This window comes from Terrapene carolina, unplaced genomic scaffold, assembly GCF_002925995.2.
Source record: "Terrapene carolina triunguis isolate 2854851 unplaced genomic scaffold, T_m_triunguis-2.0 Scaffold95, whole genome shotgun sequence".
Lineage (NCBI taxonomy): Eukaryota > Metazoa > Chordata > Testudines > Emydidae > Terrapene > Terrapene triunguis.
Window position 1 is genome coordinate 14,691,072 of NW_020664446.1, and position 72,089 is coordinate 14,763,160.

General features: G+C 41.0%; 2 protein-coding genes across 2 annotated transcripts in view; one reads left to right on the forward strand and one right to left on the reverse strand.

The window, feature by feature from the left end:
* Positions 1-847: 847 nt before the first annotated feature.
* SLC18A2 (solute carrier family 18 member A2) lies at positions 848-52,945 on the forward strand. The gene is made up of 15 exons (XM_024198442.1): positions 848-968; positions 2,829-3,180; positions 18,812-18,870; positions 21,575-21,658; positions 24,654-24,746; positions 25,755-25,844; positions 25,953-25,996; positions 26,083-26,143; positions 32,006-32,101; positions 44,715-44,793; positions 45,056-45,107; positions 45,591-45,654; positions 46,593-46,712; positions 47,535-47,668; positions 52,680-52,945. The coding sequence occupies exons 1-15, from the start codon at positions 848-850 to the stop codon at positions 52,785-52,787; spliced, it is 1,557 nt and encodes a 518-aa protein (XP_024054210.1). The 3' UTR covers positions 52,788-52,945.
* A 6,211-nt stretch (positions 52,946-59,156) lies between these two features.
* PDZD8 (PDZ domain containing 8) overlaps positions 59,157-72,089 on the reverse strand; it is a 128,905-nt gene continuing 115,972 nt past the window's right edge. Inside the window, exons 3-5 of the mRNA XM_026651054.2 lie at positions 69,398-69,512; positions 64,370-64,532; positions 59,157-61,981 (exon numbers count right to left, since the gene is read on the reverse strand). Coding sequence (XP_026506839.1) covers positions 59,784-61,981; positions 64,370-64,532; positions 69,398-69,512 — 2,476 coding nt within the window. The 3' untranslated portion in view covers positions 59,157-59,783. The remainder of the gene's footprint in view (positions 61,982-64,369; positions 64,533-69,397; positions 69,513-72,089) is intronic.

A 72,089-nucleotide genomic window follows, 5' to 3' on the forward strand; every position in this document is an offset into this window, starting at 1 on the left:
AAAGGGGGCAGTTTGCTAGACACTCTTGTTTTACTGCAGATTCACGCAAGGTGCTGCCTTCTCTCCTGAGGCGGGGCTCCCAAGAACAGTTCGGCCGCACTATATTTGGAGGTAGGCAGGCATGGGGCAGGTTGAGCCCGGTCACGGGGGTACAATGTACCAGCACGGCTGAAATGGCCCCGTTAGTCCCTGCAGAATCTAAGCTTCTTTTGAAAAAAATAAGTTTCTAGCCCGTAATGTTAAGAAGTTCTTGTAAACATGAACCAGTGCAGGGCTGAGTCTGCAAGCGGGGAGAAGGAAACCTGGCGTGTACCACCTCTGTTTGTGGGGAAGGTCCCAAACCCAGCGGAATGGCTGCGATTCCTGCGTGCAGAACCGATGGCTGGGGTGTAAAGGGCGCAACGCGGGGAGACGGGAGTGAAGGGCTGAGTAGATTTGCTCCATTTCTCTGCAGCAAGAGGATACAGAGGACTAATCCTCCACCATGTATTGGGGGCCGTTGTGCTAAGCTGTTGGGTTGCGGGGGGGGGAGGGGAGAAGGATTTCTTTCACGTTATGTCACATAATAATGACAATTTGAAGCCAGAATTTAACTGATCATTTTGAGAGAAACATCAGGCTAGTCTAGGATTATGGGTAGAGATCTAACTACACCTCTGCCGCCTACCCCTGAGTAAGAAAGAAACTAATCACAGTCTACAAAATTCCCCTATTGATGGAAATGGGGAAACAAACCTGCGCTAACTAAGCGGGTCATGAAAGCAACAGGGAGACAGCTTTTCCTGGATTTGCCTAACTCTCCTTTATATGTTTGCAGTGTAAGTCATTGCCTGAGGGAGCCTGAGCCATGGCTTGGAATGATTTCAGTGTCCTCAGCTGGTTCAGGGAGAGTCGGCAGTCCCGAAAACTAATTCTGCTTATTGTTTTCATTGCATTACTCCTGGACAACATGCTGCTTACTGTAGTGGGTAGGTGGAACCTTTTCTTTCCAACTTACTTTAACAACAAAACCTTCCCAATGGATGCACTGAACAGTCTGTGTACAGTATCTTCTTCTGCAAGTTTGATTGGTGTTTCTTTCTAAATAATACATTCTCTGCAATACATTTTTTCAAATTATATATGAGATATTGTAGATACTGCACAAATACATACTCTACTCATCCACTCACCTCATAGTTTTGGTTTAGTTTATGTTTATTAAAAAAATACATGATAATTATCTAAAAAGTTCTTCACAGAGTTATCAGTAATTTCTAGTGGGGAAAAAGTTATCTGTCATTTTCTAAATTATTTTTAACTGTGCAGCATTTTCTTTCCTCTGTGGTCATGCAAACCAGAAGGACAGGCTAGATAACACTTGAGAAATATGTTTCCTCATGATCATTCCTGTGCACTCGCCCCCATCATCATTGCTCTTATGAGATGATTTTGGTGGCAAAGCAGTGTTATTTAGTCAGACTAATATGAAGGCCTTTTAGATAGATTTTAAATAACTCACAACTAGGTTTAGTAAAATCAACTTTGATCAGAACAAAGATCAATGGCAAAAGTTCCATGGTATAGAGGCAGGACCTAACCACATATTAGGATAGAATACTTACAGTTAAAGTTAGAGTTCAAGTTTTTGAACATTTTTAACTGATTGTTTTAGAAGTCCTCATATTAATATAAATTTGGATACAAAGATGCAAATAATAAAAAGTCGAAAATACCAGTTTGTGTTCACACACTTGTATTACATAGATATACACATAGATTCTACAGATTTGACACCTTGGGCTATACCATGGCAGTTTTAAAACTAAATTCCTTATTGATTTCATTAAGGAGTTCAGCTTAAAAAAAGAAAAGAAAAAATGATGGCACAATATGGCCTCTAATGAAAGGCTAATATATTTTTGGCGAGTAATTTTTTTTTTTTTAAAGGAAAAATGTTCTCTTGTAAACAATATATGCATTTCATTGGTTGTTCAATAATTATGTTGGAAGACCTTTTATGTAATCTCAGTTTGCAGGTTTGCTGAAAAAATATATTTCAGAACCATATATAGTTTCAGACTTTTGCAGGAGGCAATACACGTTAACTGTTGATTTTGTCACTAATATTTTCTGATTAAAAATTACTGTCTCACCTGCTTTTACTATTTTAAAAATACTAATTTTCCTTTATTATATATTAATCCAGTTAGGATATAACTAATATCTTAAAACACGTACAGAATTTTACTTTTAAATTACTTCATTTTATATGAACTTAAAAACCCCTCACCAATGAACAGCGTGAACATCTTAGATCTCTATTTATTTAATATAAAAATAATAGAAAATCTTTTCCCTCTTAATAGTGTTATTCCCAGCAACATTTATTGAACATAATATATTTTTATTGGAAGTGTCCATGGTTTAAATGCCTTCTTAGATCAGTAAATGTTCTTTGTAAAAGCATCACACGGCAAGACTGCACAAATAATGTCTTGGGGTTCCTCACATGTTTTGCCCTTAAATAGTAGTTGTGTAGACAGATAGTCATGTCTGTCAACATAAACTGAATATCTATGGAAAAGGCTTGCAGAAGTTGCTTATAACTACACTTCCTAATTATAATTCAGTACAGTCAGTTTTTCCCCCCCTGGAATAACGTTTGTTATAATGCTTTGCTGAAGGCAATATATCTCAAACTCTTTATCATTGTTCTATATAACAAAGCCCTATTTTTATTTGTTCTGATGTTACATTTTCTGTGATAAAGTATGCATGCTAATGAAATTATGGCATTTACATACAACAGATACTAAGTTACTTACATATTGTGTTTGCTTTTCCAGTGCCAATAATTCCCAGTTACCTGTACAGCATTAAACACCAGAAAAATGAAACAGAAATCCAGACTATGAGACCTGAGATAGCTGCATCAACTGTGGCCAGTTTTCAAAGCATCTTCTCCTATTATGACAATTCCACAATGGATACTGGAAGTCAGTCTGATAGGACAAGATCAAGAGATTTGTATCATACTCAGACAGAGCAAATGGTGGTTAATGTGACTAATGCACCATCTGATTGCCCCACGAAAGACAAGGACTTGCTAAATGAAAATGTCCAAGTTGGTTTATTGTTCGCTTCTAAAGCCACTGTGCAGCTAATCACGAACCCTTTCATAGGGCCAATGACAAACAGGTATGTTATTTCTCTTATATTGTTAGCATTTTATACTAAGATTTTACTATAATCAGTATTTCAAACAAAGATTTATTTTCTTTTTCTATGGCCCCGACTCCCTGGAGTTCTCATTTCATTTATAGGCACTGGAATATGTTTGACTATCACATCTGCTTTATAACTAAAGCTTTTTCAAAGTAAACTGGTGTATTATGCTTGAACCATTTTGCTACTTTAATCATCATCCAATTTCTTTTCTCTTTAACTCCTCGGTCTGCATATCTTTATAGAAGCTTTTACTGAAGCTTTTACTGAAAGGGTCAGTCAAAAATACTACATTACTGGGCCAGAAAGACAAGATGGTTCAGTAACTAAAACAGCCAGATCATTGTGCGTAAACCTATAATGTGAGAATTTGATGTTGAAGTTGTAGGCAGCATTCAGAATTTTTTCCTTGCATGTGCTGTAGAGACTCATTATTTATAGTGCATCTTGCGAATCTAGGACTCTGGTTAATGTTCTATGAGCTCATAGTGAGAAAAAAAATGCAAAGCTGTGTTTGACCTCAGTGGGAAAGGGAGCAAGACTATTGTATACGTAGTTGATGCTTTGCTGTTCCATCACTGAACTACAATATAGGAGGCTAGATCCTCAGCTGGTGTAAATCGTTTTACTTCATTGAAATCAATGGTGTCACACTGATTTACACACTGAGGTTCTTGTCGAATGTCTTCATACAAAATGTTCTTTTGTAGATGTTATATGTGGAAATATTGAAAGGAAGGGTGTTTAAAGGGGACATTGCTGAAAATTTATTTGAATGGAATTAGAACCACACAGCTATAGTATTCATACTATTAGTATTTCACCAATGAAATTAAAAAAAAAAAAAAAAAAGGAAGCACGGTGTTGTTTGTTTGGAGATAGCATATTTATAATTGTAGTTTATTTTAAGCATTTGGTGTAAGTGGAACAGACTAGAGGTTATTTTATTGATAATAGCTCAAGTAGTACAGAAATGACAGTATCATAATAAGTGACATGATGAATATGTGGACAGGAGTGCTCTGTGCACAAAGTACAATACTTTAAACTTGATCTATTTTTTTTTAAAACAATTGTGGGAGTTCCATTATTAATTATGAAAATGAACATTTTAAAGCCCTGTTTTAATGTTAATGGTTTGTGTGCATGTTCCCCATTGAAGCAATTTCTTTCAATCCCTGGGCTTAATACTATATGTTACCTAATCACATGTTACATGGTACCTAATCTGTAAAACGTATGAGAATATAGGATCCCTGTGTACAAGGTTACTTCCAATTTTGTTTAAAGTCAAAGCATTATTTTTTGTGTTTTAGATGTAACCTGTTTTTTCAACAAACAGTTTTCTCTCTGGAAAGTGTTCTTTGGCGAGCTCTCTATTATGTTATCCTGGTCAGATGGTTTTCTTTTGTTGGAACATGCAATGCTTCTCATGCATGCCAGTTATACAAACAATCAAAACATTGGAAGTACTAGATATTTCTGCTTCTGAAGTCAAAACTGATACCCCTCTTAAATCTTTGGGCTTGTCTATACACAGAAGATAGAACAGTTTAACTAAATTTTTAGTGATACAGCGATATATACTACAGCGGGATTTGCACTGGTCAAATCTTCCATTAAATCTGTGCAAGTTTGTGTTTAGACCAGCCTTTAAACAAGATTCTCTCTCATCTCACCTCACACCTCCTTGCAAAAATTTTATGTAAATACCTAGTGGAAATAAGGGATTTTGTCGATGATGAGCAATTCCTATCAATTTATTCATCAACAGTAGTCATTATGATAAAGGTGGCATGTAGATTATTTGCCTAGATTGGTACATTTTTATTATAATTTTGCAAGGGTATATCCCACACACAGACACTTTCATATAAAGAATAGTAATCTTTTAATAATATGCCATTTACAAGTATTCTATTGATTTTGTTAGTGGTCAATTTAAGTGGTCACACTGGTAATACAGTTTATGTAGACTCTGTGGAAAAAAATACACTGTGGAAGTGCCTGGAAGCCACGGTGTGTGCATAATTATGGGTTCATATCTGTTTGTATTTTATGAACATAGTTCTGATGCGCCTGTGTCTTGGGATGGGGGGCATTGCTCCTGTGGAGCTGTGCTCTGGGGAGTATACTGGATGTGGTTACTGCCGGGGCACAAAGCCTCCACACAGATGGCCCTGAGCTCCTGTGGATCTTGAGGGATCTGTTTGGATCTCTGGGATCCACTAGGTTTGAGAATGGTCTGCCTAGCTTTTTTTTTTTTTTTTTTTTTTAAACATGGCTATCCCCTCCTTCCCATCAGGCCGATGTAGAGAGAGCTTTCTGAGAGGTTGCATACTGAGATTTCCTCCCGGACACTTCCTGGACCTTTTTCCAATGGGAGGGAGTGTTGTGAGGCATTGCATTACCTACCATATTGTATGTGGGCAGTGTAAAATTTATGATGTCCTTAACTATTAATTTCCTGTTTAAGTGTTTGAGTCTTGTAAACAAACAGTATATTCTTTTTAAGTATACAGAAAAGAATGTGATCATGACAAAATAACCCTAACTTTGATCCATGGAGTGTTGTGGTTTAATGTATAATTTTTACCTTGACTTCAGTATCTAAATACTTTCTTTTGAGGGATGTTTTAAGGAAAATATCATCAATTAATATATTCATCACCTCACAGCAGAGTTTTTTGGTGAAGAACTTATAATAGCTGTTTCTCTCTCTCTGTAGGTTAAATAGAAAGTGTAACAATATTGATTTATTATAGGTGGAACTGGTAGCACTGCCTATAGTTAAAGTTGCCACAGACTTCTCCTTATAAATAACCTGTTTTCAGTCGTTTATAACTTTGCCAAACTAAATTGTTCAGCCTGAGCTTTTCCATGCTGGGTGTCTTCTTCAAGTTGAATTGTTTTTGGAAAGTTTCAATAAAAATGGTTCTGCTGTTTCTAAGAATGGGATTAGGGAAAAAAATAAGTTTTGTCCATGTTAAAAAAAGTCATAACCTTTTTGGTGAGCAGCTCAGCATGTTTCTTTCTCAAAAGAGTTGCATGTTATGTTTTTGTTTTTAGATTACTGGGGAAAGAATGATATTTATTTTGGGTTATTGTTCAGATTGTATGAAGAAATGTGCCCTTTTAAGCACTCAAGTTTTGTACTTGATGCAACAGATAATTACATGAATTTCACTTTACAGTTGTAACTGGCTCTCTTACTTGTTTTTAGAGTTTTTCAGGATTTTCCATCTTTAATTCAATAATCTAATAATTAAAAATTAAAACCATCTCTAACTACACAAAAGAAAAAAAGGAGTGAGTGATGCTAACTAATGGTTGTTGAACATTCCAGCATCATTCAATGGACAGCTGACAATATACAGATATTTCTTAGAGAACTAGGGGTATGTCTACACAGAAAAAACTGTGCCTGGACTAGCTTACCTGAGCTAGTTTACATCCAGCTAGTATGGGAAACAGTAACAGTGCAGACAGTGCAATGCAGTCAGGATAAGCCCTGTATGGATCTTGGGTACATATTCTGTTCACTAGCCTGCTCCAAAGCCTGCACTGTGCCGTCTCACCTGAGGTTGTGTCTACACTACACTATGCTTACCTCTGTGCTCCCAGATGGGAGCAAGGGGGAAGCCACCCAGCGCTTCTTGCCTCCGGCAGGGAGATCCACACCCGGAGTCAGGTCAGCTGCCATGCTCTCTGCAGGAAGCTGGAACTCAGAGGGGCAGCAAGGCTCCCAACATAGAGTGTGGTGTCCGGACAGCAGACCAAGTTGGGAGCCTGGTGGAGACCCAGAGACAGCTTTCTTGTGAATTTCAGGGCTCCAGGGGACAAGAATGACACCCAACAGTGAATGTAAAGAATGCAGTGTCTACACCAGTGGTCTCCAACCTTTTTACGCGCAAGATCACTTTTTGAATTTAAGGGCAACCCAGGATCTGTCCTGCCCTTTCCTGAGGCCCTCCCCCTTCCCCAAAGCCTCACCTCGCTCACTCCATCCCCCGCCCCCGCGTCGCTTGCTCTCCCCACCCTCACTCACTTTCACCAGGCTGGGGTAGGGGATTGGGGTTCGGGAGGGAGTGTGGGCTCTGGGCTGGGGCCGAGGGGTTCGCAGTCTGGGAGGGGGCTCTGGGCTGAGCCTGGGTCAGAGGGTTGGGGTGCAGGAGGGAGTGAGGGGTGCAGGCTCTGGGAGGGAGTTTGGGTGCAGGAGGAGGCTCTGGACTGGGGCACAGTGTTGGAGTGCAGGAGGGAGTACAGGCTGCTGGCTCTGGGAAGGGGGGGTCAGGGCTGGGAGTGCAGGAGTGGGTATGGGGTGCTGGCTGTGGGAGGGGACTCAGGGCTCGGGTTTGGGGTGCAGGAGGGGGTTTAGGGTGCTGGCTCTGGGAGAGGGCTCAAGGCTGGGGCTTGGGGTGCAGGACAGGGTTTGGGGTGCAGGAGGGGGTATGGGGTGCTGGCTCTGAGAGGGGGCTCATGGCTGGGCGTTGGGGTGTGGCTTCCTGCTGGGCAGCACTTACCTGCGGCGGCTCCTGGTCTGCGGTGTAACATGGCTGCTGCTAAGGCCAGCTCCCTGCCTACCCTGGCCCTACACCGCTCTCGAAAAGGGCCAAGGCACCCTTGTGGCCCCTGGGGGAGGGGCAGGAGGCACATGGCTCTGTGCCCTGCCCCTCTCTGCAAGCACCACCCCCGCAGCTCCCATTGGCCACAGCTCCCTGTTCCCGGCCAATGGTAGCTGCGGGGGCAGTGTTTGCAGGCAGGAGCAGCGCATGGAGGGAGACCCTCCCCCTCTGGGGCCATGCTGGCTGCTTCCGGGAGCGGCGTGAGGCTGGGGCAGGCAGGGAGCCTGCCTTAGCGGCAGCCCCACTACACCACCAGAGACTGTGATGAACTGGGAGATCCTCTAGGATCAACCAGTGGATTGCGATCAACCGATTGGTGACCACTGGTTGACACACACACACTGCGTTGCCCTAACTACACCAACCAAGTCCTTTGCCTCTCATTGAGGTGGTTTTATTATGTCGGCATAGCAGGGGAGTTACAATGGTGGAAGGAGCATTTGAGTATGTACACCTCCACTGTTTTGTCCACAAAAGCTGCCTTTTGTCAACAAACTGTGTGGGCCTCATACTGTTACCCGTGCTAACTAGATTCAAGCTAGCTTGGATAGAGTAGCCCAGTGGTTCTCAAACTTTTGTACTAGTGACCCCTTTCACACAGCAAGCCTCTGAGTGCGCCCCCCCCCTTTATAAATTAAAAACACCATTTTTATATTTAACACTATTATAAATGCTGGAGGTGAAGTGGAGTTTGGGGGTGCAGGCTGACAGCTCACGACCCCCCCATGGAATAACCTCGCGCCACCCTGAGGAGTCATGAGCCCCAGTCTGAGAACCCCACTCCATGCACAGCTTTTGTTGTGTAGGCATATCTTCTGTTTGCCATGGAAGAGTCAATAGCGCAGTCTGCTTTCACTCTAAATATTGGTAAAAGTCACTTAAAAAAAAGCAAATATAGAGCTAGATTGTGGCTTTTCCATAAGCCCACAGGCAGAATCTAGTCATACTGCCTCAGGAGCAGATCAGGGATCATATAACTCAGTCACAATTGATCCCTGCTTCCTCACCTGGATCTGGAGTGGAGTTGGTAGGGAGTCATCTGCTGCAACAGGAGGAGTCACTTTATCAGATCTGGTGGGGTTTCACATGCCCCCTTTCTCCTCCCCCCAACTTTTGAAAAGAAGCCTAGACTGGTTTGGAGGTAGATGATGAAAATATTCTCCTTTGCCATGATGTTCCCACTTCATAAACTTCATTGACAGTGAATCATGTCCAGCTTCCACATAGTGGCAATTTCAAGTATTTTACTATTTCTACCCTTGAAAACGGGCTCCAGCACAAGCCAATGTCAAAAATCTACCTATGAGTCAAATATGATGGTATAATTTGACTTCATTTAGCAGATAGAGGGACAGAAACCAACATTAGATACCCACTGAATGTTCCAGAAAGCAGCCATTTTGAAGTCTTGCAATCTCTGTTAGTAGAATTTTAGATTTTATATAGAATTTTCTGCTAAGAAATTTCACACTTAAAATCCTCCCCTATGCTGGACAAGACAAGTTCCGGGCCTCATTAATATCCTTAGTGAAATAACACAAACTCATACACAACATTGATAAACAAATAGCACTTGCCATATTTGCAACCAACATCAACTTTTGATATATTGAACATCCACAAGTCAAGAAAGTTAAAAGTAAGTGACCAGGCTATACTTCTCCCTCAATGATTGCAGCTTGAAGTCAGTGTGTCTTGTGCTCCTAAGTGACTTCAGAGTTGGATTTTCTCAAGCTCCTAGGGGCCTAACTTTAGGCTCCTAATTTTTGAAAAATTTGGCCTGTGTGTATAACAAAATGTTTGTGAACTTTTAAAATGTATTGAAGTATAAATAATTTTTCATTGTTAACACTGAAGCAATTTTGTTTTGAAGTGACAAAGATTTTAATGCCACTAAGAGAAAAGATTAATACAAGTCAGCTTTAGCCCCTATTAGTGCATATAGATATGTACTGTGCTTAACTTTAAACACAAGTAATTATTTTTAAGTCAGGGGAATTATTCATGTGAATAAAATTGCATACCTGCCTAGTATTTGCAGGATGATGGCCTTAATTTTCAGTATTTTGTTTTGCCCTGTAGCAGTTTTGTAAAATTCAAGTAAGATACCTTTAGCAGTAGTAGCATTTAACCTCCCACTCCCTAGCCTTTATAAAATGTAGTACATTATAAATTTTAATCTAAAGTTGCAATAACACAAATCATCAAATTAGATTTACAAAGTCTCAACCTGAATTAAATAAATGATTTTAAAAATAAGTAATTTAATTTAATCATCCCACACTGTCAAAACCAGGGTGATAAGTGCTTGAAATGTTAATTATGGAGAAACCATCTACTTTCTACAACAAAGCAACATCAAGCCAGAGACTGAAACCTTTGTCCTTCAGCTCCCAGAACACAGCTCCCTAGCCCTTGAGCTGAAAGAAGTCACCATTAGCTGCCTGTTATAGAAGTGCTTTTATGTTCTTTTTAAGTTATAGGCAGCGATTATAGGGTAGCGTTCTCTCTCTCACCCACCCACACTAGTATTTTCAAAAGGTGTATCAAATACTCAGTGCTTCAGTTTTTGTTTGCCCAATGAGTTAAGCATGCAAAATCAGTGGAGATTTTGGAAAATATTGGTTGTAACAGCTCATCTTGTTCCCATTTAAAATAACAGAAACCCCCTGCCCCCCAAATTGACATTAATGGCAGCAGGCTGGATCCCTGCAGCTATCCATAAAAAAATTAATAACCTTGTTTAATTTCAACTTATGTTCTTTTAGTATAGCTCATGCATGGGATTTATGAGCTAAAAAGAGAAAATGAAATGTTAAACAAAAGCCAGAACATTTCAGTTCTGGATAAGTTTTTAATTACATGTATTAACTCAATAACTTCAATTTTCTTTAACTTTGTAGAAAGTCTCCTTTGCATCTGATGCACATCTGGCAGTTTTCAATCCAAAACATATTTTCCAAGACAAAAATTCAGGAGAAATAAAACAGGGCTCAATAATAATGGAAGCTAGTTGCTACCTTAGCTATGGAGAGCTACAGTTTGTAGGAAGAGGTAAGGGCCTTAACAATATTTGGGTTTGCTTCCTGCTGCCTTATGTAGTCATTTACATAGATGTAAACTGGGTGCAAAACAGTAGCATTTTATATTTAGTTTACACATAGATTCATAAATTCTAAGACCAGAAGGGACCACTGTGATCATCTAGTCTGACCTCCTGCATTATATATGGTTATGAAACTTGCCAAAAATAATTCCTTTGGAACTATACCATCCACTCTTGATTTAAAGATTGTTAGTGATGGAGAATCCACCATAAGCCTTCGTAAATTATTGTAATGATTAATTACCCACACTGGTGAAAAATTTACATATTTCCATTCTGAATTTATCTAGCTTCAATTTCCAGCCATTGGATCTTGTTGTACCTTTGTCTGCTAGGGTGAAGAGCCTATTATCAAATATTTGTTCCACCACATGCATATGTATGGGCTAATCAAGTCACCCCTTAACCTTCTATTTGTAAGCTAAATAGATTGAGCTCTGTCACTGTAAGGCATGTTTTCTAATGCTTTAATAATTCTTGTGGCTCTTCACTGGCCACAGCATCACACTGGGAGTCATGTTCAGCTGATGATCTACCATTTACATGTGTAAATGACTACAGAAGGCGTAAGGAGGTTAAGAATCAGGCCCATTCACCTATACCAAGAGAACAGAAGTATGAGGTAACAGGACAACAGTGAGATGATAGACTAAATTGCCTTTGCTGAAAATGGCAGAATTCTCAGAGTAAACATGCCAAAATGCAGAACACAGTCAGCCTATTCTCAGTTACACCAATACTATTCTGGAGTAATGGCACTGAAATCAAAGTATTTGCACCAGTGGAAGTAACAAAAAACACTGTTTCTGCTATCTTTGCCTGGTTTCAATTTTATTTCACTGCAGCACAAAATCTATCAATGGTTTATCTCACCACCATAAGGTAATCTCGCTAATTAGTATAAACCAGGGTCTGAATGCACTCTTTCCTGCTATCTATTGATGAATTGGGGGGGACCCCCCTCAGGAGCAAAAGATATTTGCATAGACACACCTACTTTGCCTAGGTGATCAGCAGACAGACCTGCTTTGCCTAAGTGATCAATTTGGGCTGTTGTGGGTCAAAATTTACTTTAGTCTTGGACGCAGGGGCAATGAAATGTTATTTTCTTTATTGTATGACTAAAGGGCAGGAAAAAAATAATTAAATTCATGGAGGTAAATGGTAAAGGGGATGTAATGTAACACAAGTTTACCAAAAATAGATCATGCCAGAGTGACCTGTTTTCCTCCTTTGAGAAAACAGATTTTTTAGATAAGGGGAAATGCAGTAGATCTAATATACTGGGATTTCAGTAAAGCATTTGGCATGGTACCACATGGGAAATTATTAGTTAAATTAGGAAAGATGGGGACCTATACAAGAATTGTAAGGTGGATAAGGAACTGGCTAAAAGGAAGAAGGCAACGGGTTTTGCTGCAAGGTGAATTATCGGACTGGAAGGAAGTAACTTAAGGAGTTACTCAAGGATTGGTCTTGGGACCAATTTTATTCAATATTTTTATTAATGACCTTGGCACAAAATGGAGGAGCTAATGATACTACATTGGGAAGCATCATCAATACAGAGGAGGACTGGAATATAATATTGGTAGATCTGGATGACGTTGAAGACTGGAGTGACAGAAATAGGATGAAATTCAATAGTACAAAGTGCAAGATCATGCACTTAAGGTCAAATAATAAGAATTTGTGCTACAAGTTGGAGGCTGATCAGCTGGAAGCAACAGAGGAAGGGACAGACCAGGGTGTTGATCATAAGATGACAATGAGCCACCATTGTGACGTGGCTGTGAAAAAGGCAAATGCCATGTAGGATGTATCAGCTGAGGCATTTCCAGTAGAGATAGAGAAGTATTAATGCCATTGGCAAAGGAACTGGTAAGACCTCATTTGGCATATTGTATACCGTTCTGGTGACCCACATTTGTGAAAGGAATTTAAACTGGAATAGGTGTAGAGAAGACTACTAAGATAGCCTACCTTATGAGAGGAGACTGGAAGAGCTTGGCTTGTTTAGTTTAGCAAAAAGAAGGCTGATAGGGGAATACGATTGCTCTCCATAAATACATTAGGTGGTAAATATCAGGGAGGGTGAAGAGATATTTAAGCTAAAGGACAATGCTGGCACAAGAATAAATGGATATAAACTGGTCATGAACAAATTCAGGCTGTAAATTAGAAGATTTCTAACCATCAGAGGGGTGAAGTTCTGGAACAGCCTTCCAGTAGGAGTTATGAAGGCAAACAATTAGTTTTAAGAGAGAACTGGGCAAATCTATGAGTGGAATTGCATGATGGTGTTGCTTGTGATGGCAGAGGGCAGGGCTCAACAGGCCCTAGGGCTCACTTATGGTTTATGTCTTAGGTTCCAAAAAGCTTATGCCTTAGGGTTTCAGCTGGTCACCTGCAGGGGTCAGGAAGAGATCCTCCCCCACCATGAATTCTGGGTGGAGGTTGACCTTCTTCCTCTGACGTATCAGGTATGGCCATAGTTGGAGATGGCTCATTGGATGGGATGGGCCAGGGCTCTGAGGTGGCACCAAGCAGTCTCTCTCCCAGGTGCTTGGCTGGTTGATTCTTGCTCATATGTTCAGGGGCAGGAGGTGAACCCATGTGAATGCACCTCTGAATTCTGGCACTTCACTGAGCTAGGACAACCAACTGTGAGGGGGGTGCAGCAGAGGGAAGTGGCATGTTAAAGGGACATTCACCCATTGGACTTTCACTCTGCAAGGTGGGAAACTGAGGCAAAGGACCTGTGTTCAAGATACTATGGGGCAGATGTTTTACTTATTGTTACTTCACTATTCTGGACTTACTTTTGAGTCATTATTGTGGAGTTTTCCCAAATTAATAAGTTTCCTTGGGCTCTTAATAAAAGTTTTCTTTTGTCATACACAGATTTGGTGCTTGTGAGAAGGGAAGTATTGCCTCTTGGCACCACGGGGTGTTTAGTTCTTTCAGATTTCTGGGTGGGGGCTTGAGCTGGATTTGTCTTGTACTGTTAAGAGGAACCCCTAGATATGGAACCTTGTTGCTGCCAATGCCACCTGGCAGAAGGGTTACATGAGTGTAATCACTACCAGACAATCCTGTAATATTGGATCCATCTCGTCACTGAATCTCAGCAATTTATACATACTTTATCCATAGCTGCCTTCCCCACTGATTAATGATAGGTATTTTTCCTGAAGTCAGAAATACTTGCAAAAGCTTTTCTAGCTGCAGAGAGCCCTTTGAAACATATTGGATTTTGTCTCAGATTTACCACTGAGCAAGTAATTCCCTACTTGTGGAATTAAAGAGAGTGAAAGAAAAAGGAGCAGTAGAGATAGAAGAGATTTACAGGTCTCAGGGTTTTCCTCTGCTATATGGTGTAGAGATATCACAAATCTGGGGAGAAAAGTCATGGGAAGGGAACAGAAGCTGAAATGTTCCAACCTTTTGCGTAGTCACAATTTTTCCCTGTACACAAAGCACCACAGAGCAACGAGGGGGAGTGGCCCAGGAGAAAGAGGGAGGAGTAATTAAAATAGTTGCTATGTGGGCTTATTTACATGTAAAAAAAAAAAAAAAGTTTAGTAACTGATCTGAGCACAAACTCCTAATCTGTGCATTGTAAACTCTACTGGAGGGGTCAGAGAACACAGCTATAGGACCTAATGGTAGCCCGGCAACCAAATAATCAGTGCTGCTATTTTAGGAGGATGTGCAGGTGTATTAAGAGAGGACCAAACAGGAAGAGACACTGCACATCTGTAAGGTGTGGGTGAGGGTTTCCCCAAGCCTATTTGTTAAACCCAGCCCCTGCCCTCTAGTGAGCCAGGAGCCCCATGCCGAGTTAGTGATGCTGCATCAGATCAACGTCTCCCCAAACCCTGGGCAAGATTTCAGGCAAGCCTTTCCTTTCCCTGTGTAATTTCCATAGGAGAGGGATCCAGGGCTATAATAACTTGAGCCAGCAAACACATCTTGCATTGAACCAATACCTTTGCCTCATACTGTTGAAGGATTAAAGAAATTTGAAATTCTGTTTTGATTCAGCTAAGGGAAATGAACACGTACAAATGAAATCTGGGTATACAGCAATTAATGTCTATATGGACAAAAAGTTTTGTATCAAATCTTAACCAACTGCATTAGGTGGCATGGCCCACTAGATAGGGCACATGGGACAGGATATCTGGGTTCTAATCCTAGTTCTTTCCCAGACATGTTCTGATCACTGTGCAAGTCATTTTCTCTCTCTGTGCTTCAGTTTCCCCATGATAAAGCAGGAATAATAATAATGCTTATCCATCTTTGTAAAATGTTTTAAGATATAGGGATGAAAAATACTATATAAAATGTTACAGTTCAGGACCAGTGGGTTCCAACATTTAGGTTTCCTTAGTGCCTTCAGTCTACAGAATTTCCATGAGTAGAAAGATTACTTAAAGACAGTGAAGTAAGTTAGAACTTGAAGGCCTGGATCCTGCAGTCCAGTAGAGTTTGACCTGCTCCAATGCAGCAGGATTGGATCCTAAATTAGTATCTGTTCTCTTGGTTTAGCCAACTAGGGTATATGGGGGATGTTACAGCTGAGTTCTCTAAACTGGTGTTGGGGACTTCAGCATGAATGTCACCTTAGCATGTATCTTCATGCAAATAACAATTTGAATTCAATGCACCTATGGTCAGCATCAGTCTGCTTCCTCACAATCTTACTCTCATAAATGATACAGATTTTTGGGATTTCCTTACTAGCAGCAGATATTCTGGTTGCTCCTCTTAATTCTGATCTTTGTCCATCAGGGCATATCTGCGGTGCCATTATTGACAGGCATAATCAAGACCTCACTTCACTGAGCATCCAAACATGTTTTTCTTAGAACGACTACTGTTAGCTTCTTATATATGGGTTTCCTTCCCATCTATTCCCTTTCCTTACCTTTTTTTCTTATTGCAGTACCACCATGTAAACTGGTGTTCAGACTACCAGCTAGGGATAGAAAAATAAAGTCCAAACCATAGGTTTTTTCACACACTTTTATTCAGGGCTTGCTTTATTTCCAGAAAACGCAAACTCAAAATCAGAATAAAACTCAGACTAATGGCTAATAACCCTTTCTACCTTCAGTCAGATGGGAAAGGATGGGGGACATACCTTCCCCTGCTCAGATCAGCCTGATGATATGTTACTGGGTTGTTGTCTACCAGTGCACCTTTATACCTTGTCACTCTCCCAGAGACCCCATTGGACAGTGCCTGGTACTTCCACATACTACAAAATGGTACCTGCCCTGAAAAGCTTACAATCTAAGTAGACAAGACAGAAAAAAGGAGGATATTAGCCTCATTTTACAGATGGGAAACTGAGACAGAGAGAGATTAAGTGACTTGTTCAAAGTCATACATGAAGCCTGTGGCAGAACTAGGAATTGAACTCAGATTTTCTGAGTCACAGTCCAGTTACTAATCCTATTTGCTTTAATTGTTAGCATAATGCCTAAATAATTGTGCCATATTATTTTTAATAAAGGAGAAGCATTTAGGGCAAAACTCCCCCTTCTAATCTCCATTGCAAATTTGTATTTCATATAGACTCAGACTTTAAGGTCAGAAGGGACCATTATGATCTTGTAGTCTGACCTCCTGCACAATGCAGGCCACAGAATCTCACCCACCCACTCCTGTAACAAACTCTTGACCTATGTCTGAGCTATTGAAGTCCTCAACTTGTGGTTTAAAGACTTCAAGGTGCAGAGAATCCTCCAGCAAGTGACCCATGCCCCACGCTGCAGAGGAAGGTGAAAAACCCCCAGGGCCTCTGCCAATCTGCCCAGAGGAAAATTCCTTCCCAACCCCAAATATGGTGATCAGCTAAACCCTGAGCATGTGAGCAAGACTCATCAGCCAGACACCCAGGAAAGAATTCTCTGTAGTAACTCAGATCCCACCCTATCTAGTGTCCTATCACAGGCCATTGGGCATATTTACTGCTAATAGTCAAAGATCAATTAATTGCCAAATTTAGGCTATCCCATTTTACCATCCCTTCCATAAACTTATATATGTTATATTTCTTGCATATACAGAACTCCCACTGATGCTAATGGGAGTTCTGTACACGAGTGAGTGCAGCATTTGCCTTTCTAAGACAGATGTATTTTCTGCAGCCCTTAATTAAGGAAGATTCCCATTAACAATTAGAGTTTCATTTAGTTCAGGACCATGCCATTTAGTCCATATAACTCAGCAGCATTCTATTACTTAAAAGTACAACACACTGACTGAAAGAAGTTCTACAGTAGCTGAATGAGCTTATTAAATGCATGGCCCCTCCCTATCGCCTTTCCATCTTCTCTGCCCACTTCCTTTCCTCCTTCTCTGAAGTTTACTTCTGTTCTTTATCTTATTTTAAAAAAGATCAGTTTGTCCATAAAATAAGGATAAGGCAGAATAAGATTTAAAACTAATTGAATTTTTATAAGCAATTTTTTGTAAACTGTAATACAAATAATTGATATTTATTTTAACTACTCATATTATATATAACCAAATGTTTCAAGTAGAGTTAAGGTTAAGTAGCAAATGGTTAACATTATAAGAAGTTTATGTATAGTTCATTAATATATAGGGAAAAAAAACAAAGATTTAATAAATAGTAAGTAGGAACAAAAGTTCTACAATAGAAATTCTTCCACTGTTTTGCTTGCAGTGCTAAACCGATCAAGCCTACCAATTTAAGGACCTGATCCTTGCAAGTCATTGAAAGGGTCATTCTGCACCTCTTAAGAATGAATCAGCACTGTGAAGGTTTGGAGCCCTTAAAGGATTTCTTTACAAATACATTTGAGGCTCACATAACAAGGCTCACATCCCATGGAAATACTCATTTTAATGAAAAAGCCATTTATTTGTAGCAAAATGTTGCCAATGAAGAGTTTTGACCAGCTGTACTCTATTCCTGAAGCCACAGGAGAAGCAAAGTGTTATTTTAAGACTCTTTGGGCCCAATCCTGCAGTTCTAGTGTAGGCAAAACTCCTGATGAAGTCAATGGAAATTTTTCCCAGGTAAGGACTAGTAGACTGAGTCTGTCATTGGCCTGACCATATCTCACTGCAGTTAGTGGGACTGTTTTATGTGCTCTTGGTAGTCTAGTTTCAGTGTATAGAGAAGAACAGAATAGTTTCTTAACCAACAGTGATACATTAGTAGAATATTTCAGAGTTCGATATGCAGAGCCAAATTCTGCCAGGCTTACACCCCATGCAACCCCTCTGAAGCCCAGGGGGATTGCAGAGGATATAAGTATAGCAGAGTTAGACTAATAGAATCAGTGGCAGCTCCAGGCACCAGCGCTCCAAGCGCGTGCCTGGGGCGGCAAGCCGTGGAGGGCGCCCTGCCGGTCCCTGCGAGGGCGGCAGTCAGGCAGCCTTCGGTGGCTTGCCTGCGGGAGGTCCCCCGGTCCCGCGGATTCGGTGGCATTTCAGCGGCGGATACGCCGAAGCTGCGGGACCGGGGGACCTCCCACAGGCATGCCGCCGAAGGCTGCCTGACTGCCGTGCTTGGGGCGGCAAAAAAGCTAGAGCCGCCCCTGACTAGAATTACAAGGGGCAAGTCATTTGAGATTTCTGATACAGAGTACAATCTATTGAATGAGAAGGTATGTATCTATACCACAGACAATTCTAATCATGTGACCCAACATACATTGATTCAAGTCCAAAACCCACAAATCTAGCAGCTAAGTTTTTGCAATTTTCTTAATACATAAAAGCAACCCTCCTTTGCCTTCAGCAAGGATTTTACTTGAACAAAACTGTTTTAAAGTGTGCATGAAAAAGTACCATTCTTAAATATATTTGTGTTGACTTTGTTTTCCAGAATAGGCTATCAGATTCCAATGTTTGCTGGCTTCTGCATCATGTTTGTGTCAACAATTAGTAAGTGTCTGTTTTTTGCATACTTCGATGCAGATGCTGCATTATTTATAAATGATCCAACAGACCTGACTCTCTCAGAAGACTCCATGTTTATATCGGGGGGGAGAAACCTTATTTTCAAAGTAAAATACTGGGATGCCTGTTACAGGAAGAAGTTGGTGCTGAGATTTGAATGCTTGTCTGGAGTGATTTTGGTGGGCATCAAGTAGGTGTACATGGGATGGTAGAGGAAAAGGATGCCTATTCCTTCTCTTGATCTGAGAAACTCAACTGACTTGTTTTCTGCCACCCTGTGAATTAGACTATGGCTCACACTAGCACAAATCATCAGTAATTCTATCAAACTCAGTGAAAACTGGTGAAAGAATAGAATAAAGCCATATGTGCATGTGCATGTACAAGGATTCGCCGGGGCTCAACCCTCTCTGGGGCGGCGGGGAGCCACACCGGCTCACTACACACAGTTGACATTGGGGAATTAGTCTGGCCACGGGGTCTCCCTCGGCAGCCCTTGCTGTAACAGGAACAAATACTGTAAGCCCAGGCCCTGGGTCAGGGCGGGGCAACACTGGGTCAGGTGCTCAGGCCAGAGCTGAGCACTGGCACTATAAACAGTAGCAATAAGCCCAGGCCCTAGGTCAGGGCAGGGCATCAAGGAGTCAAAGGCTCAGGCCCTGAGGCAGGGCTGAGCAATAACAATAGGCCCAAGCCTCCTCAGGCCTGGGAGAGGAGGAGACTGCCACCCACGAGTTGGGTGGCAGGGGGGACGCAGGCCCTCCCTCTCCACTACGTCCCAGCCCGGGGCCCTAGCAGCGGCAGAAGACCCGCTGCTGGGTCAGTGGGGATCCTGGCCGCAACACACTGACATGGGCTCTGGCAGTGCTGCAGCCACACTAGGGTTGGCTGCCCCCAGGCTACTTCCAGACTCCCCCTCGGGTAGTACCTGGGTCAGGGTGTTGTCCTCTGGGGGGTCCAGCACCATAGGTTCCTCTGGGTAGTGGGCAGGCGGCAGGCCTGGCAACTCCTCCGGGTAGTGAGCGCAGGGCAGGCCCGGCCAGTCCTGGCGGCCGCCTTGGGCCGCGGAGTTTTCCCAGTCACGAGCTAGGCTGGAGGTGTCTGTCTGGCCTCTCCGGCGGCTCAGGCCTTACTGAGCTCTGAGGTCAAGCCTTTATACTTCTGGGTCGCCGCCTGACCCTCTGAGGGGCGGGATCTGAGCTCCCTAGCTCCGCCCACTCCGGCCTCCAGATGGGCTCTTCCCACTCTGGGGCAGCGGGGAGCCACACCACCTCACTACAGTGCACATGAGGGCTGGTTCAAGGGCTCGTGCAAGGTCGGGGGAGGAGGTACTTGAGACTCATGTGTGTTCAGCCAGCAAGTTGTCAGCTTCACCAGCTCAGCTGGTTGGGTACTCCTTCAAGTGGCCAACTTGCAGATTTTGTAAAACTGACAGTGACACAGGAACAGGCCCTGAAAGAGTACATGCCTTGTTTTCAGGGACAAGTGTTCACCCTACACCGGGGTGGGCAAACGTTTTGGCCCGAGGGCCACATTGGGGTTGCAAAACTGTATGGAGGGCCGGGTAGGGAAGGATGTGCCTTCCCCAAACAGCCTTGCCCCCGCCACATATCCGACCCCCCCCCAGAACCTCCGCCCCATCCAACCGCCCCCTGCTCCCTGTCCCCTGACTGCCCCCAGGACCCCCAGCCCCTTATCCAAAGCCCCAGCCCCCTTACCATGCCGCTCAGAGCAGCAGGTCTGGGAGCCGTGCTGCCCGGCTGGAGCCAGACATGCTGCCGCACTGCCTTGCAGGAGCATGCAGCCCCACCGCCCAGAGTGCTGCCCACGTGGCGGCGTGGCTGCGGAGAAGGGGAGTCGCGGGGGAGGGGCCGGGGGCTGGCTAGCCTCCCCATCCGGGAGCTCAAGGGCTGGGCAGGATGGTCCCGCAGGCCAGATGTGGCCCATGGGCCGTATTTTGCCTACCTCTGCCCTACACTAATGTCAGTGGGGAGTCTTTCCAGAGTAGAGTGTAGGATCCGGTGCAATACCCAAGACTCAGAGGCTAGATAGTGCCTTTAAGTACAGCCTTATGCAAGGGGCAGTGCACAGATGCAGTCCTCCAGGGGCAGCACTGGGAGGCACTGTGCCTCACAGACACCGTTTCTCTGGTGCTCCCCTATTAGGAGGAGCTGTAAGTTGCTAGAGTCCTTACAGGGGTACCACACAGTCCTCTGCATGCCCAGCCAACTATGTGAGGCAGAACATAATGGGGAGCAGAGTAGAGCCATTGCTAAGCCTCCCTTTACCCACTTACTTGTGGGAAGGAGCATCTGGGGTGCAGCCCCTGCTCTCCCCAATGCCTGGAGCTCCAAATTGGACCATGCTAATGCAGCAGTGCAGGGAGATGGAGTGAAGGCAGGGGCAGTTGCATTAGACCAGTGCATATTCTAACCCTTACTCATTAGTAAAGATAGCTTGTATACATTTTTTTTTCTGTGTTACCAGGAGGCTTAGATGTGGAGAAACGATTCAACACTGACAAATCTAAATGTAATAAGAGAAAATAACATAGTTAGCATTGAAAGTGACAACAGTGACAGAAAACACTTGGCTGAATGGTGTTTTCATGATTGTTAAAATATCTTTAACGTTTTAACCTTGTTAGATTTAACCTGATTTTAAAAATCTACCTCGGCCTTTTCTGCAGTGTTTGCCTTCTCGGGAAGCTATACATTGCTGTTCATAGCAAGATCTCTTCAAGGAGTGGGTTCCTCATGTTCTTCTGTGGCTGGTAAGAATGAAAGTGTATATGATAGATTCAATTAACTGTATTTTAGCTTGTCATTCTAGTGACAGTCATTTCCTTAATTGTGTATTTTGTCTGGCAGTTTCAATAATTAATGTTGAATTCAATTACATTCATTTTACTTTGTATGCAAGAGGCTGGCTGAAAGTATCTCAGAGAAATGTCACTTCTAAATTATTTGGTATTTGGGTCACGTTACTGTAGAAGACTAAAGATCTATGCTTTTTCGGGTACTTGTGTACAAGTGTCTTTCGATTTTTTAATTCTTTTAATCAATGTAAAAGATCAGCAAGAATAGATGTCTGCACTGAAGGCTGGTAACTTGTCACTTCCCATTATAAGACCTTGTTTTCAGTTGCTTAAAACTTTGCCAAACCTTAACTGTTTGGGCTGAGATTTCTATGCTGGGAGTCTGCCTCAGGTGGAATTGTTTTTAATTTTATTTTTTTTTGGAAAATTTTGCATCAAAATAGTTCGCAGAATGAGGGTCTGAATAAGAATGAGGCTAGGGAAAAACACATTGTTTTTTGACCATTTAAAAAAAAATCATGTCGTCAACTTTTTTTTTATTTTTTATTTTGGTTACAAAAAGCCTCCATGCTTTGGAACAGGGACTTGAAATTTAGCAATGAGTGGCCTTCGTGTCAGGGATGTGCCTTTTGCCATCTTCGAGAAAACCCACCCAAATTTAGCCAATTTAAATCTTTGCAAAATTGCAGCACGCACATGCTTAGCAAAGACTTGTTAAGAGGTTGGCAGCTAAATTCCATGAAGACTCCATCTGCACTGGGCATGCTCCAGCCCAGGGCTGAGCAGGACTTTCCTGCAGCTCTGGGCTGCTTGGGTGTTCAGGTCCAAAGTCTGGGCATCTGAATCAATGGCAGGGAAAACCATCTTTTCTATACATTCAGTGATGCCAGGAACATCAATGAGATGAGGAGTCCAGTGGGAGGGGCACTAGGACTGGGATGAGAAGCCTGAGAAGGGGCTGTCTATGTGAGGAGAATGGGACTGTGATGAAGAGCAAGGGATAGAAAAGAGACAGGACTTGGAGAGGGATAGGTTGGAGGGGACAGGACAGAAAGGGTCATGGTTGGGGAGGAATGAGAAGAATAGTCTATGCCAGGGGTCCCCAACACGGTGCCCGCGGGTGCCATGGTGCCCGCCGGGGCATCTAAGTGCGCCCGCGTACTGAGCAGCCGCCAAAATGCCGCCGACAAGATGCTGCCGATTTCGGCGGCATTTCGGCGGCGACGCCTCTGGATGTCGCTGCTTGTCAGCGGCATTTCGGCGGTGACGCCTATTGACATTGCCACTTGTCGGCGGCATTTTGGTGCATGCTCGTCCGCTGCCACAGTCCTCCGTGGCTCGTCATCTGGCGCCCGCCAGACGAAAAATGTTGGGGACCACTGGTCTATGCCAACTACAGTATACTCCCTCTCCAGAGCCTGGAACAGAATCGACAATTCCCAGTCTCCCCATTCCTCTGCTGTCAGCAAATATCTGTGAAATCCAGTGGCAAAGTGTCCCATCTGCCTTTAGTGTTGGTCCACATAGAAGATGACAACCTGCTACTGCTATCAGTTAGCTCAAGTGGCAGAAGTCTGTACAGTGGCTCTAAAGATTCCAACCTTGCTGGTGACCCCTTTGCTTGTCAGTATGCCGCCACATGACTCATGAGGGAATTTGTTTTTTTTTCAGTTTTCTTTTATAAAGGAAATTAGAGAAAAAGAACAATATGATTGCAAAGTCACACTCAAAAATTAGGAAATGACAGAATTAAGATTGCTTGTATGTAAATGCTTTATGATATAGTCTTTGTTACATGATTGCATACTATTTTTTCCACAGAAACCCTACCACATTCAGTGCACAGGACTGACCTGCTCTGATCCCAACCTCACTTGTTGCAGAAGTTGGAAAATGTAGTGAATGAGACAGGGGATTTCAGGCAGACAAAGAATAGACTCATGGTTAAAGTAGTAGAATGCTGCCCTAGAGAACTGAATTCTATCCCAGCTTTTGCCACGCAGTTCCTATGTGCTGCTAGTCAAGTCACTTAAACCAGATTTTTCACAAGTGGTACCAATTGTGTGTTCCTCATTTTCTGAGCACCCGACTTGAGACTCTGGGGTCTGATCTACAGTACTGCTGAACACTGGCAGCTGCAACAGAATACAGTGGGAGCTGTGCATTGAACATATAAACTGCTGTATAGTGCTAAGTACTCTGTAAAAGTCAGGTCCTAGGCATTTCAATTTGGGCACCCAAAATTAGCAGATACTATTGACCACAGAACAGAGATCAGTATCCCCTCATTTTACAGGGGTGTTCTGAAACTAAATGCATTAACGTTTGTGAAGCACTTATTGTATAATGATGAGCACCCTTGAAAAGTCCATGAAGGAATTAGTAATTCTGTCTTCAGCCAGGGTTTGAATTGTGTACAGTAAATAAGGCCTAGGACCACACATTGAACAAGGAGTAAACAACATATTGACTAGCTGCTCATTCAGTGAGCAGTCTCCATTCGGTGCACTACATGGAAAAAAGTAGTGTGTGATCATGTAATTAGTGACTGTATCATAATGAATACATAGAAGGGGTCCAAAGTAAGGTTGCACAGGCAGCCTTTGTTCTGGCATTTCCCATGATTGCTTGATTTTGCAACCTAATAATGTTCTTTTAATATAGTTTTTGTGTGTGTGATGGCATATATAATGAGGCATAACCTTATAAGCCATCTATGCTTGCAGGACTTCCTTTGATTTCAGTGGGAGTTACATGTGGAGGCATGCATGTATATATATGTGTGTATATGTGTGTGTGTGTGTGTGTGTGTGTATATATATATATATACACACACACACACAAACACAGAGTAAATGTCTAATATCACATCTTCTAATATTCAATAAACTGGTGTATGATGAAAATAAGTTATATTATAGAATTGACTTTTTTTTTTTTTTAATTTTAGGGATGGGTATGCTGGCCAGTGTTTATACAAATGATGAAGAGAGAGGCAATGCAATGGGAATTGCATTAGGAGGACTGGCTATGGGAGTATTAGGTCAGTGAGATGAAATATTAATAGGAACAAAAAAAACCAAAAACCAACCAATCCCCTGCCCCAAATCCAAAAATCCCACAATGCATATCTGTATTGTATGGATGCTATAGGAGATTCCACTTGGTATCTCCCATCTATGAAATAGGATTTTGTCATCCTATCTCCAGATTATATTAATGGTGCACACTAAAAATAGTTTTAAAAAGTTAAAATAAATTTAATATGCAGATTCATTTTACTAAAGGAAGACAAATCTTCTGACTTTCAAAGTCTGTCACCAATCATCTTCTCTGATTCAGAATGCCTCTCCTTAACTGTGTGCTGGAGAACAGTGATTAACATCCAGAGATATCATTGTTCATTCTCAGTTACGTAAGTGGCTTTTAAGCGGTGCAGCTGCAGTTTGTTTGGAAAAGCCTTTGAAGTTAGAAATACAAACACTATGGGCTATGTTCTCATCCACATAAATCTATTTTTAAATCCAAGAGTTGAACATAGATCTGCCAAAGGTTTGGGCCCATCCTGTTCCAATTTAAGTCAGTGGCAAAAAATCTTCCTGACTGCAGCATTAACAGGCTCTAAGATCAGTATTTCTACTATACTCATCCTCATGAGCACCTTTCAGACCCTTTGTCAGGTTTCTAGCATTCTTACTTCCATAGGGACAAAATCCTGCTTGCCTTATTCACACAGATAGTACTAGGGAAATCAGTGGACCTGATTGTGTGAGTAAAGCAAGTGGGATGTGGTCCATGCTTGACATTTCTTGTTTAGGCAATGTTTGTAGACTGCAGACAACAATCCCTGGAAAATTATCTAATCTAATCTATTCTATCTAAATATGTTCCTCATACTGAGTTACAGTGCTTTGGTTATTTTAACTAATGACCATTAAGATGGATGGGAATTTTGGCATTGAATTTCAGTGTTAAGAGAACTGCTCCCCCAATGTGCTGAAATCTTAAAAGAAAAAGGACCATGAATGTTTTCCTTGTTTTTCTTTCCTAGTGGGTCCACCTTTTGGGAGTGTGATGTATGAGTTTGTGGGAAAGACAGCACCTTTCCTTGTGTTGGCAGCATTAGCTCTGTTAGATGGAGGTCAGTAAATACTAACATTCATAATTCTGTTTAATTCATTCATTGATTTTACTATGTAGTATAGCCACCATCTTAAACAACAGCTACAGCATTGATTTCTTTTTGCAGCTGTTCAGTTATTTATTCTACAACCATCCAGAGCACAACCAGAAGTAAGTACCACCATAAAAAAACCACTTTATATAATGGGTGATGTTTTGCCCTTCCTAACCCTGAGGTTTTGTTATTTGTCTGACAGACTCAAAAAGGGACACCATTATTGACCCTCTTGAGAGATCCATATATCATTATTGCCGCAGGTACAGTTTAATTCTTATATAATTTAATTCTGACTGTGCTTTTTTGCTGTACCTTGAATCCCAGACTGCCTTACTCTGGCCCTGGTTACGAATAACTTTCTACCAATGCATCACAATTATTTGCAATGTTAATTTAAAACAAGGTTCCATGAACAAAATAATTCATAGACATTCAGATGGGCTCAAGATGCAAGTCTTGGATTCACATCAGACTTTGAACTTCCCAAAGAGCAGAGATTATGATTCACATCCGTCTCTGCATAGGTCTATGTAAAGCATGCATTGTTCACCTGAGAAACTTTCAGGAAATAATACTTATATCAGTTAGACTTATGTCAATACCCACTTCTGGTCAGCTAAACACATACGTAACTCTTTTTCAAAACCTATTATTTACTAGGATAAATGCTTTGCAATAAGGAAAACTCTAATGGAATTGCAACAGACTGGTAGATTGGAAACACTCCAACCTGTTAACAGGTGTTGGTTTTGTTGGGAAGAGATTAGTGAGTTCTGCTGACTCACTCAGGGTATGTCTACATTGCAGCCAGGGATATGAATGGCAGCTTGTGTAGCTGTACCTGCGTGAGCTGTACTCTAGCTAGCTCACGAAAAAATAGAAGTGAGGATGCCACATGCGGGCTTCTGTACTAGCTCCATAAGCAAGTACATACCCAGGGGATGTCTGGGTACGTCTACATGAGATGCTATTCACAATCTCATACACAATGTAGGTGAACCTTGAGTCAAGAGACAATTGTGCTACCTTGATATATGGGAAGTGTGGCTGTCTGGGGAGAAAGAAGATCCAGCATGTGGCTGAGCCGTTATGAGGGAAGATTTATCAGAGCATCCAAGCCTGGGGGAAAGGATTAAGCTGAACTTTGTTTTCATTAGAAAGGGTGTGAGTTTGGATTGTACCTAGGGAATGAACTATGTTTATAGGATTTTGGGAAATGCACCTGCTCGCAGGTAGCTCAGGGTCTAATGGTAAGTGTCATTTGCTATTACAGGCATTATTCATTTGATTAATCTTTCTCACAGGAAGCGCAATCCTGGCTGATGTAGCTATGTAGGCCACACCTTAGGCTCAAATAAGTTTGAATTTTCCATCCTCTCTCTCAGGGTGCTATCCTAAGGGATTGGGTGGGGATGCCACTGTTCATTGTGAGCCTACTGGGAACTGTCAGGTTGCAATGTACAGGAAATTTATGGAGTATGACAGACTTGTAATCCAGAATTAGCTACCAGGGCAAACCTTTCACTGCAGCTCCAGTGGGAAGCCTTGCTAAACACAAGTAAAAGTCATGAGCATTTTAGGAGTTATAAATGGATTGACACTTTAAAATGTCTTCTGCATTCTCATTTTGGAGGTATTAGTTTCATAGTTATAAGTTCAGACTCCAGGGCCTCCGCGTGTAGGTCAAATTCTTGATTCATAATTGTCTACTTTATAATCAAAGGTATATGTATTTCTCTAACTAGTTTGGCTTATCTGTAGCAAGAAGCTCTATGAAAAGATCTCTTGATATTTCTAAGAGGTGCTTCTTGTGACCTGGTTTACATCCAACAGAGCTTAAGCTCAAACATGGAAAGCTTCTCCTTGGTCCCGTTGCTGTAACTTATTCCTTTATATATTGTATATTCAGTTATCACTCCTTGTTGCTGGTGGGTTCAGTGCTTCCATTCCAATGAATGTCACAGCAAATAGGATGCCAATACAATCATTGCAGCACTGGTACAATATGGTCCTTATGGCCAGCTCTGCTAAGCAACTGGGCTGTAGCATTTGAATGATTGTCAAGTCCCATGTAGAATGCATGAAAACAGTCCAATCTGGAGATCATAAAGGCACGGATAACTGTGGTAGGGCCCACAGAGCGAAATGGTCACAATTTTATGCCAAATAAAAATGATAAAAGGCACTTCTGGGTCCCTGATTGCTTCTGAAGCCCCAGGTGGCTTAGGTAGCCGGAAGTACCTCTGGAGTGCACACCTCATTAATGTGAGTTGGGTAGATCCTCTCAATCATGAGGACAGACTCTATTTAGATGCTTTCTTCAGCTTACATGTCCGTCTTGTCTGGATTAAGCCTCAGTGAGCTCATTCTATTTTGAATCCCTATTTTGGTCAGCAAACCAGGAAAGCATGAACAGTCTATACCATTGGGGTTTAAAGAAAGACATAGGATTGTGTGTCATCCAAATACTGGTGAGATTGCATGTCGAACTGCCTCAATATTTCCTCCAGTAGCTTTCATACATGGACAGTATATAGCACATTCAGGGATGACAAATTGGAGTCATATCATGAGAAAGCCCTGAAGAAGGAAGAGGTAGGTAGAGGGGTGCGTGTGTGTGTGTGTGTGTGTGTGTGTGTGTGAAAGCAAATAGATACCACCTGGTCAATTATATCAATGGCTACTGACAGATGTTAAAGAAACATCCATGGATGTCTGAGTTTGTCATTGCTTGGAAGAGATCAGCCAACTTGGGAAGTGCAATCCTTATATCGTATCCAGATCTAAAACCTGATTGAAAGGGATCAAAGAAAACTGAGCACTCCAGGTGGATGAAGTTGCCTTGACAAAGTCAAGTTGCCTTAAATAACCTGGTCCAAAACCAGAATAAGTGAAATACCATTATAGCAAAATTTTAACATCAAGATGTGGTTCCTTGAGCAGGGGTCTGACAATTTTCCATTTGAGGAAAGTATCTTTTAGGAGGGCATTAATGGTCTCCACCAATAATGCACCCAATGCCTCCCTACTTGATTTTGTCAGCCATGAGGAGCCAGAGTCCAACTGAATGGTAGCAGTTTGAAGTTCTCCCATCACCTACAGGAACTTTGCAAGGCCAACAGGAAATAATCCAGGAAGAATGTGGCATATGTCCAAATATGAATCTCACTTCACCTCATGAAAGAGATCAGTTCACTACTCCAGAGAGATACTGATGACAAAAGTTTATTATCTGCCTCCTAAAGAGGGACCAGTAAGTTGGCATATAAGTCTTTACTAGCCCTTGCAGAATATCAGCTCAGATCCTATTGTTGTGTTGGAATATGTCCTACCTGCGTAATAAAGATATGAAGTACCATGGTCATAAAGTAATTACAAGGTTGTTACAAGTTCTGGGTTATGGCAAACCGTAGAGCAGCGGTTCTCAAACTGTTTTAATGGGGTAGCCAGGACTGGCTTAGATTTGCTGGGGCCTGCGGCCAAAGTCCGAGCCCCACCGCCTGGGGCCCAAGCCCAAGGGCTTCAGTCCTGGGTGGCATGGCTCAGGTTACAGGCTCCTTGACTGGGGCTGAAGCACTTGGGCTTCAGCTTTGAGCTCCCTGCCCAGGGCGGTGGGGTCAGGCTCTGGGTTTGGCCCCCCCTACCCAGGGTGGCAGGAGTTGGGTGGGCTGAGGCTTTGGACCCCCCTCCTGGCACTGTGTAGCAATTTTTGTTGTTGGAAGGGGGTCATGGTGCCATGAAGTTTGAGAACCCCTCTCCTAGAGACATTTTCTGTCATGTATTGTTAGGGAAATGGGCTCAACTCCTTTATACACATCCGTGTTTTCGAACTCTATTTTTGGGTAAGTTTATTAAGACCTGAATAAGAATTTTGTTACTTGATCTCTTCTTTGATTCTAAGATAGAATAGAATTCATTCCTCCAGCTGTATTTTGTATGAGATGAAGTGGTTTTCCAGCATCAAGGTGTTCTTTCAGGCTCAGTTGACTTCTGGTTTTGGACAGGGCATCCTTGTGTATTTAACTGGAACTGCTCAAAGACATTTGAAGGTTGCAGGAGCACAAAATATAGCAGAAAGTTTACTTTAGCCACTGTTGCTTGCCCCAGGAATGTATGGGTAATGAGTCTACAAGTTTGTCTTAGGGGTCTTAGATGTGCAGTCTAATACATCTTGGCATTTTTGAACAAAGAATGACAGTGGTGCTCATTTTGTGCTGAACTGTGTGATGAGAGGTTTCTTCCAGGAGAAATAATTTCTCTATGACCTCAGACAAATTAGACTTGAGTTTTTAAAGGTAAAAATTGACTGGTAAACTACCGTAGGGACACTTGAATGTCTCTGAATACCAGTCCAAGACTGTAAGTATTAGAAAGAAAGACTTGAGGATTACATATCTAAGGGTACTGGTTACAACAATGGCTTTAACACTTTGTGGAAGCTCACTTTGTGGTGTATCAGCAGATAAGCATATATCTCTCTCACTATCCTGCTCTTACCCCTCACTCCCCAGCTTGTGCAGGTTTTCTTGAGCAAATGGGGTAGGCTCCTCTTGTCAGGGAATCAGAAAAAAATACCTTGTGACTTCAACCATGTAACAAAATACACTAGTAAAAATTTGGTGAAGATGCAGATAAGTGTGACTGGGAAATCTGGAAAGAAACTATGAGTCATTCTGGCTCCTTGAATTCAACAGGTAAATTTACAGCATGTTAAATTTCATAAAACATTCCACTTGGCTCTAGCTGAGGCATATTGTAACACAGTGTGGGGATGTTTGAAATACCACCACCTGCACTAGATCTCCTTTGAGCATAGACAATTTACATCTCCAAGGCTGTAAGTCCAGCCCTTATACAAAATAGTAGAGGGTTCCACAGTAATGGTCAAAAACACTGTAGCTTGAACAGTGCTATGACAGCACTTTATAATATTACTGTAGAATACTTTTGATAAGGGTGCATCTTTTGCCAGCGCTAAACTGAATGCAGCCAGTTCATTCACAGCTACACTTCAAAATATTTGAGACCACAGGGAGTGCCACTTTTATAAGAGGCCAAGTTCTGGTCTTCTCTTACTATCAATCAAGCGTGTCACTAGTCTTTCATAGAATCACAGACCTCGAAGGAACCTTGAGAGGTCATCTAGTCTAGTCCCCTGCACTCATGGCAGGACTAAGTATTATCTACATGCACACCCATGTTGGCTTTGCAGAGAGACCTGACCCATCCTTGGAATGTTTGGGTTGGAGAGGAAATATCCTTGCATCTGGTTGGGATACATTGAGCCTCTCGAGGTGTGGATAACCCATAATAATGAGCACCCTGCTTCCTATAGAAGCCATCAATGGATCTTGGACCTTTTCCTTCGCTGTGCTGCATCTACAAAGTTAACTGCAGCCCCTGCTGAGCTGCTGTAGTGGGAGAGTGGGGCCAAGATGGGCCCAAGTTTTACAAAGTAATAATAAATAAAAACATCTCTCTTTTTTGGAAGTGAGTAGGATGCTCATGAAGAAAGGGGAGATTAACTTTCTATCCTCCCCAATATCCTGGTGGGAGTAGAGGGCATTCCCCAGGATCACAGCTCCTTTTTGCTTTAAGGGATACACAGCTCCTTTAAGCTTCTCTGTGGCTGACAGAATTATGGGGACCTCCCACTGAGCCAGGAAGGACACAGTGCCGCCTCTTAATCATCCTCAGATACCTCGGGAATGGGGTCAGAGGCCATGCCTTGTACACAATAGGGCTAGGATTAAGCCCCAAGAGAACAGATGTAAAGAACAAAAGATTATAGTTATAACTTATCATTTGTACAACAGTCAGCCCTACTGCACTTTCTAAATGTCACCAAGCTCACTGAAATCTTTGTCTCCCCCAACCCCATTATGAAAATAGCTTAACCTTTATTGTACAATTCCTTAGAGAACTGAAATAAATAAGAAGTTGGAGACTTAAGTGATTCCCCCGCCCCATTTAAAGTTAATCAATATTTGGTGTACGACAAACAGGGCTACAAAGAGCACATTGTTTCTATAAACACTGCCCTTCTCTGTTCAGCTTTTGGTGTTAACATTCAAGTGATATAATCCCTGCCTTTCCTTCCCCCAACCCCTCCTCTCTTTAAGGATCAATCTGCTTTGCAAACATGGCTATTGCTATGCTGGAACCAGCATTGCCTATCTGGATGATGGAGACCATGTGTTCAAGAAAATGGCAACTTGGTAAAGTACAGTGCAATATATTTTACTTGAGTCTAGTATATTGTAGCATGAGGCTGTTCCAATTGTGGTTTTGTTAGCAGTGGTCAGGGCCGTAGCAACAAAGAACGTGGCCCCCTCCGAACGGTGGCCCCCTCCGAACATATGTCTGGGCGGGGCCCCTTACAATGCAGAAACTGGAATGCGGTATTTATTTTGCCACTTTTAGGGGCCCCCTTCCTTGCGGGGCCCCCTCCGGTCGGAGGGTTCGGAGGGCGCTCACTACGCCTCTGGCAGTGGTCTCCTTGGGTGCTTTGATGATAGATGGCAAGATGATCATTTTTTTTTTCATCTTTTCATCAACATCATACTCAATTGTGTGATAATGTACACATTTAGAGGTTGTTTGTGAGATATACACACAGCAGAATTCAGTTTTTATTCTTTTATAATTTCAATGGATAATAGATTTTTTTATTGAAGCATTTTTTATTTGTATCCATTTAAACTGTGGGAAATTATGGAGGGTCAGAATTATTTAATGAGAGTAGACATTGAGAATCAAAAAGTTAGTTATAACTGTTAAAACACAATCTGTCAACATATGTTGAAGTTTCAGCTTTAAATCAAACAGCATTTTTCTTACTTTGCCTATCAGTACATTTCAATGATCATCGACAGAAATATTTTTTCATCAATTTGTGTGTATATGGTGAAATCAATGTTTATTGACACTTACCGATAAAAACTTAATCCTTCCAAGTCTATATATCGGCATGATTGAACAGAGTGCCAGCTATCATGATTTTAGTATGAGTGTTTCAATATTTGATGTTTGACTTGACGCCCCAGCTCCTGGAGACCAGTGAGTATACAAAAATCTCAATTTCATTTAAAAAATAAAGTTTCTGGATCTTGTGGAAAAGTATGAAAAGTATGAAAATGTGACCTGAGTGCACCATAAATGCTCAAAACCCAGAAGACAAATAAAAAGAACCCAAGATTATTTTTTATTAAAGTCTCATGATTTAAGCCAAGATGATGGTTTGGGGGGCACTTGATTCATAGTTTTGAATGGTTGGAACTGGCAGTACTACATATGTATCTGCGCTGTATGTACCGGTAGTACACACACGTATGTACACCTCCCAGAACTGTCAGTTTACAGCAGTAATGCTGAGGGAGCTCTAGGCCCTTGTCAAAATTTTGCAACCAAATTGAAGGGAGGATTGGGAGGATCTCCCTGAGTCTGAAGGATTTCATCCTCTTCTATTACTATTAAATCATCTCTGTCAAAGGGCTTCTCCATAGAGCTCCTAATACTTCTTAAGAGCAAGGGCAAAATCCTGGCCCTACTGAGTCAATGGGAATTGTGTAATTGAGATCAGTGGGGCCAGGATTTCACTCCAAGTTCTTTGCCTTTGGAATGAACAAGACTGCACCAAAAAGCAAAGTATTCAGTAGTGAGGACTCTGCCAAGATACCAATCACAGCACTCCTTCGTACTCCTCAATGTTTAGGGCACATTATGAGCATTTATGGCAATATCTTGTTTTATTTTTAATACCTTTGCATTTTCTTTATCCCAGCTCATCCCCTTGTGTTATTTATCATGTTTATTACACTAATGCTTACATAGAAACTGAGAGTGGGGTGGGTCCCATTATAACTAGTACTGTACAGACATAGATTAAGAGATAGTCTTGGCTCAAAGTGTAAGTAGACAAGACAGACAAATGGATAGAGCATACAAGCAGAGCGAACAATATGATGGTAGCAAACGTATTCATTACAGAATTGTTTTTTCTTTTCTTTTCTTTTAAGTTTTTTTATTTAAATAATTTCAGTGGAGTTATTTTAGGAGGGGATTAGCTATATGGATTGATTTGCCTATTCATTTATCTGGGCTAGTTTGCTTTCTGGGGTGCATGCTGTGTCTGACGGAGTTGTTTGCATGTCTGAGAAGGGTGAAATGATGAATCAGATTCCCTTTTCACATCACTGAAAGTCAGGAGTTGTTTCATGATCTATTCAGGGAGAGGGAAGAGAATGTGTGCAGGGGATATTGTAGAACGATGTGCGAGCATGTGCATGTAGCTGGAGGTGGAAACTGGCTAGTACAATCAGATTATTTTGTGATGCTCCAGAGTGGGGTAAAGCAGTCAGAGTTTACAGCTTAATCTGGCCTATAAAGTTAACATTTTAAGAGGTTGAAAGTACGTATTTTCACATTATTTGCGTTATCACATGGTAACATTCTTTGTGTTTCTTCTCTAGTATTAATATGTGACATTTTAATTAAAAAGGTAATTTTCTAGTCAAACTTTGTTAAACTGTAGTTAACATTGAGCACATTGCAGTAGCTGAAGGATAACATTAAAGGGATGTTATAATTCTCCCAAATACTATTATCTACAAACAATATTATTCACTCATAATTGTATTATTGTAGGTCATCACCACAGATGACATGCAAACTTTAGTTCTAAAAAAAGCACCCTCAGGAAGCCAGAATGGAATTAGGCATCAATAATTAAAAGATTGCCAAACCATCAACCATGATAAAGAGTGCTATATTGTAATGTGAGAGCATTAATGTATAAGACTGGAGATTTTTAAAGCCTCCCTTACAGAAGAAAACATAATCCATCTAGTGGAAAGCTGCTTGTTTATCTGCCTCCCTCAACCAGAACATATTATTGATGTCAAAGAAATGAGGTTTGAGAACTTCCTGTTTGAATAAAGATTGTTTGGAGGAGACTATCCATTTTAATTAATACTAGTTTTATCCCCTAATGATAAAAGCAGTTGATTCCATCATGTTTTGTCTGATTTGATGGCATTAGCAGTTGAAAGTGTTTAAAATCTATCTTGAACTGGAGGCTTTGAAAATGATGAGTTTTATATGATTTAGAGTCTAGTTGTTTGAAGTATGATCTTGCAGTTCCTTCAGAAATCCTGATTTGGATCAGTTGGTTTTATACTCCATAAAACTTAGAAAAGGGAAAACTGGAGATTCAGTATTTCACAGCTTACCCATTGCCTTACATAGCTAACTGCAAGTCTTAGCTAAGTTCAGTAAATTTTTTGTAATTTTCCAGTTCTCCTATAGTAGGTAGAATGATGTATAAATTCAGCTCACAACAGGACTAGGGTAATGGCATCCATTTATTATATGCAAAAATGGCATGTTTTTCATTGTAAGCTGTGTATGTGTGTGTAGGGGGGTTAGTCATTAGGTGCTGCTGCTAAAAAGTCTCCCTACATTTTGACAGGTTTCAGAGTAGCAGCCGTGTTAGTCTGTATCCGCAAAAAGAACAGGAGTACTTGTGGCACCTTAGAGACTAACAAATTTATTTGAGCATAAGCTTTCGTGCATCCGAAGAAGTGGGCTGTAGCCCACGAAAGCTTATGCTCAAATAAATTTGTTAATCTCTAAGGTGCCACAAGTACTTCTGTTCTTTTTTCCCTAAATTTTGTTTATGAACACCAAAGAGAATGATATAGGCAAGAAAAATATATGCTGGCTCCAGAGGAGAGGCTGTGGTGTACTTTAAGGGAATTGTTCGAACACATACCACTCTGATTTATTTGACTGTGAAATGATTGACTAGAATGCTAGGCATGGTCTGCATTGAATTGTCATACACTTGCTGGTTTGGTTTCAAAAGAGGTAAACAGAACAATACATTCACAGCAACAGTTCTGCATTCCTCTACTATGTGGAAGTTAGAAGTAAGGTCAGGAAATAAAAAAGAGGATTCACCCTGGGGGAGGAGCAACAACAAAAAATGCAATGAGTATATCTGGAGAAAGCTAATCCAAATAGCAGATATTCAAATGGGAGAAAGAAACCTGAGGAGCAATAATATCAAGAGAAACCTAGATGTGATAACAAAGAGCAATGAAATATGAGTTTGCTATATGAAGGTCATATGTAAAGGCCAGTATGATTTTTGGATACTTACAGTGACATCAAATAATAGGCCAGTATGTGACCATGGTGAGATTGCATTTGGAACAAGACCATCAGTTTTTAGTTCATTATTAGGAACATATAAAGAAATGGGAGAGAGCTTAGAGAATAATCAGGAGTGATAGAATTGCTTCAATTCTTCTAGCCTTTCCTAAGTGACCTTTGACAGTTACCAGGACCCTCACCTCACCTATCTACAGATATCTGAAGAATGTAAAAATATCAGAACAAAGGATGGAAAGGAATTACTAAGCCTTGTACAAGGGGGCATAACTAGGAGTAATGAGACAGAATTAATAGAAACTTCAGGCTGAATATTAGAAAAAGCTTCTTCATAGTGAAGTTTATTAGGCTGTGGTATTACCTTTCAAGGGATATGTTGGAAGTTCCCTTGCTTGGGATAGCTGTGAATGCGTAAGATACTAATAAGTTGTTATTGCCCGTTGTACATGGAAAGTCATCCCTGAACAGATCCATAAGTACAATAGACTTTCCTTCTTTAGGTCCTTTCATAAGGTCCCCTTGTGCTGTGACACCTACAAGGAGTCAGACAATTAATGTTAGGTATGTTGTGACAGTCGATGAGAGTTCAGTGTTGGGGCGGTTGGCATTAAATTATGTTAGTTTATATTTTAAAAATGAATGATTCGGAACCAAGAAGTTGTATGCCGAGTTTGAGTAAGTAACAGCATGAATGTAATAGCCTTGTCCTCTCTATTTCCCTTTTCTTGTTTAGAATGTAACTAATATGTCTTAAATTAAGCTCCAGTTCTGGAATTGGTGCCACGTGGATGGTGAATCCCGGGCCTAAGAGGAGCATAGGGAATGTTCAGACCCTTACACTGTAAGTTATTTAGGGTGAGGGACTGTGTCTTTCTATGCCAGAAGTTCCCAGACTGTGAGGCACACTGTTCTAGGGGGGCGTGGAGGAATGTTTTGGGGGGGGCATTGTGGGCCCAGGCCAGCCCCACGGGGGGCAGGGAGGGCGTGGCACCCAGACCTGACCCACCCCCAGCTCTGCTTCGGCCCCGGCCCCAGCCGTGGTCCCGTTTCCCAGCCCTGCACCCAGTCCCACCCTGAGTCCTCAGCCGCAGATCCACATCCGGCCAGGGGGCTGGGGGCCCGGCTGCCGGCCCACCACCACGGCCCAGCTGCAGCTCCGTCCTGCCCTCAGTCTCAGCCCTGGCCCCAGCTTAGCTCCCGGCCCCGCTCCTATCCCCAGCCCCACCACCAGCTGCAGCTCCAGCCTTGACCCCCTTACCCCTGTCTACATCCTCCAGCCGTGGCCCCACTCCCGGCCTGGCTCCGGGAGGGTGAGGGAGCATGGCCAGGAGTAAGGGGGGGCACATTAATACAGTGCCTAGTACAGTGGGCCCTGATCGTGCTACTGTCACTATAGGGATTAATATTGTGAATAACACTCATGTCCTAACAGGTGAATAAATAAATGTTACATTTTAGTCAGATATTTTCACAAACGTACTCAGGGGAAAAAATCCCACACTATTTCACCACACAAAAACCTGAGAGAAATAATAGATAGTCAATATAATCCAATTATTAGTCCCCCCATATAATCTTAGTATACTCCTCCTCAAATCCAGGTTCTGTAGTCTCACAATGCCTAAAAGAGATAGGGATCTGGATGAAGATGATCTGGGTTATCACTCAGCCTGGATAAGATGCAAGTAATACTGCTCTAGATACTTCTGTGTGCCAACAAGTGTTTCTCAGCCAATGGGTCACAAAATACAAATCAAGGGGTTTGCGAGGCACTGAAAATGTTGTTATAATCTAAAGCAAAGAAAAATCTCACTCTGCCACTTCCTGCACACTCTTGCCCAGCATGTATTCTCTGTCCATCTCAAAACACACACACAAATTATATATAGGGTTACTGTTATAATTGATACATTAATTATAAAAGTAAGTAAAAATAGAAGGGGTGTCACAAAGGTATTTGACTTTGAATAAGGACCAAGCAACATGCAACAGTTGAGAAACACAAATCTAGAGGGATAGGTCAAAGGTGATGGCTATGGAGTGTGTTACAAACACATACCTGACTTTGGCCAATATAGTTTGCAGCCTTGGGGTCCTACTGGCTCTTTGCTGCTCCTGGAGCCCCAGACAGTACTGGTGGCCTATGATGCTTATTATCACCTCTGAATGGCTAAGAGACTGCAGCCATTTCTATCTGATGCAGACTTTCATTCACACTTTTTCATCCAGTCTACACTATTGTATCCCTCTCTTTTATGGACACGCAGACAGCCAGTTAGCTATAAAATCCCTGTTAGTAGCTGTTCTCTACTTGCTTTACCTGTAAAGGGTTAAAAAAGTCCACAGGTAAAGGAAGAGAGTGGGCACCTGACCAAAAGAGCCAATGGGAAGGCTAGAATTTTTAAATTGGGGAAAAAACTTTCCCTTTGTGTCTGTTGTTGTTCTCCGGGGAAGAGGGGAACAGGGGAGCAGTTATACTGTGAGAAGCTGAAGGACAGATATGAAGATCATCAGAATCATACCTAGAAATTTCTTATTTGGAAACCCAGATATGTAAGTAGATCAGAAATGTCTAGAAAGACGTGATTAGGTTTCAAGTATCAGAGGGGTAGCCGTGTTAGTCTGAATCTGTAAAAAGCAACAGAGGGTCCTGTGGCACCTTTGAGACTAACAGAAGTATTGGGAGCATAAGCTTTCGTGGGTAAGAACCTCACTTCTTCAGATGCAAGTAATGGAAATCTCTAGAGGCAGGTATAAATCAGTGTGGAGATAACGAGGTTAGTTCAATCAGGGAGGGTGAGGTGCTCTGCTAGCAGTTGAGGTGTGAACACCAAGGGAGGAGAAACTGCTTCTGTAGTTGGATAGCCATTCACAGTCTTTGTTTAATCCTGATCTGATGGTGTCAAATTTGCAAATGAACTGGAGCTCAGCAGTTTCTCTTTGGAGTCTGGTCCTGAAGTTTTTTTGCTGTAAGATGGCTACCTTTACATCTGCTATTGTGTGGCCAGGGAGGTTGAAGTGTTCTCCTACAGGTTTTTGTATATTGCCATTCCTGATATCTGACTTGTGTCCATTTATCCTCTTGCGTAGTGACTGTCCAGTTTGGCCAATGTACATAGCAGAGGGGCATTGCTGGCATATGATGGCATATATAACATTGGTGGACGTGCAGGTGAATGAGCCGGTGATGTTGTAGCTGATCTGGTTAGGTCCTGTGATGGTGTTGCTGGTGTAGATATGTGGGCAGAGTTGGCATCGAGGTTTGTTGCATGGGTTGGTTCCTGAGTTAGAGTTGTTATGGTGCGGTGCGTGGTTGCTGGTGAGAATATGCTTAAGGTTGGCGGGTTGTCTGTGGGCGAGGACTGGCCTGCCTCCCAAGGTCTGTGAAAGTGAGGGATCATTGTCCAGGATGGGTTGTAGATCACTGATGATGCGTTGGAGAGGTTTAAGCTGAGGACTGTAGGTGATGGCCAGTGGAGTTCTGTTGGTTTCTCTTCTGGGCCTGTCTTGTAGCAGGAGGCTTCTGGGTACACGTCTGGCTCTGTTGATTTGTTTCTTTATTTCCTTGTGTGGGTATCGTAGTTTTGCGAATGCTTGGTGAAGATCTTGTAGGTGTTGGTCTCTGTCTGAGGGGTTGGAGCAGATGCGATTGTACCTCAGTGCTTGGCTGTAGACGATGGATCGTGTGGTGTGACCGGGGTGGAAGCTGGAGGCATGAAGGTAGGCATAGCGGTCGGTGGGTTTTCGGTATAGGGTGGTGTTAATGTGGCCATCGCTTATTTGTACGGTGGTGTCTAGGAAGTGGACCTCCCGTGTAGATTGGTCCAGGCTGAGGTTGATGGTGGGGTGGAAGCTGTTGAAATCATGGTGGAATTCTTCCAGAGTCTCTTTCCCATGGGTCCAGATGATGAAGATGTCATCAATATAGCGTAGGTAGAGAAGGGGCATGAGTGGACGAGAGCTGAGGAAGCGTTGTTCCAGGTCAGCCATAAAAATGTTGGCATATTGTGGGGCCATGCGGGTGCCCATAGCAGTGCCACTGGTCTGGAGGTATATATTGTCACCAAATTTGAAATAATTGTGCGTGAGGATAAAGTCACAGAGCTCAGCAATAAGTTGTGCTGTGTCATCATCAGGGATACTGTTCCTGACAGCTTGTATTCCATCTGTATGTGGGATGTTTGTGTAGAGAGCCTCTACATCCATGGTGGCTAGGATGGTGTTTTCTGGGAGGTCACCAATGCATTGTAGTTAGGTTTATTTCTTTTATTTTGTGATTAGGTTTATTTCTTTTATTTTGCAAGGCTTGTGGACTCCTCTGTGCCAACCCCAAATTCTTTTGTTTTGCTTGTAACCTTTAAACTGGACCTCAAGAAGGTTATTCTTGATGTTTAATTTTTGTAAATGGGATTTTTTAATCTAGTAAAAGCCTAAAATCCAGATGTATTTTCTTCCTTTTTGTTTTTAATAAAATTTACCGTTTTTTAAGAACAGGATTTGGATTTTTCTGTCTTAAGAGATTTGTACACATGTTTTTTAATTAGCTGGTGGCAACAGCTGATTTATTTGTTTTCCTTTCTCAGCTCTTCCCCAGAGGGGGGGTGAAAGGGCTTGAGGGTACCCCACAGGAAGGAATTCCCAAGTGTGCCTTCCTGGGTTCCCAGGGGTTTTACATTTGGGTGGTGGCAGCAACTACCCAGCCAAGGTCAGAGAAAAACTGTAACCTTGGGAGTTTAATACAAGCCTGGAATGGCCAGTATTAATTTTTAGAGTCCTTGCAGGCCCTCACCTTCTGCACTCGAAGTTCCAGAGTGGGGAATTAGCCTTGACAGGGCCATCATGAATACCTAGCACCTGTACTGGCTTTCTGCTTGCTTCCAAATACAGTTCAAGTATTGATTGTCTATCTGGAAGCTCCAAATAGCATAGAAAGCAGCAGTCCACCTGTTGAGATTAATCTATCTCTGATAGGAAATCTACTGTACTCTGTAATACAATCAGGTACATTTGAATACTCCATGTTTGATGGGAATGCTGTCTCCATTAAGAGCCCTTGCCTTCAGCACTTTTTCCATTCAACAGTCCAGTAGAGTCAGACTCTGGTCACCTTCAGACAATACTAGGCACATTCATTTCCATTTACTATTGGATTTACTTTTTGTGCCTCCTGGTTTTTTAAAGTTATATTTGTTTATTTAAAGTGTTTAACTACCAAGGCAATAACTGCTATAGATTTTATTAACAACAACTACCAGATGAAATTAGTGTACTATACATCTGCAATGTTCATCTTCTATATTCCCCAGCCAATGAAATATTTTCTTTCCTTATTTGTTCCAAGTCTAGAGATATGGAAATAAATATATATATATAAAAAAAAAAAACACAGGCAAGATATTGCAAAGAAAATCCCATCAAGTTTTCAGTGTTTCAAGCTCTGTAGGAGTGTGTCATACAGATTAATATGGAACATTTTTCTTGTTTTTTCAGCTGCCCCAGAAGGAGCCTTGGCAGAGAGGTTATGTTTTACTGAGGCACAATTCTCTCCCTGAGCTTTCTGGTATACAGGGAAACTGCTTTCCCCCCCCCCCCCCCGGCTAATCAGAAAGGGGACGGTGCCATGGTTCCTCCTCCTCCCCATCCCTTTAAACAATGTGCACCCTTCAGTGCACTCCCTGGCATTGAAGGACTGCTGTAACTCCTGATCCTTCCATGGGGCCTGCTAGTTTTGTTTTTTGAGGGGCTGCAAGAGGCAATGGTGAAGCAATTTTTTGCCTCCATCACCTCATCCACTCACCTTCCTAAGTGCCCAGGTCAAGCTCCCCCTAAATGTCTTCTGACTCTTTCCAGTTTATCCCCAGATTCCTGATATAAATTTTACAAGAACATTACAGTTAAAAAATATACAGAGTTAATGTTAAACATGTCTAAGAAACTCAAAGATCTTAGTGTATGAAAAGGCAGTTAGGCATCCAAACCATCTTAAACTTTATCCTCGTAGCAATGTCTTGGGAAGGCCAGACACTAAGCAGCCTTAATGTTCCATAACAGACAGATCCATCCCTTCAATAATCACAAAACGAGGACACTTTACACAGTCTGATAGCAACTGTTTATGGCTGTACACACTTCAGAAAGAGATACTGTGCAAATGTCCACTTAGGCGAACATCATTCTCACTCCCATTCACAAAGATACCACTTGTCATGAGCTATAAGAGTGCCATTAGATACAGACCTAGTATATCTACCCACACAAGCCTCCTAAATTTACAGCATGACATTATAACACTCACATGAAAAACAAAGGTTAGCACAGTCACAAAACACCACCCTGTCCTGGGTACCTACCCAGAGAAGTCAGATTTTCCCCTAGCTCCCTGCCTCTCAGGTGCAGTGGGGAGAGCAAGCTCTATAAAGCTGCTACTCCCCCCTTGTGAGCAGAGAAGGGTGAAACTGAGTTGATGCAGAGGGGGAAGTAATCTGCTAATATGAGTCAGTAGCAGATTACTCCGCCCCCTTGCTCAGGGACAGAGATCCAGGGAACAGGCTTTTGGGATGCTCTTGTTGGAGCAGGGAAGTTGCACACCACGCCTTATTCAGAGTTAGAAGGAGAGCAACAGTCTAGCTCTTAAATATCAGACTCAAACATGAAAAACATTTTAAGAACATTGCTTTCTGGTTCATATTCAGTGCTCCATGCACAGTATGGGCAAAATACAGCATATTTCTCATGTGTACTGCAGCCACAGACTGGACTTCTTAAAACTCTTTTGGAAAAAAAAAATGGGGATGGTACATCAACTTTACTGTATCCATATAGTTGCATAGCAGCAGCTTACCTTATCCAACATCAGGATGAATGCACTACCTCAGCTTCTGACCTGAGGCCTCAATTGATCTGGGATTGTTGATGACTTGCTGTTTTGGCTAGAGGACTAAAGCACGAGCCGTTCCAGGACAAACTAAGAGTCCTGTAACCCTCCCCAATGCTCAGTAGTCCTCCTCGCCTCAGCACAGCATTTTCCTCACCATCTTTCCAGGCAGCTCATGTCCTCCCTACTACAGTCCTTGGGACCCTGAACTGGGGACAATCACCTACCCTAAGGCCGACTGTCCTGTTCCACTGGTTCCCAGAGCCAGTTCCTACAGCACCTTTTTCTCTGACTCTTCTCCTGCTGTCTTCCACAAACAACCTTCCTCAGTGTCCTTTACCAGGAAAACATAAGTCCTTACAAGTATAGTACTATTTCTACCAGTTTTCTTCTCCTACTGAGGGCAGGCTTCCTCTTATCTTTCCCAATAGGCCTGGTTCTCAGTCACTTGCTCTCTGTCATGTGATGCAGGGGAAGAGGGCTGGAATCACCAGGCACACTTGAACCTCTTAAAATCCTAGTTTACGCTCTAACACAGCGGTTCTCAAACTGTGGGTCAGGACCCCAAAGTGGGTTGCAACCCCATTGTAATGGGGTCGCCAGGACTGGCTCAGACTTGTTGGAGCCTGGGGCCAGGGCCAAAGCCAAAGCCTGAGCCCACCGCCTGGGACCAAAGCCAAAGCCCAAGGGCTTCAGCCCTGGGTGGTGGGGCCCAGGTTACAGGCCCTCTGCCTGGGGCTGAAGCCCTTGGGCTTCAGCTTTGGCCCCCACGCCTGGGACAGTGGGGTTCGGGCTTTGGCCCTGCCACCCGGGGCAGCTGGGCTCAGGCTTTGGTCCCCCCTCCTGGGGTCATGTAATAATTTTTGTTGTCAGAAGGGGGTCGCGGTGCAATGAAGTTTGAGAAAGTCCTGGTCTAACAAATAGTGAGTGCAAATTCAAAATTCCACAGTCATAGTCTGTGGACTGCTCAAGCCTTTAGAAAAAGTCTTCGATCAAAAATAACGTATCTTATAAAGTAAGTTTGAGAGGGAGATAGGAGGCTGGTGTTATTACAGGGTCAGAGTTAAGGTTGGTTGGGTGACCTTAACTGCAAATTGCCTTAGATGACTCAGATGATTGATTTTGTTCTTAAGTTTAGCTTTAATTGAATATATTAGCTCTGTAAATGATTAAAAAAAACCAGTAGTGTTCTAAGATTTTTTTTTTTTTTACCTTTAAGTTACTGAGATGTACTCTTAACTTTAATTCCTGCCTAACAAAGGACTAGGTTTTGGCAGGAGAGAGGGGCACCTTGACTCTGCCCCTTCAATGTGCCTCTTCCTGCCCACCTGCAGGAGGGGGTGATGTAGCAGTTCTGTAAAGATGGCAGTTCCCTGCCTGGCAGAAGCAGCAGTAAGGCACATTGGTGTAAGGAAGTTAGAGGGAGGCACCCCCTTGCACCCTTTTACCCCTTGCACTGGCACACAGAATGGATCATGATTTGGCCCAAAGTTTATTATATTTATTCTGAATATAATTTTGTTGTCTCTTTCTCACACACATACAGAGATGCTTATAGCTGATACTGAAATACTCTTTTTGAAGGCGTCACAATGGTATTGCATTTGATGGATAATCTTGTTAGATTCCATGAAAGGGCTGGAACAAACCGGATATTTAATGCTTTGGTACAGGCTCCAGGATTCCATTAGATTGTTTTAATAACAATTGCTGTGTCTGAACTTATTAGTTTTTCACTTCACTGAAATCATTGCTGATAAAATGTTTTTTTTCATATTTTCCAGGCGTCGCTTTCCTTCCAGCTAGTATCTCTTATCTTATTGGAACTAATATTTTTGGGGTACTTGCACACAAAATGGGAAGGTATGCTTAATTAAAAAACCACAATCCTTCAGTATATTCATGTAGCATTTCCAATTTTTCCTCAGGCAATTACTTTATAATAGAAATCATTAGATTTTATTAGATATTGTTAACCTGAAATTTCATTTAAATAAATCATGTTACGTATTTGGTTACATAATCCTGCACTACTACCTTAGAAATAGCATTGAAAAATTCCAGACCATTTCTAACAAATCTGCATTTGTTTGATGTCTAAGAGATAACATTTCTCCTTTGATAGGTGGCTTTGTGCTCTACTTGGGATGATAATCGTGGGAATAAGCATTTTATGTGTGAGTAAAAATTGACATGTCAGCAGAACGAACTACAAATTCAACTCAGCTCAAAAAAATGTATATATTAACTTTGAGTATGTATTTTGCTCATGAGATTTTATTGAAGTTTCTGCTTGTGATGCATTTTTAAACATCAGTTTGTTAATCAATCCTAAGTGCTTTCAACAAAAATTGCTTTCTAGAGAGTGCTTATCATGTTGCAGGAGGTGACCAAAGAGTTGAAGAATAAGAACCATAATTTCTTAGAGTTGCATCATAATCAACAGCTATTATAAGCTGTAATTAAATTCAATAAGTATTTGTTATGACACAATCATGCAAAGCAATTATGTTTTCATCTGTATTTCTGTACAAATTGCTCCATGCTGCCATACTAAACAGTTAAATCAATTGTTTTGAGTATTTATTTGCGAAAAAGACAATGATCCCATTAGCAAGATGTTATGGGTTATACTTAAATCTCTGAAATTTAATTTGCAGGTACCATTTGCCAAAAACATATACGGGCTCATAGCACCAAATTTTGGGGTCGGGTTTGCCATTGGTAAGTAAAATTACTTGCATGTACATATTTTGCTGTTTATTTAGAAAAATAACATTAGTACAGAATTACATCAAGGATTCTTTTTGTTGCCATTCTGAATGGGCAACACCCAAGGTTACACTCTGAAACAAATTTGTCAGTAGACAAGCAATAGTTTTAAGGCCTACATTCAAGGGTGTTCAACCTAGACTTTCAGCAACTGGACTAGATTCTGACCTCTGTTACCTGGGAATAACTCCATTGAGGTCAATGGATCTTTTAAGATGTCCCAGAATTCTAGCAATGCATTGTTAAAAAACAAAACAAAACAAAAAACCCCAGCACTTTACTATTGCCTGACATTTACATAGAAGCAAACACACTCGACTTACTGCTGACCCAGCGTAAATCCCCTAGCATACACTTGTGCCCTCTCGTCACAGTACACATGAATGTGTTTGCTTATAATGGACCATGCAGTGAAACTTGAGTGGGATTTTTTAATGATTACAGGGTACAGAGGTTGACAGATGGCTTAGTAATTTGATATTTAGCAGGTATTCTGAAGTGTCTGCAAACACAAAGGACTTTTAGTAAGTGTAGAAATTACAGTAATGTTTATAAACCACAAATGTCATGCAGCTTTTTGATCGGATAACTCATGCGGCTTTTATACTCACAGTGAAAACAGCTCACATCATTCATGTGAAGTACAGCATAATAATAATGACAGACTTGAAACTAGTACAATCCTTTATGCTCATAGGCATAAGCAAAGATGTATAAGCCTGGACTGAACAGTTTGTTTTCTATAGGAGTATGTTATTAAAAGCTTCTTTAGATTAACAATTCTTCTAGTTTCATTTACATCTTTTTAGATCATATGAGGTTGATATATTAAGAGAGAAAAATTAAAGCTGTTTCATGAAATATAATTTTCCTCCTATCATCATAATCAGGAATGGTGGATTCCTCAATGATGCCAATTATGGGCTACCTTGTAGATCTGCGTCATGTTTCAGTCTATGGCAGTGTGTATGCAATAGCCGATGTTGCCTTCTGCATGGGGTTTGCATTAGGTAAGGGCTTAATTTTCTCCTGTTTGTAACGCATCTAATAGACGTGAAAAGAGAAACTAAAAAAGGGCTTGGGGCAAATACCCAGAGCACTAAAGGCTCTATAAACTGCAAAACTGGTGTGAATCTGCTGCATTAGGTTGGTAGGGGAACAGAATGCTGGCAGCCTATAAGGAGATTCCACATCTCCTATATGCCGTGATGGGGAAGGGCAGGTGCTAGTCAAGGACGTTAGGTCCCCAGTATAGGGGCATTATAGTACCCGAAGCTACAGCAGTGGTTTCTCCTTTGCCTGGCTGGAGAAGGAAAGGATTCCATTGTCTTCCCCTCAGTGCACTGTGCCATGGAACCTTGCGCCTAGCCTATTTTCTTAGGTGTGGTGCAAGAACAGTGTACAAGAGTTCTGATTCCATGCCCATTGAAACCAACATGTGATCTCCAATTACTTCAGTGGCCATAGGATTGGTACCCAACAGCATTTTGTGCTTAAACATGAATTTTAAATGCATACACCTCTACCCCAATATAACGCGACCCGATATAACACGAATTTGGATATAACGAGGTAAAGCAGTGCTTTGGGAGGGATGGAGGGTGGGACTGCGCACTCCGGCGGATCACAGCAAGTTCGATATAACGCGGCTTCACCTATAACGCGGTAAGATTTTTTGGCTCCCGAGGACAGCGTTATATGGGGGTAGCGGTGTATTTACTTTTCTTAAATGGATTTTTATATCATGACTTTTGTATTTAAAAATATTTTTGCCCCCAGTGATTATCATAAATATTTTGCAGTATTTAGAAAGAGCTTTTTATTTCCAAAAGGTCCCTCTGCTGGTGGTGCCATTGCAAAGGCAATTGGATTTCCATGGCTCATGACAATTATAGGGATTGTGGATATTCTCTTTGCTCCTCTATGTTTTTTCCTTCGAAGTCCACCTGCCAAGGAAGAAAAAATGGTAAGCAGAAAATGTTATTTTGCAGTAAAATGAACAATGCCTTATTTATACTTCTCTAGCACTAATTATCCAGACAACCAAAGGACCCAGGGATTTTCTGCCATCTCTGCAATGCAGAATTTCTTTGACTCAAAGCAATAAGGGCCCAAAAGTTGTTCCCCAACAGTGTAATGGCTGGACTCGGTATGAAATCATGCAGCGCCTCTGGTGTGGAAACCTCAAACTCAGATTTGCTCTATCTGCTTTCCTCCTACCTCCGGAAAAGTGTTTTGCGGAGGTTCATCAAGTCCATGTTTATGATGGACTATTTCTTTAGGTCATTTCTACTGTACTCTTTGGGTATGTCTACACTGCAGTGAAAAACCCATGCCAGCTGACTCAGGCTCAGGGGAATGTTTAATTACGGTGCCGACATTCAAGCTTGGGCTGAAGCCCAGGCTCTAGGACCAGGCCAGGTGGGAGTGTCCCGGAGCTTGGGCTGCAGCTGGAGCCCAAATTTCTACATCACAATTAAACAGCCCCTGACCTGAGCCCAAGGCAGCCGGCACAGGCCGGCTGCGTGTGTGTAATTGCAGTATGCACATACCCTTAAAGGCCCTTTACAATGTATTTTGCTCCATCCCCATCTCCTCTTTATTCCTCCTTTTTGCAGCCCCTCTTACAAGTTAATTGGTCCTCTTTTCCTGGCTGTAGCTGCAGCAGGCCTTCTCTTGAGTTTCCTTTTGTTTCTTTTTTCTCACATCATCATATGCCTTAATCTTATCATGTACATTATCTTCAGCCTTGTTTGCTTCCAAGCTAGCATTGTGTAAGGCAGTTGTTGCTAGTTTCCCCCCTGCCTTCTTGTGCCATGGCCTACTTCTTGTTCGCCTCGTTCTTTCACTGCTCTCCTATTCCTCTTGCCATAGAATATCAGGGTTGGAAGGGACCTCAGGAGATCATCTAGTCCAACCCCCTGCTCAAAGCAGGACCAATTCCCAACTAAATCATCCCAGCCAGGGCTTTGTCAAGTCTGATCTTGAAAACATCTAAGGAAGGAGATTCTACCACCTCCCTAGGTAACCCATTCCAGTGCTTCACCACCCTCCTAGTGAAAAAGATTTTCCTAATATCCAACCTAAACCTCCCCCACTTCCACAGCTCTCCTCCCCTCCTTGAAATCTGCTGCCCCCTCTCCCTTCCCTCCATAACTCCCTCTTCTACTGCCCCTTCCCATTATCTCCTTTCTTCAGTCACCTACATTCCTTCTGCTTGGTCCAAGCCCCAAGATCCTTACCACTGGAGCTGATGTACTGCTCTGCTCTTATGCCTCTTCCAGCTGTCTGGCAAGAGGCTGGGAAGATGCAGCTGCCTGGCTACCATAAGAGACATGATACAGCCTCATCATTAAGTTAAATACAGCCAGAAAAATGTAGAATGACCAGTATTCTGATTCCAGGACCCAGACAGCCCTACAGACCCAGTACGATACTGGCTACAACATCTCTCCAAGCCCCATGGAACTGCAGGTCTAGCCCAATACTTCCTCCTAGGGGACCTGGGTCCTTCCCAACTTGGAAGAATGCTGGCTCTCACCCAAGATGTACTCCTTAAGTAAGCCAGGTGCAGTCACTTTCGCACTTAGGATAGCAAAAAGTAATTATGCATGGGGCCCTTATGTTCCAAGTGCAGTGACATCTCTCTGAAAGGTAAGAAGAGAATCATCTGACGTGACTCTATCACACTTAGTACAGGCACGTGCAGAACAGAAAATGGGATGAAATACTTGCAGAAAATCTGCCAACTGTGGATTCAGCGTACATACAGTTGATTCTGAAGGCAATTCCCTGAGATTTCTGCGGACTACTCATCATGACCTTTTTAGACTGCAATGATCATTTTCTACAGTGATTTGAGGTAGGGACGGGGAGGAGAAATAACTAACTACTGTTGTTTGCCAGAGATATAAACTTAGGCAAACAAGGTCTATAGCGTTGTTTCAGTCTTTGCTACGTGCAGATGCTTGTTTCTTGGAAAATCTGTTTGAAAGGCAGTAGAAGATTTGGTGAGAGGAAACATAAGAGGGACATTTCCTATCAAAAAGAGAGCCAGCCAAGAAGAGAAAATGTAGGCACTTCAAGAGCAGGAGAGCCTTGCTGCACCTATGAAAAAACCCCAAAACAAACACCTGGGGTTCCCAAAAGGGTGGCCTGAGGAAGGAAGAATAAGCCAGAAGCCAGGGAAGTATGCCGTTTGGAGAAAGAAGTATACTTGGTGAATGTGATTCAACTCAGAAAACAGCCAAAGCTTAACTGCTGGAGTGCATCTATGAGGATTGTAGTCACTAGGGTAGTTATAGAACAGGGGGGCAATTGCCCATGTCAGTGGTTTTAGGCTCATGGATTTAAACTTACTGAGGGGTTTTTTTGTTTTTTGTTTTTATAAAACATGCATTTTTCATCCCATAAGATGACATTCTTCATACAAGCCAGGGTAGGTGATACATTTTTTAGTTCCGTTGCCACATTAAACCACACTGATGGAAAATGAAAACTGAATTCAAGCATAACATGCACAAGCAGCACTTTCTTTTCTCTGGTCCCTTTCCCCCTTTACTCTTCTTCACTGATTTATTTGGTAAAGCAGTAAGGAGCAGATTATGATGGATGAAAAATCCAACACTGATGAAGCACTCATGATGAAATGGAAAATGTAGCTACAACATCACCATTAGTAAAACTACCCATCATTCACTATAACTTGCGGCATTCCACTAAAATTCAATAGAATGGGGAGTTGGCATTTAGTTCTGCTTTTGTGAACTCATCATGACCCTGAGTACACATGTAAATAGCAGACTGACCTGTGAATGAACTATAACCAGCAACCTGCAAACCCAAGAAAAAACAGAATTATTTTGGGGAGCAAAGAAACGTTCAGTGTACCTTTTAAAAAAAATGTATTGTGTAATTTCTAACTAAACTGAAGGATCTTTTAACATTGTATGTAGGCAAGAAATTCTTATAGCTATATTGCTCTAGTTTGATATACAAAGTCTTCCCAGAATTCAGTTTAAAAAAATCTCAGGGACAACAGGACAAACCAAAAAGATGATCCTTGACACTAATTTGAATTTAACTCTCTTGCAATATATTTAGGAATCTTTTGTATATAAGCAGTTAGACAACTGCACCTTTTTCTTCAGAAATTGTATTACTCTCTTGTGAGTAAGTAGCTGCATTGAAACCATAGGTCAAGTACAGCATCATTGATAGGACCATTTCATTTTCCTGTGGCAAGAACAGTAGACAAGGGGAAAACACTGTTCATGCATGAGTGACCGAAGCCAGTTTCCATCTGCCTGTGCTGCAGGTGAGCTTAAAAAAAAAGAATAAAGTGTCCTACTGTGAAGACAACAAGCTTAGTTTCAGCTATCTTGTTAAGGGCAAAAGGCCAATTTTGGATTGGAGAAATTCTCACATAACTATTTATACTGATGCAAAAATACAGGGTCCCTTACCCTCAAAGGTCTTGAAGTCTTGTGTGCAGATTGCTATTTTGCAATTCTATGGAGTGAAATCCTAACCCTATTGTAGGCAAGGGGAGTTTTGTCACTGACTTCAGTGAGGCCCGGATTACACCTATGATGTGTAAAGTCTTCAATCAGACATTAATACAGCACCTCATGAGGGGTCCAACCTTGATTGGGGCCTATAAGTGCTACCATAATTCAAATAACTGCATAGTTCACTATTCTCTAAGTAACTTGTTGCATGTCACTGATTTGGCACTGCTCTGCTTTCAATTTTGATTAAGAGGACAGAAAGGTGATTTCCTACGTTATTCACTTTGCATGATTAATTAAAAGCCATAATCTATCAATAGAATATGATGTCAATGGTTTGTAGTTAGTGGCCTTCCACTGCAATAACTGGATTTTTATAGGTTAGCATTAAATACAAATAAACAGGCCGCCAAACTCTGTTCTCACAGACAAAACCTGATATTACAGTTACAACTCACAGTGGCCCAACTTCAGTCAATAAAATTTACACTGGGATATTCCAGGAATTAATTTGGGCTACAAGTTTCATTGGTAACTAAAGGTATGTCTACACTGTAATTAACCCCCGCTGGCTGGCCCGTGGCAGCTGACTCTGGATTGTGGGGCTGTAGAATTGCAGTGTAGATGTTTGAGCTTGAGCCCAGCCTCTGGGTTCCTCCCCTCTTGCAGGGTCATGGAGCTTCAGTTCCAGCCTGAGCCCAACTGTCTGCATCATGATTTTACAGCCCGAGTACCGTGGGCCTGTGTCACCTGACAGGTCAGCTGCAGTGTTTAATTGCAGTGTAGACATACCTTAAGAGCAGAAATTGGTCCACTGTGTAAAAGTAGAATAGATGCTACAAGTTTGAATTGGTTTCTGAAACCAGAAAAGAAAATTTTCTCCATGTGTAGGGGGTAACTGGTAACATTCTGAACAGTAGTCGTGGTGTGGATTATTCACATTGCTTTGATGTGTCAGAGGTGGAGATGGTGGGGAAATCAAGTGACTCAGGATAGACCATTCCTTAAAGCAATGGTATTCTGCTCTCTTGTGATTCAGATTAACAACAAAAACAACAAGGAGTCCTTCTGGAACTTTAGAGAGTAACAAATTTATTTGGGCATAAGCGTTCGTGGGCTAGAACCCACTTCAGCAGATGGTGAAGTGGAAATGATGCAAAATGTAACTGTAAATTCACTATCTGTAACACACTGGAAAGATAACTCACATTTCAAGTTAGTGACACAGGGTGAAATCCTGGCCCCATTGACTTCAATGGGGTCAGGCTTTTACCTATAAAATTCTTTATGGGCTTGATCCTACTCTAGTTGAACTCAATAAAGGTTTTACCGCTGATGTTAATAAAGAAGAATCAGTCCCTAAAACAGCGGCTGAAGTTGTGTCGCTTTTTGTGAAAAACAGTCAGCTGCAGACATCATTAAAATGTTTAGCAGATATGCTAATACCCCTGCTCTTTTTTCTTTTAGGCAATACTCATGGATCATAACTGTCCCCTTAAAACAAAAATGTATACTCAGAACAACATCCAGTCATATCCAATAGGTGATGATGAAGAATCTGAAAGTGATGAATAATATTAAAAGCCATATTGAGTATATTGGTGTACACAATGCAGTGTTTCCTGTGAAACATCTCATACAGAAATATGTTTTAGGTGTACTGTACTTTTAATGGTGAAATAGTAAAAAAACCAAAGGTATATTATTTATTTCCCATGGTTATAACGCAGATTGCCAACTGCCTTATAAAGAGAAAATAGCTTTTATAGGGGTTTGTATAGTGTTGAAAACTTTATTTTATGTATTTAATTTTATTAAATATTATACAGTATATTTTTGATTAACTGTGTAGTTAAATCTGTATAAACATTTGAATCCAAACTATAATTTTCTAAATCTTATTCATGGACAATGACATAAGATTTCGTAGTTTGGACTCATTAGTGGGTAATGAGTTCTTGACAGTAAAATGCTTCTATTAATTATTCCTCTGATTAAAAAAAACTGTGAAGTTCAAAGAATACACAACCTATCCAACTCTCAGCTCTATTAAATGTACTGTGCTCTTTGAAGCACATTCACAAGAGATAAAGTCTAGAATTAAGACAGCACATTATTACCAGTTGCTCAGCTCAGGGTCATACAGTGCCATCAATTTTGGTTTCTTTGCAGAGCTCCCCAGATGATTCCAAAGGTGAGCTCTGCATAAAATTGATGGCATACTGAGACCTTACGGTAAGAAAATAAAACTTTTTTTTAAAAACAAAAATTGTTTTCAGACATATCAGTGTATTGCTAAAAAAGTTAAAACGTGTTTCTGAAGGATGGGTACTGCTCTAACTCCAGTGACTCTCGCTGGCTCATCCACTAAAGGGTATTGTCACTAGCTTCAGAAGAAACTGTGTATTTGCTCTCTCACACAGGAGATACTATGGTTTCCATCTGATGTATGAAGGAATGCTGGGCAAGTTTCAAGTCAGGAACTCACTTTGGATATATAGGGATGAACTGAGAGGCCAGTGTTTGTTGGCTATTAATCTAAAATAGCACTAGGCTAACTAAGGAAACAAAAGATAAGGGTCAAAATCTGTATTCTCTCCCCCCACCCCGCCCCTTGGGGATTACAGTTGTATCAGAGTGAAATTGGGTTATAAAACTACAGCTGATGTAAATATAGATGTAGCTCCACTGAAATCAATTCAGCTATGCCAATTTAAACCAGCTGAGGATCTGGCCAAGGATATGTAAATATACAACAAAACCAAAATTAAAACATTGCCATTACTTTTTTGCACTGTAATGTAGTCTTAGCTAACCAGACATTCTTGGTGCTGGGAAAACTGGACAGAAGAGTATTTGATATCTCCTGCTAAAATTATTTATGTACAAGTGGGCTATTATACCTTCAAGAGAGTTAGAGCAGCATGAAGCTTTGACATTTACAATTTTTATATTCAGATCTTTTATTTTTTGTCATCTCAACTTTATTTCAGGTACTACTTACACATTCATTTCAGGATTTTTATAATTAGTTAAGATCATTGCAGTACCACAGTATTTACATTTAACATCTTACTTGCAGGACTCAACTTCGGTAGCTTTGACTAAAACCTATTTTACACTGATTTGCCTACATGTCTAGAAATGTTGTTTGTATGTTTCTTCTATTTGAAAATGAAGTCAAGTTATAAATTTAGCCAAAATAATGGAAAAGTAACATAGCTCATTATCAATACCTCTAGTTATTTGATGAGACTCAATCTAATGCAATGAAAGTACTGCATTAGACAATCTACTTATCTGCACTGAGAAAAATCGAACTTCTAAAGTAAACACTCAACAAAAAACTGAAGTATGTTTTTTAATCTAGTGTTGTTTACATGTAGTTTTTGTTTGTCAATTAAAATCTTTATGTGCCTTCTTTCATGTATCAGCAGATGTTTTATGTACTACAGCAGATACTCTATGTTTACATATGGTTTTGTAAAGCGTATATAGTATGGTCAGAAAGTATGGAAATGCTGTGAATCAAATCTCAAGTATTGCTTTGTTGATAATTATGCAGTAAGACTACATAAAATAAATAAAAAGTAATCTAAAATAAGTTCATGATTTATTGCAACACAATATGGTAACTATCTCACCATTTTCTATGCTGTTATGGTTTGCACACACCAAGAAGTGGAAAGAAGGTAATCAGAATTTATCAACCTCCTAGGAAAGCAACATTCAACTCATACCTAGTCTATTTATGATTTCTAACAGGCAGGTTAAACATTTCCACGCCAGGAGACAAGATGCCGGTGTATAAGATGCCTGCTAATGTAAAATGAGCTCCCAAGCAATCTGACAAATGATTTTTGATCCAAATTTTAATTTTTGCAAACAGATGTAGAAGGCATTACAAGGCATACAGGAGACTGTTCACTCCTGAATGGACATGTGTAAGTAAATAGCAGTTATGAGGCCACACCACAGCAGGAATCGACCCCCTACAAAGTATGAAGGATCACAGCAGAGACTTTGACAGAGTCTGAAAACTGACTTATGCTAGTAACTAATTTTGCATGTGGCTGTCTTTTATTATATTTGATTGATGCAATAGGGTTGACAGCATTTCTGTAGTTTCCGACACACTTAAAATACAAGAAAATGATTCCTTCTATGCCCCACAAAGTATTTGGAGGACAAACATTTTTAATCAACAGAGACTGAGATTTGGCAAGTCTGTCAACAGTTCCTTCAGTCCACCACATTGGTTGCAACACCAACTATATGTAAACTGCCATGCAGAGCAATATCCTTTCTACAGAGTTTTCTTTAATAGTAGTAGTTTGTATTTTCAAGGTTAGCATTTTTTAAAAAATAGCTTCAACTGTGAGATTTAACAATGAAGCTAGTTGCATGACTAGGTAATGGTACATATGAAATTCATGTTTTGACCAGTGAAATAAGTGAGAAATGGGGTCTGGCAAATTATGACTGTGTTCATTTGGGATTTGGATTTTGCAATGTGTAATGGGGTAGTAAAATAGATTATTAGAATTTGTCATGGCCTTGATATTTGTTTCCAAACAATTCTCTGCCTTAAAATGTTTATATCATACAAATTTGTCCATCAATTTAAAAAAATCAAACTTCAGCCCAAGGAAAGAAGTAAGTCTTTTACTTTGTTTTTGTGAACATTTCTGGTTGATATCAATGGTGCAGTTGAATTTATTGCCCTGAAGTTGGATCTATAATACTAACATTTAAATTTTAATTAGCATACAGTATATTCATCTGGATGAAGTGCAATCACTAATTGCATTAATCAGTGTACTGTTTAAGTTCATATTTAGATAACGTAAGTTGCTACATTTAGAAGGGCATATCGAGAAAAAGGTAGAATGTCCTGTTCACTGGATTTATTTTTGCATTTTTCTTGATCAATTAAGAATTTTTAAAAAGAATGAAAATTAAGGGAGACATTCACATTGCTATACAAATCCCAAGTAAATGAGCTTTGTGGGAGAGACCCAGGAGGAGAGATTCAGGGGGTCAGCTCAGTCATCTTCAAGCGAGGAGCAGAGTGCAGAACAAGCTGACGATGGCTCTATGTATCCCCTCATTGTGGGGTTTCTAGTCAGTGTATCCAAACATATCATAGCTGTGCCCTATCACTCTGCCCCCAACCCACCCATATCCCATGGAGACAATGGGGACAGTGGAGACCCTCCGTATGGCTTCTCTCCCTCCCCCAACCCATACACTAGAACCATGAAAATTCTGGGTTCTGTACTTTGGGTCTTCTGTGGCCATGGAGGAACAGGTGGATTTCATCTAAAATCAGTATTAACAACCCAATGGTACTTCATGGCTGTAATTATATTTACCTTTAACCACATGGGAAACTTTGAAAAGCATTCTATTTAGGAATAATTCTGCTGCTGTCATTTAGTGTATTTTTCTATCCGTATTTCCCCTAAAAATATTTGCTGCTTAGTAGCTTGTGTGCTGTGCTACTCCTCCTCCTCCTGTAGTTCTAATTGTCTATTTATGACAAAGTACACATTTCAGGAGAATACAGATGGGGAATTAGCAGGAGGAACAGCTAAAGTGAGTTAGTAAACTGCAAGGATTCTATTTAAAAAAATGTTACAGGGAATAAAAAAATAAAGCACAAGGAAGAAAAAAAATATAGGATAGATCAGAATTATTCTTAAACACAGTGAGTCAGATTGTTCCCTGGACATAGTCATTACCATAATTAGAAGTAGTAGTATTTGTACAGTGCCCAGAAGTCTTAATCAAGGATGTGAGTCCTGCTATTCTAGGCACGCTGCAAACATTGATAAAGTTACACCGTGTATTTATTTGGCCCAATGTTTTTGAAAAACTTCCATATAAATTGTGCTGAGTGTAATTAAAATGCATATCCTAAATACAGAGAATGCAGTAAAGGCTTATACAGCAATCAATAACTTACTTTTCTATAAACATGTATTCTCCCCCACCCTCCAAAGGGTACTGTGCTTTCTAAATTATCATACCTTAAATAGTAATATTTTTAAAATATTGCATTGCAGTAGTTTAACAGTGCAAAGAAGTAACTGATAATTTAGCAAAACTATTTTATTAAAGCTTGTTCTCATGATAAAATCATAGCCAACAAAATCATACCAGGCAGAGTTTCTGTAAATACGTGTAGCTGCCACCTAGCTACATATCACTAAGTCAAATATATTCTCATTTTCTGTGGTATTCTTTATTTTCAGCTATTTACAGGAAAGCAAAGATTACATTAGGAATGTAGTATTACAGCTTTTCCTCAAGAGTCAGTGTTTATTGTAATTAATGCCAGATAAGATTTTTATGTTTTCCTTATGACTCAAATACAACTATTTCCCCTCCCCGTTCAACATATTTAAAAATATTGCACTACATTTTTTATGTTTTACAATCATCATTAGCAGTGTTATATGAAGAAAATTATATCCAGCTTTTCATATCCAATGTATTACACAATTTATATAATTTAAAACCTTGAACGTGTTTTTGTAAAAAACCAAAATTTATGTTATTTCTGCAGCTACTTCATGCCTGGCAGGGTTTAATGATTTACTTGGATATATTTGAAAGCTCTTATGGTAATCCATAATGAGTTAACACTGATGGAGATTTAGTCCAGATTACCACCAATGGTGAGCTAATCAAAAATAAAATGTGAAAGACATAATACGCATTTTAATCAAGTAGAGGGTTAAACAACTATTTTAGTCATTAAAAGGATTTTATTTTGTGAGACTGTTTGCTGAAGCAGAATTTTAAAAAGTGTAATACATGCCTATTTGAGCATGGATAGTGTTTTCCACACATCAGCTAAATAATCATCAGGTGCCCCAAAACTTCACAAAAAAAGGGTGTTGCATGAGTGCAAGTAATTGGTTTTACTTAAAAGTACAAATAGGTTTTTCCTGCTAAAACTATTGTTTTTTTGTTTTTGTCCATCACAAAATAAATTGAGAGACAAATTGAACAGAATACTATGTTAGTGCCTGCCTGCCAATTAAAATCATTAAAAAAAAAAAAAAACAATTTAACTGTATTAAATTAAATTTAACTGTATTTAACTGTTGTTGCACAAAGGCCTATTTGCTACAATCCATGATACAATACAGTACCTAAAATAAAGATGAAAACAATATATGGTCTATCTACATATACAAGATGAAACCTCAAGACACATTTATAATAAATCAATAGGAATATCATACTTAGCCAGATGATGCTAGGATCCAAAACGTACACATAGCACAAGACCAGATGGTTCTTTTCAAAAAGTGCTGGCCAAAATTCCTCCTCACCTCTACTGGACTTATTTGTTTTGATCCAATGCAAAGATGTTATACTTTGCTGAATAAGGTGGTCTTTTTGCTCAAACTGTTTCTTCTGGTTGAGTGGCTGAATGCAGTTCTGTAATTCATGGTGACACCAGAAGTGTTGAGACACGTAGCATATAGTGATTCTGTTTAAATATGAAATTTATTTTGCACTTAATCTGTGGGTGCAAAATAAATCTTAAACCTTTTGAAATCTTAAACATCCTTGCATGCCTTTGCAAGGAGAGTGGTAATGCTAATTCTAAAAATCCACATTTTAGAACTGCAATTTTCCTTTAATAGGTTAAAATGTTACAACATTTAAAAATGTGATTACATTATTCTATAAGGCTGCCAGCTATTTTTATCTTACTAAAAATAATATTGCTACTTTTGCTGGAATACGCCAATAAAATTACTAAACAATATTGGTACATAATTATGTATTATATTCAAACAGGGTTTAATATCCCAAAGGTCTAAGGAGGAAATATTTTGTTTGGTACAGCATTACTATATTTCAGATTAGCCACAACTTTTGAAAAGTTACCTGTGTTTAACAAAAGTATAGAAAGCAAGCAACTTGATATGCAATAATACCTTTACTGGACAGTTGTTATAACAGACAAAAATAAAAGCCACAGTGTTTTCATGATACATTTGGCAAAAAATATACAACTATTTAGAAGACATAAATCAATGCAACATGATCAAAATTTCAAAACCTGGTCCCTCAATAACTGCTGTGTTGTCATCAGTTTAGGCATGCATCAAGCTCACAATGTTTTCATCATCTAATGGAAATCAAACATTTCAAAAATCCTGTTCAAAAATTTCCTGTTCAAATCACTAATTCAAAAACAAAAAAGGTCAATAATACACAAAGGACACCACATATACATTAACATGAAATGTTAGCTTACATAATTAGAAAAAAGTTAAAAATAAATTATTAAAAATAAACTCCCAGTATAAACCCAAAAATGTAGTTTTAACACAATCTGAACCAGCCTGTTTAACAAAATGGTGGTACTGTAGCTGGAAAAATACCTCTACTAACCTTACTCTTACACAGGCAAATAACTGTGGTGAAGCAGGTCATGTACATTGTACCAGTGTTTAATTAAATTTTGACTTATCTGATTTTTTTTTTTATTAAGTGCAAAGTATTCTTTTCAATCCATTCTTCCGAAAGCCAAATATGCAACTATCAGTCTACTGAGTGAGGAGTGTCAAGCGGTTCTTCCGATATGCTGTTGAATGTTGGAGCCTCCGTCACACTGACATCTTCGTGATCCATTTCTTCTGTAGTGCTAGTGTCTTCTGCATATTTAGTCATTTTTCTGGATTGCTGGTCTAAAGGTGCATTTTCCAAAGATTCTATATCCTCAATGCCTGCTCTGTAGTGGATCATAAGCAGTGTAAGGGCTTGCAGTCTTTCACCTGATTTAGCCAATGCAGCAGAAATTAGTGCTTTTTTCCTTGCATCGCCTGTCTCTTTTTCTTCTCGAATGAGTGAATTATTATTTTCCAATTCTTGGTCTATTTCATTCTGCAGTTTATCCAACATGAACTCTAATTTCTGGAACCTTTCCTCTGTAGGCAAGCTTTTATAGAGATCACGGCCAATTTCTTTTACTGCAACAAAGACATTGTCATCTAGTCCTCCCTCCTTTTTTGCTAACTTTATCCCTGTGCTAACTGCACGTTTTGAGGGACTATTTGGACTGCAAATTTCAGTGTCACTGCTTTCATTATCTGAAGTGTTTGGAGTGTGCTTTGGTGAAGGTTCTACAATGTCCATCCCTGGCTCAACAAGACGAGCTTTAGGGACTTGACGAAGATTTAACAAACGGGTACTTGTGTTGATGATATGTCTTGTTAAACCTGTGGTTTTGTTCACAGATTTAGATTCTGAATCAACACGAGAGGATACAGCTTGAGGACCTTCCTGCCCGTCTATCCTATAACTTCCCATAATTCGGTCAAGTCTCCTTTCAGCTCCTACACAAAATGGGGTTTCAGTTAGACATTTTTCTTGACATTTTTTATGACAAACATAAGCACAGAGCATGCACTGGGAAGCTGCTTTAGTCCAAACCTTCTTTTTGCAATAGTCACACCAGGTTGGATTCTGGAACTGAGTATCTTGAAAATTATGCTTGTTTTCCGTAAAAATCATTTGTCCCAGATAAGGATCTTCTTTCTGAAGTGCATGAACTTCTTCTACCAAATTATATTCCTTTTCCTTCTCCAGCAGAAAACTTGAGTCTTCTGGTTCCCCTTCTTTTAGATATTTAAAGTGTAAAGTTATATCGCCATAGCAAAACTTTTCATTGAATCCCTTATGCACTGTCAAATTGCGCAAAGCAGTTCTAGTGACTGCTGCTTTAGGTGCAGGAGCGTTTAATCTAAGTGTTCTAAGGTATTCCATGGATGATGTAGCTATACAATCTAAAGCAATTTCTTCAAGTTTTATACTTATGTGTCCTAAACAGATAAGACCACCCATTTTGAAAGGGTCTCTGCACCAAAGTGCAACATTAAGGTACTTATGGTATCCTTCCACTTCAAATATACAGGAGGATGCCCTTATCCTTGCCCATCGACCTTGTCGATTGCGATAAGGAATTTCTGGTGATTCCCATGTATGATGGTCATCACTTTCCTTAGAACTACGTGAATTTTCTGAAATTGTATCTTTTACTATTTCTGGTTTTGTTACTGCTGGTTTTGATATCGCTGGGTCTTCCACTTGATCATTATTTTTTGTTACCTTTTCTGTGCATTTATCTCCATTGTTTGCAGGTGGAGGAGGCCTCTCTGGTTTTTCAGAAGATATGTCTCCTGTTTCTAACAGATTTTGAGTTTCACTAGAAGGCAAAGTAAGTTTAATTTGTGGCCTAGGTGGTACAGGAGGTTTAGTACTGCTCCCCTGAGGTGGTCTAACTGATTGTTGTGATGTGTCCTGACCCTCGGAACTTTTGGGTACTACCAGTTTGACTCCATCTTTTGGTTGTGTTTTTAAAGTTGTCTGATAATTTCCTAAATGTAGCTTGCGATTTAGAATTGGAGATATTGTTCCAAGTGGTTTAGTAGCAAATGTTACTACAGAACGTTTGGGACTCTGAGTTGTTGGCATCTCTTCTTTGAGCTCAGGTGACTTTATCTCACAAGCTAAATCTTCAAATTCTGAATCCAGTTCTTTGTTATCAGCATCTGCTGAAACACAAGTTTGTTCCTCTTCTGGGTGTGCCAGAAAAGCAGGGTCTTCTAACTGTCCAAAACCATCTTGCAGTGCTGCACCATGCTGATTATAACCAACGGGCCTTTCATAGAACACTAAAACTCTGTCGCCAGCCTGCTTGATAAGCTTTAGCACTTGAACAGTCGATGTGATTTTAACTCCTATAAAAAAAAAAAAAAAAAGAAAGAAAAATTAGCAAACTTGAAAGCAAAAAATAACATCCGTGTCCAAAATCAGTACACAAATTCATTCAAATCTGTAATATTTAGTAATATTGTTATTAATAAAGGGGAACAATCAAGCTATTACGATAAAAAGATCCCAACTGGAAGGTAATAATAGTAGGATTCTTTTCATTATTCTTACCGAAGTAGAACAGTACTGGTGCGGGGGAAAAAGAATAATTGATAAAAAACAGTTTACTATGAAACTAAAAATGAATTGGTACATACTGGGGATTTTTAGTAGTATTTAGCACCCAGACACTAGAAGGATGGGTACCTGTCTTAGAAATATGCATAGCTAAAATAATAAAGGTAGTGTTAGGCTAACAAACAGATCAGCACCAGTACCTTAACAACAGCATGTAGGCACAGTGGCCAAGAATCTCATTTGGGCTCAACGGTGGGAGGAGGTGAAGACGGCTCTAAGCAACCTATTTTCCTGATCCTGACCCCCAGGCATAGCCTAGACTGATAGCTAAACATCGCTCTAAGGCCCTGATTCAGCCAGGTACTTAAGAATGTGTTTAATTTAAGTATATAAATAGTCCCATTGAAGTCAGTGAAGTCCAGGGGTGATGTAAGGTGGGCTATACCAGCCTCATGCCAGGCAAGAATTCTGTTGGGGCATTCTTCAGCTGCCTGTCTGAGCCAGCTTGAAATCCCTTTTAGACCGCTAGAGCAATGCAATGAGAATTTAAGCAGGGCCCAGGATCTTGTTGTTGTTTAGTTTAACACTTTAATGTAAATCAGTTTATTGTTAGAGTTCCATGGGGTCATCAACAGAAGTAGACTCTGTGGTCTGAATCACTGGATGTCTTTCCTGTACTTGAGTACACGGGCATTCGATTCAGGATTTGGTCCTGTTTGAAACCTGAGCATGCCCTACTGCTGAGGCATGGAATTGTGTTATTGGTGCCCTGAAATGGTTTAAATAATTGTATGACTTATTTATTTCTCAGGAAAAGGGTAAATGGTGACTGATGTTCTGGCTCTGTGATCAAGGCCTTGTCCTGCTTGCCATAGCAATCTGAACAATTCAGCGTATTATTTTACCATAACTGGATAGCTCATTTTCACTTCAATTAGACTTGACATTTACACATCTATTTAGAGATAACTAACCGCTGTATCATCTTAATTTTCATACTGGTAATTATGAAGATAATAAATATGCAAAATAAATTGACTGTTTTCAGATTTTCAATCAACTACTAACAAAAACATCATCTAGTAATAGTAAATAGTAAACTATTTAAAAAAGAAATAGAGAGGTTACTAGAATCAGTGGTTGACCATGGTTTAATACCACAGTATCTCTGTTGGACAAAGAGCAGCTATACAGTCCATTTAGATATGGTCCATATAGTGTCAAAGTCTTCCTGTAAAGAAAGTTGAATTCCATTTTTAACTATGGTCTGTGAGCCCAGGTGTTACATACTACCCTCAATCCACACTAGGATTCCCAGTGATGACAAGGGAGGTTTGCACAAAGATCAAGGATACATCATGGCTTTTATGCAGCAACTAAACTTTCAATTAACATTAGCCAAAATTTGCAAATCTGAGTACCTAAAGTTAGACTCTTAAGTAATATTTCAGCTCCTAAATAAAAGTGGGCAGAGGGTCAGACATGATGAGAACTTACAGCTCCCAATATAAAAATGGTACTTTCATACTCAACAAATCTCCTTGGGTCACATTTGAGTTGTATGTGATTATTTTATGGTCAGAAATAACTTCACACTCATGTTAGCACTTCAGAGCCAATACTGGGTTTGCAGGCCTGGGAGACAGAAATACTCCTCTACCTCGATATAACGCTGTCCTCGGGAGCCAAAAAATCTTACTGCATTATAGGTGAAACCGTGTTATATCGAACTTGGTGTGATCCGCCGGAGTGCGCAGCCCCGCCCCCCCGGAGCGCTGCTTTACCGCATTATATCCGAATTCGTGTTATATCGGGTCGCATTATATCGGGCTAGAGGTGTACTCTATTTTGCCTTTTAAGTAAGCAGATGTTATAGTAAAACATTAAAAGACCATGAACAGGGAACCCCACAATGCTGTTTTTAGAGCTGTGAAGAGTACAACTACACTTTAAATGTTTCTTCAACTGTTTGGATTTACATCAGGTATAGAATAAATGTTTTAATATGCAAGTAAAAGGGTCACAGTTAAATTATACATCTTAGGTGGCCATAAATACACAAAAGCTAATGTAACAATAGGAGACTGGTTTTTGTTGTTGTTGCGGTTTTAAACAACATTTTACTTGAATAAAACTGATTACTGCTCTTTTAAAAAACAAATGACGTGATTGCTTACCTCCAATTGCTATAAGTCTATCTCCCCGTTGAAGATCAGCAGCTGCAGCAGGGGAGTTTGGTGTAACAGTTTCAACAACAACATGTCCTCCATCCTCTTCCTTAGACGGCACTAGACGGAGAGTGAGTCCAACACTTTGTAAATTCCCTTTAATTAGTTCTGCCTGGAAAAAAAAGAAGTTAAGTTTATTGGAATACAGTGGTAGTGTAAGAAACAGAGGTAACAGAGCATCAAAACCATTCACTTTTAGGATGCTACTTTGTATGTAACACATTATATTTGAACCATTTGGCTATGTACTGTACTTCTGCCAAAGTGCTTTTCTATCCATTTGAAACATTGCAAGTTCCCCTATGTCTAGTCTCTCAGCTTGAAGGAGTGAAATTTAATTTGCTTTTTTCGAGGACTGAGACACGGCTGCTGTTTACAGAAATCCTCTAAGGGAAACTTTTTTATTTGCTTTCAATTTACTGAGTTTAGGTAGGCAGTTTTCCCCCTCCCCCCCCTTTCCTGAGCCACTATTCAATTGTCTATGTTTGAACTGTCTGGAGTTTATCCTCCTCTTTTGAGTGGGTGTTGGTTTGCTCAATATCATAAAATGGCTTTTGTAGATGAAGCAGAATACTTATGAGATCCTTTCCCTGCCCATACCTGGCTTTATCAATGCCCCTTTGCGATAGTCATGACACTCAGGGCAGTCTTGTTTTTTGATAAATAGTTAAGTTTTGTACCATACTTTGTAGCTATAAAAGTGCTATGTACTACAATTAATTTTCTTCTTTTACCTAAAAATGGTCTTGTGGTTAAGGCAGGAGATCTGGGTTTACTTCCCAGCTCTGACGCAGACTTACTGTGCGAACCTGGGCAAATCATGTAATCTCTCTCTGCTTCAGGTCTCCAGCTATAAAATGGGGATAATATTTTCTTTCATGCTTTTTGTCTATGCTGCTTATTTTGAACGCTAAAACTGTAAACTTGTCAGGGCAGCGACTGTTTCTTACTATGAATATGTATAGCACCTAGAACAATGAGGCCCTGATCTGGTCTCACCTGGGGTCTCTAAGCGCTTCTGTAATGCAAATAAATAATCTAATTGCCTATAAAAATTAGCTCCTCCCATTCCATTCTATGTGAGAGACAACTCTAGTATAAGTGTTGCTTAGCAATAGGCTATTCAGTCAGGATTAAAAAAACAAATAGAAAAGTTTATTAGAAATATTTTTGGAAGAAAGTATAGAAATTTTATAAAAGGCCTATTCCACAGAAAGAGACTTGACACAGTAATACACTTTTCACGTCATCAAGTTCATAGACAGAGTGACTTTAGGTTATGTAGCTTTGCATATTACAGGATTAGAAGACGACTACTGATGGCAAGAGACTGACAAGAACGAACTGTCTCTTTGGTAAGAAAGTGACAGGAAAAACCAGGATGATTTCCATCTTATCTGCATTAGGGTTAGCAGGTTTTTCAAATTTAATTGCACTGTATTAATACTTCTTTGGAGCCTTCTGCCATCTATTTTGATGGTCTACAGTCCTTTATTAAATCTAATTCGAAATTATGAACCTCAGCCCATAGAGTCTGGAATCAATTAACAAAATGTGATATTTCGATGTCATGGTAAGAAGAAAAAGGCTGGGGTCTGGTCTGGTCCGTTAGCTTTGTGGTATCTAAGGAGAAGAGCTCTGTTATCCTAGTCACAGGCGCCGGCTTCTAATTTTCCCTGGGGATGCTCAACCTCTGGTCAGCCCCAGGCTGACCCCACTCCACCCCTTCCTCCAAGCCCCCCTCCGCCCCCACTCCACCCCTTCCTCCAAGGCCCTCCTCCCCCCTGTGCCTCCTGCATGCTGCAGAACACCTGTTCTGCTGTGTGCACAAGGCGTTGGGAGGGATGGGGAGGAGTTGATCGGCGGGGGCCACAGGCGAGTGGGAGTGAGGGGAGGGAGGGGAGTTTGGCTGACGGTGGGTGCTAAGCACCTGCTAATTTTTCTCTGTGGGTGCTCCAGCCCTGGAGCACCCATGGAGTCGGCACCTATGATCCTAGTCCTGAATTCCCTGATAGTTGAGGTAACTGCTCAGAAAGCTTGGCTTTCATAATATTTTGAGAGTTGCTTTTCCAACAGGGTCAAAGTGTGGTTGGAGAAAAGTCTCAGGATTATTTCTAAGTCCATTTTGAAGAAAGTAATGATAACTTATTTGAAAACTAGTACTTGACAAGATGGCCTCTAATACAGTGCAATACGGTGTGAGGTAGCAATGATCACTAAATGGACTTAATATTAGTTCTGAGCAGTAAAAGTATGTGGATGGGGAGGAATGGAAAGGGAGGTAACTGACTACAGTGCCTAGCACAATAAGCCCCAGTCCTGATCATGGCTTTTGGATACTAGCCTCATAACAATAAAAACAGACACTAATAATAATGTGCGATAGATGTTTGAAAAAAATAATTACCAGTACCTTTAGTTCTTAGACAGCTTGTCAGCATAGATCCCCATTTCTGGAAGGGGCATGCACTCTAAAGCACTGAGTTGGAACCTTCTAGAAAGCGCTGAGCATTAGGATCTCTCACACGTACTTCCTGGAAAAGACGGTTACCTACCTGTACAGTAACTGTTGTTCTTTGAAATGTGGGTGCAGACATGTATTCCACTCAGGTGTGCAGATGCTCAGCGCAACAAAGCCAGAGAACTTTGCCTCATTGTACCCCATAAGATGGCGCTGGTGACCTCTGACTCCTAAACCCCTCCCCTGGCTATTTACGGGTAGCATTGCCCTACCTGCTCAGTTCCTTCATGCCAAACTTCAGAGTTGAGATTCCAATGCAGAGTGGATGGAGGATGGGTTGTGGAATACATGACTACACATTTCAAAAAACAACAGTTACTGTACAGGCAGGTAACCATCTTTTCTTCTTCCAGTGGGCTGCAGATGTGTATTCCACTCAGGGACTCACAAGCAGTATCAAAAGGAGATGGGGCTCGGAGTCTCCTTAAACACCAACTGCAGGACTGCTTTCCCTTTATGAGAAAATCAGGTTGAACTGGCTCAGGAAGAACGACCTCAGAGTATGTCTGCAATGGAGGTAGCTTGGGAAGAAAGACTGCGGTTGGGATTGGAGATCTTGCCCTGGACTGGGTTGAAGAACTGGATATTGCAGACTGAGAAATGTCCCAAGGAGGCCATTGGGAATAGGGGTAAGGCACTGATGGCCAGCAGGTACTAGGCCAGGAGCCCCTATATCTTTACTGCAGCAAAGGTGACAATCTCTGTATTGATGGTGGTCCAAGGACAGTCTCAAGGACTTCTGAGAGTGTTGCTTGGAAGGTAAGAGAGAGGAAGAAAATTATCCTGAACTCGATCCTGATGAGCCCTGGAAGTTGCCAGATGGTAGCAGAGGAGCCACTCCTGACTGACAAAGCAAATGACCAGTCTTGTCCGAAAACGAATATGGAGACGACATCAGTACTGAGGATGGATTAGCAGTTGACACCTTCAGTGTCGAAACAGGCATAGCACTTCCATGCAGTATCAGAACAAAATATGGTAACCAGAGCTGAGGCCAGTACCACCTAAGACGAGGTCTGCAGTTAAGATACCTTCAGTGCCAAAGATAACGTCTGCACTGATGGACCAGTCAGTGCTGAAAAGAAGGCTGACCACCCCCACAACCCTGCACTTTGAGTCTTGGGCAACGCAGAACATGGTGCCGACAAATGAGACTACTGTGACCAGGCCACTCGGCGCCAAGGGCACAGCAGCAGAAGCAGTAGGCATGGCAGCTGAATGCTCCTGAATTATTGGGGAATAATCAGAAACAGAGAGTAAATGCAGGTCTGATGACACCTGCTATGCCAATGACATAGGGACAGTTGGTGCTGACACTGTCGTCGTCAGTACTGGACTCAACGGATGCCCTGTTACTGGAGTCACTGGTACAGTATCCAACTGATCTCGGTGTGGTACTAGATGGCTCCGCTCCACCCTAAGTATTGGAGGAATTATGGTGCCGGTCAGCACTCCTCTTAGAAGATGAAGGAATCTCTCAGAGTCCTGGAATGGCCTTGGTCTGTCTCGTGAGAACTCTTCCTCAGAGGGTCAGAGGAAGGAGAATAATTCCTCTTAGGGGAAACATCAGACCTCGAGCATGGAGCAACATTTCGTGTTGGCTCCAAAAGGCTCTGCCGGATCAGATGATCTACAGAGGCGTGTGGTGCCGATCTGGTCTTATGGCCTGCTCCAGAAGGTGCTGCTTAAGGTGTAAGTCCCTCACCACTTGCATTCCCTTCCTGAACTACTTGCAGATGGAGTACCTTTCCTTAATGTGCCCCTCTCCCAGGAACAACAAGCACAAAGTGTGTGTGGGGTCACTATTAGGAATAGCCAGCCCACATGATGGGCAATGTTTAAAACCTGGGAAGCGCATTCCACCAGACTAAAACTAGGATAAAAACTGTTACTAACTACTTCTAATTAACAAAAACCTAAGAATACTACTAAACTGCTAACTATACACACACCACAAAAATTCAGAAACACGAGACAGAAAGAAGCAAGAGGTAACCACCACAAAGAATCTTCCTACTCAAGCTGCAGGCAGTGCGAAGGAACTGACGGGAATTGAGGTGGCACCACCCTTATGTAGCTAGGGGAAGAGTTAAGGGGCCAGAGGGTGCAAGTGCTGCTAGGCGGCTCTGCGCGCTGGTCCCGTCCTGAGTGCTGGCTCCGCAGCTCCCCTTGGCCAGGAACCACGGCCAATGGGAGCTGCGGGGCAGCGCCTGCGGGCGGAGGCAGCGCGCAGAACCGCCTAGCCACGCTTCCACCTAGGAGCAGCAGGGACATGTCGCTGCTTGAGGGGAGCCTCCCGAGGTGAGCACCACACGGATCTGGCACCCGGCACCCCCTCCCGCACCCAAACTCTCTCCCAGAGCCCATGCCCCGCACCCCCTCCCATGCCCCAACTCCCAGCCCTGAGCCCGGTCCCAAGCTCCCTCTCTCTTAGTTAACTGGAATTTTTGACTTACCAGCACTCCCCCCATACCCACAACATGCCGGATAACAAAGCTTTCACTGTACTTGAAAGAGTTATTTGAAAAGGAGAGATCCTTGGAACATGAATCAAGCTCATCCCTGGTGTGACTGTGTTGAAGTTGATAAATACTTCTTATGAAGACATTAAGCTGCTCTCATTTACCAAACTAAACCAGATGAATAGATTTCTTTCTGGCAACTTTGAGATTTTCAGAAAATCTAAGCAGCTCTAATGTTTCTGAATCTTTCTTTCAAAATGAAACAGGTTATCATCTTGAAGACTTGATTAAGGCAGCTTTCTATCTTGGCTGATATAGGTCTGATCCATTTGGGCACTTAAGAACAGATGGGTGTCTACATTTTAACTTTCTCTTCAGTGCCAGGGAAGTGTAAGAAATTTCTTGTTGTGGAACAATATTAAATGTTTCAAAGAGGAAATATAACCTCTGGAGAAAACACAAGAAAGATAAATCAACCTCCTGATTAATACTTGTATCTTTTGCCACTTTTTCTACAATTCTGAAATTATACGATGGGTATTTCTGTCACTCAAAGATGTAAAACAAGTATTTAAGGAACACCTATTTCCAGTTTTACAAGATTGCCAGAGTGGTCTTGTTTTCAATGCAGATTATTGCTCAAATGAGTGAGGGATTGTTCTTAAATTGTGAATAATTAGTGGTTGGCAGAGCAATTTCAGATGGTCCCAAAGACATAATGGTGTAGCATCCGCCAAAATGCCAACAGTGACACTTCCTGCTAGTTATAGTGCAGTCCAGTGCGCTTTCAGAGTTCCCAGGGATTATTTAATCAACTGAACTCCCATACCTCTGTGCGTTACATGTAGCTGCTTCATGTCTTTTTTTGTTGTGTAAGGTTTTTGGTGTAAATTAAACGGAGATCAAATTTGTGGATGACAGCAAATTTAGAAGGATAGGAAACACTCAAAGATGGAATCAACTTGCTAAATGACAGAGCAATTAGAACAGTGGGGCTGCAGGTAATGCAAGGAAATTATTTATTAGTAAAAAAAAAAAAAAAAAGTCTTACACCAGGGAGAAAAACTGTAGATGCACAAAACCCATTATAGCCAAAAGTACCAGCACTCCTCGTATTAAAGTGAGTTTATTTTCATTTGGGGTCATTAAATATTAGATCTATCATTACTTTTTTTAAATGTAACCACACACTATAGTTCCTTAAGTAATGCATGGGATTAGATGGTACAGAGAGGAGGCTGTCAATGAGAGGATCTCTATATTCAGAAATGGTTCACAGCATGAAAAAGTTAGAGAACCACAGCACTAAATTGTGGTATATCCTGGAATATATCATAAAAAGAGGGGCATGAATGTAAAACAGCCTCTCAAGCATCATCCTACAGATTGTTCATGAAATAATCTGATGATTAGGCATACATTGGGATGGGAATAGAGAATTAAAAAAAATACAGCATAAAAAGCCAAATAAAACTTGTTCCTTTTGTTTTTTTAATATATATATAACAAAGGACACAAACATCTTATTCAGCTTGGAATTAATAAAACATTGTGATGTGGTGTCACAAACACAAAATTTAATGGGCTATAAAGTGTATGAACATTGATTTCACAATAAGGGTTTTGGAAGCTCATCAATACTACTACTATTTGTGCATCTAAATACATCATGGAACATAGACCTATTATTAAACTGAATAGTGATAGTTAGGGTTATGTTCTGGAAGTAAACTGAAGGAAAAAAATACATTCCCTGTGACTCATAGCTTTCCCCACCCAAGTCTTGTCATTTTGGAAGTCTAACAGATGTTAGCTGCAAGTGAAAATCAAAGTGTTTCTTTAATCTTTATAAATCTGAACAATGCATTTATGATGCTTAACTTCATAGCTACACATTTACAGCTTAGAAATGCATAGCTTGCTAATATCATTAAAAATATTCTCAAGAGGTGATAACCAGGATCTAATTTATATCTGCAAATACCTGCACCTATAATTTTGAACCCATAAACTGCAGATAGAAATGGAGGCTACTGGACATCTACCTCCTTGATTTACACCTGTAAAAATGTACGTAGATGTCTATGTGCTACCATCTCAGCTGCAATTTGTTATAGGGGCAAAAACTGCCTCTTCTGAGAAGGTGGGGAAAAATGTTTTCAATATTACTGTAATAGCATAAGTAGGACATAAACTAACCATGTCTTTTAAAGGCTCAGTTTATGAATTAAAATTGGGTACAGCTACATAGTTAAGCATCTCTATGTAAGGAATGTAAATAATGCTCATTCACAAAGGTGGACTTGGAAAACTACCTCATCTAATAAGGGCAGTAATATTAGACGTTTGCAGGCATAGTGGTGTTGTCATTTTGACTAGCCTTCCAGAACATTAAACTACACCAAAATGATATACCATGACATACTTAGAAGAAAGAGAATTTAATTTTCAGTAACTGAAGAATTCCTGTCTCTCTTCGGTTTTACCATATTCACATCTCTCTCTCTCTCTCTCTCTCTCTCTCTCTCTCTCTCTCACACACACACACACACACACACACGAATGACCAAAGGTACATATTCTTTTAAGACAAAAATCAATGTAAAAAAATATGTCTGGCTTCTACCTAAGTATAGGGGGTTTGAAAAATCCCTCTTCAGTGGCTCTGTATAGGTTTCCTGGAAAC

What these genes read in the sequence shown, in the direction of transcription:
- SLC18A2 (XM_024198442.1), top strand. Translation starts at nt 848, where the DNA reads ATGGCTTGGAATGATTTCAGTGTCCTCAGCTGGTTCAGGGAGAGTCGG. An exon ending in CTCATGTTCTTCTGTGGCTG is followed by an intron (nt 21,659 to 24,653) that starts GTAAGAATGAAA and finishes TTTTAATTTTAG; the next exon opens with GGATGGGTATGCTGGCCAGT. An exon ending in CATCCAGAGCACAACCAGAA is followed by an intron (nt 25,997 to 26,082) that starts GTAAGTACCACC and finishes TTTGTCTGACAG; the next exon opens with ACTCAAAAAGGGACACCATT.